Source organism: Lathyrus oleraceus, chromosome 3 (assembly GCF_024323335.1).
Source record: "Lathyrus oleraceus cultivar Zhongwan6 chromosome 3, CAAS_Psat_ZW6_1.0, whole genome shotgun sequence".
Classification (NCBI taxonomy): Eukaryota; Viridiplantae; Streptophyta; class Magnoliopsida; order Fabales; family Fabaceae; genus Lathyrus; species Lathyrus oleraceus.
Genome location: NC_066581.1, coordinates 159,897,129 through 159,969,217, shown reverse-complemented (window position 1 = coordinate 159,969,217; position 72,089 = coordinate 159,897,129). Strand labels below are relative to the sequence as shown.

General features: G+C 36.5%; 4 protein-coding genes and 1 long non-coding RNA gene across 7 annotated transcripts; 4 read left to right on the top strand and 1 right to left on the bottom strand.

Moving 5' to 3' along the window:
• The first annotated feature begins 9,613 nt into the window (after positions 1-9,613).
• LOC127125992 (uncharacterized) lies at positions 9,614-10,597 on the top strand. Its single transcript, XM_051054847.1, has 3 exons — positions 9,614-9,977; positions 10,064-10,189; positions 10,283-10,597. Exons 1-3 carry the CDS (start codon positions 9,802-9,804, stop codon positions 10,380-10,382), a joined length of 402 nt encoding a protein of 133 aa, XP_050910804.1. The 5' UTR covers positions 9,614-9,801; the 3' UTR covers positions 10,383-10,597.
• An 80-nt stretch (positions 10,598-10,677) lies between these two features.
• Positions 10,678-12,062, top strand: LOC127125991 (uncharacterized). Its single transcript, XR_007804865.1, has 2 exons — positions 10,678-10,956; positions 11,542-12,062. It is a non-coding gene; the product is annotated as an uncharacterized LOC127125991 (long non-coding RNA).
• A 23,953-nt stretch (positions 12,063-36,015) lies between these two features.
• Positions 36,016-36,695, top strand: LOC127125990 (probable LRR receptor-like serine/threonine-protein kinase At1g53430). Its single transcript, XM_051054845.1, has 2 exons — positions 36,016-36,200; positions 36,308-36,695. The coding sequence occupies exons 1-2, from the start codon at positions 36,035-36,037 to the stop codon at positions 36,469-36,471; spliced, it is 330 nt and encodes a 109-aa protein (XP_050910802.1). The 5' UTR covers positions 36,016-36,034; the 3' UTR covers positions 36,472-36,695.
• A 15,948-nt stretch (positions 36,696-52,643) lies between these two features.
• On the top strand, positions 52,644-58,444 carry LOC127130199 (probable LRR receptor-like serine/threonine-protein kinase At1g53430). The gene is made up of 10 exons (XM_051059255.1): positions 52,644-52,670; positions 52,752-52,962; positions 53,050-53,287; positions 53,548-53,698; positions 53,782-54,066; positions 56,983-56,998; positions 57,511-57,581; positions 57,657-57,917; positions 57,996-58,329; positions 58,428-58,444. Exons 2-10 carry the CDS (start codon positions 52,842-52,844, stop codon positions 58,442-58,444), a joined length of 1,494 nt encoding a protein of 497 aa, XP_050915212.1. The 5' UTR covers positions 52,644-52,670; positions 52,752-52,841.
• Positions 58,445-58,498: 54 nt separating this feature from the next.
• LOC127125988 (uncharacterized) lies at positions 58,499-70,682 on the bottom strand. 3 transcript variants are annotated; one of them, XM_051054843.1, is made up of 2 exons: positions 70,479-70,682; positions 61,723-65,192 (listed from the first exon to the last, which is right to left on the bottom strand). In XM_051054843.1, exon 2 carries the CDS (start codon positions 63,909-63,911, stop codon positions 62,772-62,774), a length of 1,140 nt encoding a protein of 379 aa, XP_050910800.1. In that variant the 5' UTR covers positions 63,912-65,192; positions 70,479-70,682; the 3' UTR covers positions 61,723-62,771. The 3 variants fall into 2 exon arrangements, with proteins under 3 accessions (XP_050910799.1, XP_050910800.1, XP_050910801.1); XM_051054842.1 differs by lacking the exon at positions 61,723-65,192 and adding an exon at positions 58,499-61,711.
• Between the last annotated feature and the right edge of the window lie 1,407 nt (positions 70,683-72,089).

Sequence of the window (72,089 nt, the reverse complement as noted above, 5' to 3'; positions counted from 1 at the left end):
ACAGTACAGGTGCATACAAGCTCTATTGTCCAGAAACCAATAAAATTGAATTCAGCAGAGATGTGATTGTGAAGGAATCAGAAGTTTGGAATTGGGATAAGTCTCAATCTGATTCTGATGTTAGAACTTCTGAAGAAAGGTCAGAGTTAAGAATTTCTGAGGTTGGAGTAAACTCTGACGTTGATTCTGACTCTGATAGTGATCCAGACTCTGATGTTCCAGACTCTGATGATCCAGACTCTGATGATCCAGACTCTGATGACCCAGACTCTGATGGTAATCCAGATTCTGGTGGCAATTCAGACTCTGGAAATATGCCAGACCCTGAAGATGGTCAAAGTTCTGGAGGAAGTCAACCATCTGAAGCTAGAAACTCTGAAGCTCAAGACTCTGAACAAGTTCAGAGACCACAAAGAATCAGAAACATCCCCAGAAGATATGCAGAATTTGACATGCTGCAAGACACTGAAGTAGACTCTGAAGGAGAAGTTATTCAGTGTGCCATGTTAGTAGACTCTAAACTCATAAGTACAGAAGAGGCTCTTAAGCAGAAGCTCTGGCTGAAGGCCATGAAAGAAGAACTTGATGCTATAGAGAGAAACAAGACTTGGAAGCTGACAGAACTTCCAAAAGACAAGAAAGCCATCAGCGTCAGATGAGTTTTCAAGCAGAAGTTAAAGCCAGATGGTTCAATTGGCAAACATAAAGCAAGGTTGGTAGCCAGAGGATTTCTACAGAAACCTGGGCTGGATTACTCTGAAGTGTTTGCACCTGTAGCAAGACATGAAACAATCAGAATGGTGATTGCAATAGCTGCTAACAGGAATTGGCCTCTGATGCATTTAGATGTAAAATCTGCATTTCTGAACGGTCCATTAGAAGAAGAAGTTTACGTGTCACAACCTCCTGGATTTGTGAAAAAGAATCAGGAAGGGATGGTGTACAGATTATACAAAGCTCTATATGGATTGAAATAAGCGCCCAGAGCTTGGAATAAGAAGATTGATTCTTTTTTCAAGAAGCAAGGCTTTCAGAAATGTGAGATGGAGTACGGTGTCTATGTTCAGCATACTTCTGAAGGAAATATGACTCTGGTATGTTTATATGTTGATGATATACTGCTGACTGGAAGTTCTGAACAGGAGATAGCCAAGTTCAAGAAAGTTCTGATGAATGAATTCGAAATGACTGATCTAGGCAAAATGACATACTTTCTAGGGATGGAGTTCAGATACTCTGAGAAAGGTATTATTTTGCATCAGCTCAAGTATGAATTAGAACTTCTGAAGAGATTTGAATTGAAGAATTGTAAGATTGCTGTCACACCTTCTGATACAAATTAGAAGCTGGACTCTGACTCTGATGGAAAGGATGTAGACGCTACAATCTTCAAACAGTTGGTTGGTTCTCTGAGGTATTTGTGCAATACCAGACCTGATATTTGCTATTCAGTTGGGATGGTTAGTAGGTTCATGAGTAAACCTAAGTGGTCCCATTACCAAGCTGCAGTCAGGATTCTGAGGTATATCAAAGGAACTCTGAAGTATGGAGTATTATTTCCCTCTGGAAGAAAGGATGAGTCAGAACTTCTGAGTTATTCAGATTCTGATTGGTGTGGAGACAGAGTTGACAGAAGAAGTACGTCTGGGTACTTATTCAAATTCCTGGGAGGTCCCATTTCTTGGTGTTCCAAGAAGCAACCTGTTGTGGCGCTGTCAACTTGTGAAGCTGAATACATTGCAGGTGCTGTTACTGCATGCCAAGCTGTGTGGATTCTGAATCTATTGCAGGATCTGAAGATTAAAGTAAACAAACCTCTGATGCTGATGATTGACAACAAGTCTGCAATCAATCTTGCCAGAAACCCAGTGTTGCATGGGAGAAGCAAGCACATTGAGACCAAGTATCATTTTCTGAGACATCAAGTTCAGAGGGGAGTGTTAGAAGTTGTACACTGTAGCACTCAGAAGCAGTTGGCAGATGTTCTGACGAAAGCTATCAAGACTGACCAATTTCTCAGATTAAGGGATGGAATTGGTGTTACAAGTTTTGATGGAATATGAATTAAGGGATGGTATTAGATTTTATTAGATTTATTTCATATTTAAATTGTATTATTTTCTTAGCCCCTAAGTGTGTTAGAGGGTATTTTAGTATTTTATCCTATTATAGTAACCCTAGTTTTAGCTTATAAATAGGGTGTCAATCATTGTAACTTTTAATCCTTTTTGTAGCCGTCATTCTCTTAATAGAATATTTTCATTCTTTCTTTATTCTACCTTTGCACCAACAGGATCTTCACTCAAGGATGCATACCAACTCGAGTGCATTCAAACACTCTATAAACATCACCACGTCCTAACTGGTCGCCAACGCATGTTCTAGGAATGGGTGATTAAGCATTTTAATGATGAAAACTCCTTGAAAACTAATTAATCATAAGAACACTAATTAAGCATGTTATACTGAAATGTAATTACTCATTGAAAATTGAAACGGTAGTGATTTACTATAAGAAGTAAAAAAAATCTTGTCTTTTCAAAAGAACTTTTATCTATTTTAAAATGTGTCTCTCTTGAAATTTTTTGTGTCTGTCTTCTCTTTTAGATTTTTAAATTTGTCTTTTAAATCGTTTTCTAACTCTGAAAAGTATTTTTTTTATATTTCATTTTTTTATTCAAATTTATCTTTAATTATTTTTTATATCAACTTCTTTGAAAATTATGTGTTGTTAAAGTGTTTTTTTTCCTTTCAGTTTTATTATTATTCTCTTTCTTCAATCTTTGCTGTTATGTTTTAAATTTTTTTTTTGATAATGACAAAGGGGGAGAAAATGTGCAAAGTATTTAAGAAGAGAAAAACATTTGAATAAGCAATTTCTGATAAAACAACTTCTGTTTTTATAAGTTTTATGTTGTTTTTTTTGTGTACTTTGATGAGTTTAAATGACTAATTTTAATTTTAACAAATACAAGGATGTAAGGAGAAATTTACAAACCTTACCTTAATTATCTGTCAAGACTAAAGGAAGAATTTATAAACCTCAATCTAATGTATGTCAAACTTAGAGGGAACATACAACGACTATTTGTACTATGGTAGTTTCAATCTTCAACGAATCTATTCCATAATCTATTTATAGATGAAGATTGAAAACATTCAAAATGTCTGTTCTGACTAAGATGAATGTGAGTTGAAGAATATGTGATTGTGTTCACAAAGATGTGATACCAATTCATTGTATTGGTTGTGCGAGAGACTGTGTTTTAATCAGAAAACACAGATATATGAAACAGACACTAAATAGAAAATGTAACCACAGGGGTTAAGTGTGTGAGAGCAGAGCTAAAATGATCAAGGAAGATCATCAGAACAGAAAGACACAATAAGAGAAAATTTATGCAAGGAGAGAAGAAGAATGACCACTTCATTCTTCCACAGTCAGGAGCAAACGACTCACATCTGCTTAAGAGTGTAAACCTTTTTGTATCTACTTATCCAAGAAACACACATGAATACAAGGTTATGTCAAATTCTTATGGTTAAGAGCATGATTTTAAATTGCGGTCCGCAACCGCAATTGCGACTGCAATATTGCTGATGCCGTAATCTCCGCATCCGCATCAGGCCGCAATTGCGGTGTGATTTGAAATCACGCGTTCAACCACGTTAGAATTCGTATCAAACATCTTCATCGATGTTTTTGCACATATTTTCATCCCAACTCAAAGTTTGAGAACCTAAAACCTCAATTTAATCTCATTTTTAATGTAAAAGAATAAAATCAAGAGTTTTTCAATGGTGTATTTTAAATATCTTTCAATAAAAATTCACGCCGCAATGGCCGCAATACGCATCGCAGCAACCGCAATGGCCGCAATCGCAACACACGCAACCGCAACCGCAATTTAAAACCATGGTTAAGAGAATCTGAAGACTCTAGCCGTTGAGCACAAAGTAAGTCTCTTGCTGAGCGCTTTAGGATTAAAGTCCTAATCTGATTAGTTATCTAAACGAGTCTTTTTCTATGTGATTGAGCAAAACTCCTTAACATGAGTTTAAGGTGGAAAGTCCTTAATATAGTGTTTAAGCAAGAAAGTCTCGAACGGAGTGCTTAAGCATTGAAGTCTCATACTTGCAGATAGAGCAAAAAATCCTTAACATGAACTTAAGGCAAGGAAGTCCTAAACTGGGAGTTTGGGCAAGAAGGTCTCGATTAAGGGTGATTGAGCAGAAAGCCTCGAGCAAGGTGCTTAAGCAAGGAAGTCTCGATCTGAGATTGAGTAGGAAGTCTTGAGTTGCTAGCTTAAGCAATTGTAATCAGTCTGATTATAGTTAAAAGCTCTTGTGATACAAGGGGACTGCACTATTCTCGATTTGAGAGAAACCAAAATAAATCATATGTTTATTTATTTACTTCTGCATTTATATTCCGCTTTGCAAATGAACTCTGAAGTCAAACTCAGTTCTGATTCAACCTCTTACTCATATCAGAATCTGAGCTTGAAACTTTAGGTTCTAAAACAGAGTTGAAGAATAAAGAAATAAACTTTTCATCTATGATGTTCCATAATCAGAAGTGAAAAGAGATTTTTAATCATACACAATTCAACCTCTTTCTCACTTTCAAAGATTAAGTATAAACATTTTTTGCAGCAATTGAAATGAGCAGAGTGTGTTTGAAGTTTCTCTGTTCTTTATTATCAATTTTTCTATTTGCAAATTGGCATCTTTCATCAATTATCTGGCCGCAAGTAACACAATACACACAAATAATCACTAGAACTATAAATGAAAAAATTTACACAAAACATAGATTTCATCATACAACACATTTTAGGTTCAAAATAATTATTTTTCTCTTCAAAAGAAGAAGAAAAAAAAAGAACCTGACATAATTATATGGTCTAACAATGAAGTTTGAATGAATGAGACTTACTAATTCTAACGAATGAAACTAACATTTGCTGTTATGCGTTTGGTATTCTCAACTGCAGTATATTTTTGTATTTTCTGTTAGAAGAAGGTCTAGTGGATTTAGCAATGAAAATATATTTATCTTTTCATCAAAGAGTTGTAGTGTATTTTCATTTGCTGTAACTTGCGGCTAGATAATAATTTCTTCTTTGCATCAAAGGGTTTCTGTCACAGTCTGGTTTTGGGGAGTGTGGTCAAGGCCGGTGTGCTCGGTAGTTTTTGGTTTGTAGAAGCCAGTCGAGACTACTGTTTCTTGTTTGTTCTAGTGTAGGGAGATTTTCCTTCTGGTGGGCCTATCCACATTGTTGTTTCAGTCTGCTTCAGGCTATTCACACTGCCATTTCGATCTGCTACGACCTATCCCCAGAGCTGTTTTGGCCTTCTGTGGGTCTACAGTCTGGTGTCAATTGGTTGTCGAAGAAAATTTGGTCTGGGTCTACAGTCTGGTGTCAATTGGTTGTCGAAGAAAATTTGGTCTGGGTCTACAGTCTGGTGTCAATTGGTTGTCGAAGAAAATTTGGTCTGGGACTTAGAAATATTCTGGGATTCAGAGTTACTTTTCAACAACGGTGTCCGTTTGAAGTTGTGTTCGACTAACATGACTTAAATTAAAGTGAATATTGATGTTGTTGTCTCAACACTTTTATCAAGGCCATCATTTGAAAAAATTAATGCAACTTTGTTTTGGTAACATAAAGAAAAAACTATTTTTGTTAGAGTTGTCTTTTGCTAATTATGAATGTCTTATTTCTTGAAATTTTGATTCTTAAATATTAATGTTTTTATATATTTGTTTCTATCTAATAGTCATTTTGTCGAATAATCATCTAAATATAATTAGTTTTTCATAAGAAGTTTTAAATTCCTTTAACTCGAGTTATATTAATTTTCTTATATGCAAAATATTTTTATTATGATAAATTTAAGAAATAAAAAGGAGAGTGGACATGCATCCCAAGCATGAACCGAACTAATAAATTGACCTTTGAATTTTGTAGCTATATCTCAACAATGGCAAAGTTATCAAAAACGTTTTAGATATCAATTATCTAGCAGCAAGTAACACAATACACACAAATAATTACTAGAACTATAAATTATTTTTTTTACACAAAACATAGATTTTATCATACAACACATTTTAGATTCAATATAATTATTTTTCTCTTCAAAAGAAGAAGAAAAACAAAGAACCTAACATAATTATATGGTCTAACACTGAAGTTTGAATGAACTAGACTTGCTAATTCTAACGAATGAAACTAACATTTGTAGAAAGTCTCTTTGGCTATAAATTAAGTATTGTGCAATATAATATATAATTGATGGAGTTAAGTTGGTTTGAATCCTATAACCTTTGTGAGCATGTTGCCAAGAGGTCTAGAGTTTCGCATTTCGTTTTGTCTAATGCTCCAAAACAAAAGACTCAAAACTGATGCTTGTGGGATAGCTTCTTTCAACGCCAAAAGAAAGCAATGAGAGATAGATAAAAATGGATGGAAATTATTTAAGTATTCGTTAAAGGAATCAATCATTCGAATTCTATGATGCCTTATATCATGGTTCACTAGAATAAGCAACTCTTATTCTATGATGCTTTCATCATTCACCAAGTGTCCATTAATTATAACTGAATTTGTTATTCTACCATTCTCTTCGGCTGGGCTTACTACATATACCATCGTTCATTTTTCCATGCATCATAGTCATTGATTGACTCTGAGCAGGGAGAATTTTGCTCAAGAACACGTAGAACCTTAAGTGCTCAAAGTAAAATTAAATGACTAATGCGTAAAATAAATTCTTGGTGATAGATGACTTTTGATGAGTGGAACAAGGCGAAGAGACTGCTAACTTGTTTGCTCAAGGATGTAACTGGTAACACCATTCCATTGGGGTGTTCCAGGAGGAGTACGTTGGGATAGGATCCCACACTCTTTCAGATGGTCATCAAACTCTAGGCTTAAATACTCACCACCTCGATCTGATCGTAGAGTTTTAATATTCTTATCTAATTGGTTTTATACTTCATTCTTGAACTCCTTGAACTTTTCAAAGGACTCTGATTTGTGTTTCATTAAATACACATAACCATATCTACTGAAATCATCAGTGAATGTGATGAAGTACTGAAAACCTCCTCTGACTGGTATGTTCAGTGGTCCACATACATCAGTATGTATGAGGGCCAAAAGATCATTAACTCTTTCACCTTTTCCTGTGAATGGAGACTTTGTCATCTTTTCAATTAAACAAGATCTGCATGTCTCATATGATTCATAATCAAAAGAGTCCAAGAGTCCATCTTTATGGAGTTTGGAAATGTGTTTCTCATTTATGTGGCCTAATCGACAATGCCAAAGGTAAGTTGGATTTAACTCGTTAGGTTTCATCCTTTTAGTATTAATGTTATATATAGGCATTTCGAGATCAAGGACATATAGTCCATTGCTCATTTATGCAGTAGCATAGAATATATCATTCAAATAAATTGAGCAACAATTGTTCTTTATTATAAATGAAAAACCAAACTTGTCCAAACCAGAAATGGAAATAATATTCCTGCTAATTGCAGCTACATAATAACAGTTCTCTAACTTGAACCACCCTTGAATCAATGAACCACACTTGCATCTTTCTTGACCAAAATGACCTTTGTTTTTGTCTTAAATTGAGGTATGATCACCTATATGAATAAGGGAACAAACAAGTATCATCTCTTATTGATGCTTTGGTTAGTTGATGAGTACATCAAAGTGAAAAAACTCTAATATTAAGATTAAATAAAGAATGTGGCCATGCTTTTGAGTCAATGACCTAATGCAAAGGTCATGCTAAAGTTATGATGATGCATGATATGATTCCATATATGCAAATGAAACTAAGCAAAAGTTAGGAAAATGGAGGGTAATTTTTGGGTATGACAAACACCAACTGCTGAGGTGAAAAAGAAAGTTCGTGCTCTAGAATAAAAAATGAAGGCAATGGAAGGTTCCAACACCTTTGGATTGGACGCTATTGAGATGTGCTTAGTGCCTTGTGTGAAGATTCATGCTAAGTTCAAGGTCCCAGATTTTGAAAAGAACAAAGGACTCAGTTGTCCAAGGACCCACATCTGATCTTACTGTAGAAAGATGGTTGATTATTCTGATGACGAGAAAAACCTCATGCACTTCTTTCAAGACAACCTCAGTGGGGCTTCTCTCGAGTGGTACATGCAGTTGGAATGCACGTATACCCGAACAAGAAGAGAGTTAGATAAAGCCTTCCTCAAGCATTACCAGTACAACACTGACATGACTCCGAATAGGACCCAGCTTCAGAATCTCACCTAGAAGGTCGGCGAACCATTCAAGGAGTACGTCCAGAGGTGGAGGGAGGTGGCTGCTAGGGTTCAACCTCCTCTTCTGGAAAGAGAGCTTGTTGATATGTTTATGGGGACCCTTCAAGGGTTGTATCTAGATAGAATGATAGGGAGTGCTTCCTATGGTTTCTCAGACTTGGATATCGTTGGAGAAAGAATTGAAAATCGTCTTAAGATTGGGAAGATTCAGAATGATGTTGGTACTTCTAATGGGACAAAGAAGCCTTACTCTGGATTTTCTAGAAAGAAGGAAGGAGAAACTAATGCCGTCTCCTTTTCTTAGGGGAAGGCTAAGGGATATCATGAGCCTTATCACCAAATGGCTGTAGTGGCGCCTAATAAGTACCAACAACAACCTTATGCAATTCCTGTCAACCGACATCCAGCTCCATATCAGCAACCTTATACTCCTTAACTACAAAATTATTTTCAGCCTGGTCAGCAGAGACAAAAAAGGCCTGAAAATAAATTTGATCCTATCATATGCCGTATGGTCGACTTATCCCACATCGATTTTCATATTTCATTTAATTAAATTTTTAATGCCCATGTTCATTTATACTTTCCATGATGAATACTTTCACATTCAATTTCGATTAACATTTCAAAACTTTTTCAAACCAATTTCAAGTTAACTTAAAACCATTTAAACATTAACCTTTTCAAGTCCTTAAAACCATTTGACATTAACTTTCCAAAACCTTTTTAATTGACCTTTAAATCCATTAACCTTTAAAAACATTCCACTAAACTAATCCTCAAATCCATTTCAATCATTAATAGTTAAATCCATTTCAAACATACTCCATTTCAAACATACTTTTATAATCTTTTAAAAGCATCATTCCAAATCAATTCAATACACATTCAAATACCATAAATTTCCTACATTAAACCCAATTTCATGAAAATTCATTACATTCCATAATTGGCCATTCAAATTCCATTTATAACATTCATTTGATGTTCCATTTAAGACATTCATTTAAGTACAATCTTACAAGCAAGATTCCAAATTTTGTTTCAAGCAATGTGGAAGGTATGACAACCATTCCATTTCCACCTATAGAACAAAAAACTCAGCAGCTCAACCTAATGATTCACTCTGCAAAAAGTCAAATTCCAAGCTCCTTCATGCTCTCTCTATATTCAATCAACATTGCAATCATGAAAAAAAGATCACAAGTCAGAAACTCTCATTCTCAATCCCTGCATCACTCTCACTCACCTCAGAACTCTCATCAAAGTCTCTCACTCTCGGTTCTCACCACGCGCAATAACAAGAAAAACGCAAACGCAAAGAATCACCAGTTAAAAATTAGGATATCACACACACTATAAATAATACCCATCACTCTCTGATAAACACAATCAATCACACCCCTCTCTCTCTCACATTTTACACCTCTCCATATCACTCTCCCTCCATCATTCATAGATATCACTCTCCTCCATCATTCATGGGGAGGTCTGGGAAGAGAAAGAGAACCAGTCTGGAAAAAGATCAAAAACGTGCGTTTGATAAAAAGTTGGACAGAGATTATGATGCGTTAATGGAGACGGAAAAAAGAAGAACAAGAGAACTGAGGCAAGAATTAGGTTATGAAGAAAAGTTTGGGAAAGAATCAGAATCAAGGTGATATTGATTTTCTTCCATTATCTTTTTTTTCATATTGCTTTTATAGTTTGATTTTAATCTTTTCTTATTTTAATATTCAGCAGTTCTGATCAGTCTTTTATTATGGAAAAGACTCAAGATAGAGAAGAAACCATGGAAAAAGTTAGAGTCTTGGAGAAACAGATTGAAGAACTCTCCTCTATCCCCAATTCTGATACTAAGAAAAATAGGTAAAAAACAATTTAATTTGTATAAGATTATGATAAGTGTGTGAAAAACCATTTGATCTTTAGTATTAATTTAGTTTTATTATAAATTACTAGGAAGAAGATTCAACGAATAAAGAAAAGGATCGATGGCTATATGAAACATCACCACGATCTGGGCAAAGCTATAGAGAAGAAGCAGAGGAAAGGACGTTAGAAGAAGAAGAATGGAGAAAGAAGCGTAGTTGAAACTAGAAGAAGAACATTGGAGAAACTATATGCGATTGTAATGAAAGTAGTTTCATTTGCTTAGTAAATAGAAGAAAGTTAATAGAAAGAACTTAGTGATGTGTACTAAATACTGTTAATATCCAAACTATTGTTCTGTTTGCATTTTTTTTAAATATTTTGTCTTTTTCATTTTGATTTGAATATTCGTAGTGGTTTATAGGATCTGTTTGGATGGTTTATTGTGAGTTTATTCAAATTTATTGTGAGTTTTTTTTTTTAACTGTTATGGAGAAATTTATGTACGTGCTTGTGGGCCCAAATTGATAAGCTCCTCTGCTTATGAATTTGAGCTTATCAAATTGAAATTTGAGAAATACCGAAAACGACCGACGGTAGAAGGGAACGCAAAACCACCGAAAACGGAAAAGCTGAAGAAAATCAACCGCAATCGAAATGCTTCTTTCATCTTCCCTCTTCAATCCCCTGCACCTTAGGGTTTTTATCTGAATTCGATTTCCTCTTCAACATCTTCAAATATGTTTCTTTTGATTCAGCTTCAGGTACCTTTTTGATTCCTCCATTTAATTCTGTATGTGTTTTTTTTTTGCTTGTTCTTGATGGTAGATTAGGGATTTTGTAGAAATTTTGTGTTTAGAAACTTACACAACTTTCTCGCCTCTCACTCCTCATCCATATGAACTTGTAATGTATCCATTTTCTTCATACATTTTGCTAATTTATTTATGTGATGTAGTAGTGAAAAAATTGTAGTCTGAGACTTACTTCCTTGAGAAGAGGGGGATTCGATCCATGTTATGTGCACTGAATTGTGTTTTAAGTCTATTGAAATGTTTGAATTGTGATAATTCCATATGAGTGATTAGGTTAGAGAACATTACTTCTTGTGTAGGCATTATAGTGTTTGGACGCACATACTTGGATCATAACATAACCATCACCTCCACACACACTTAATCACTCACTTACTGACACACTTGGTTACTACATGGTTCCTGTCCAAATCTGGATCTGTTTTGGCTCTGCTTCATTTCACTGTTTTATTGCATTGCTGCTGCGTTTGGTTTATGCACTACTCTTTTGAACACTTTTCTGCATATTCAATATTGTTGTTTATTTTATTTCAGGAATATCCTGAAGCTGCAAAGTTCAAAGACCAAGGAATTAGAAATTTACTTGAGATGGAGATCCTATTTAAGGATACTTTGGCCTCTGGCCATGGTAAATGGGCACTATCTCAGGTAAATGACTTAGAAAAGGGGATTTAAATAATTAGTGAAGATTGTGATGAACCTGATGTTGAGGAGTTAGCTGGGAAAAGGGAGGTGTCGAATTCTTCAATTCAAAGGACAAAAAGGAGAAGGGGTGGGAATGATAACAAGAAAGGTGGTATTGGCTCATGAATGTGTGACCAATTTCCATATGCAGTTATGCATCATAAAAAACTAAAGATTACCTTTTTAAAAATAATAATGAAGATCTTTATATCTTTTCTTTTGCTGCTGAAGAAACTTTTTCTTGTGTTGTGACTCAAGCGGTTTTCATGGCAAACTAGCTTATCAGGAAATCAGTTCGCCATGCATAATATTTATCACATTCTATCCAAAGTTTCAAGAATATAGAATATGAATGTTCCTGAATTAATGTCTTTTTATGTGGTTTTGAAATGATAACTACTGCTTTTGCTTGCACCACCAAATCGTTGGTGTTGACTTTTAGTTTATTTTCCTTTGTTAATTTCCACTTTGCAACATTCCACAGTTAATACATATGGATGGATTTGAAATCTTTAGTGCTTTGAGTCTCTAGGAGTTCGCTTCAAGTTTAAAATCTTGATACACATCCCTAGTAATGGTTTATCATCTCGCAATATGTCCGTGGTAATGGTTAATCATCTCGATATGCATCCTCTGGTAATGGTTGATCATCTTATTCTTCAATTCGTAAATGATTCTCATATCAATAAACCCAAATTCCATACATGTATAAATTTTAGTTTGGCAGAGTAATGATGCAAAATTGTGCCTTTGGCCTTGTTTTCGAGCAAGTAAAGGAGGCTGGCAAATTCTGTTCTTTTCATGTACTGGTCAAAATATGTTGGGAGTCTTTGATGTTGCTAAAAATTTATTTTTGGCTTTAAAGACTATCAAAACCAAATCAGCTGTTGAGAAGATGTTGTGGTATTTTCTTTATATCCCATAGTTGTTTTCATATTATCAAGTTTAAAAATAAATATCCCTTGTAAGGGGACGCTAGTCAAAAACTGGTTAATTTGGCCCAAATACATCAGTTTTTCTGCAACTATTGCTGGTGGTGATGCATCTCATGATAGGAGCTGTGTGATTTAAAGGTGAGCATGGCTAATTATGCATAGAGCCTGTCTGCCGTACCCTCAATTAAAGTTTCTACATTTAGCTCACACTTCATTTATAAACGACGAAACCATCCTATTATTTGCCTCTGTTTTCCCCAATTTGCAACTTCTTGATTTGAGTTATTGTCTTGGTCTATCTAAAAAAGGTATTTGTCAAGTCTTAAGTATATGTTGTAAGGTTAGACATCTGGATTTGACCTATTTAAATGAAGTTAGAGAACTTAAAATGAACTTTATTGTTCAACAACTAGAAGTGTTGGACTTATCTATTACAAGTGTTGATGATAAAACACTCTATGAGATCTCAAAGAGTTGTCGTGGGCTTTTGCAATTACTATTGATATGTTGTGAATATATCACAGAAAAAGGAGTGATACGTGTGATTGAAAACTGCACACAATTGAAGAATATCGATTTGTCATGTTGTGCTAAAGTGAATATTGACGTTGTTGTCTCAATGCTTTCATCAAGGCCATCATTTGAAAAAATTAATGCAGATTTATATTTTTGACATTATTTTCGTTAGAGTTGTCCTTTGCTAATTATGAATGTCTTATTTATTGAAATTTTGATTCTTAAATATTAATGTTTTTATAGATTTGTTTCTATTTAATCTAAATATAATTAATTTTTCATACGGAAGTTTTAAATTTTGATGTTTTTCTTTCCTCTAACTTGAGTTATATTAATTTTCTTATATGCAAAACATTTTTATTATGATAAATTTAATAAATAAAAGGGAGTGGACATGTATCAAAGTATCAATAGCCGAACGAAACTAATAAATTGACCTTTGAATTTTGTAGCTATATCTCAACAGTGACAACATTATCAAAAACCTTTTAGATATCAATTATCTGGCCGCAAGTAACACAATACACACAAATAATTACTAGAACTATAAATGAAAAAATTTACACAAAACATAGATTTCATCATACAACACATTTTAAAGTGAATATAATATAAATATAAAAAGAATTATTTAAAAATGAAAAGAACTATTTTTTTTACTAAGAATCATAAATTTCTTAAAGAATAATTTATAATCACGTTTTACTCAAAACTAATATTTTTTAAATATTTCTTTCAAATTGAATAGTTATTTGAGAGAAATAAATAAATTATTAGTATATGGATATTATTTTCATGAGGCAGTACATATAAATATATGTATATGAAATAGATTGCTCAAAAAAAATATTTTATTAATTACTTAGTTCATAAGATATCTATATATGAAATTATTTAATCATGTGAGGAAATGCCATATTTTGTAATGCAGCTTTTTTTAGGCATCAGGTTTAAAGAAAAAATCAAAGGTTATAAATGAATATAATAATTTCATTGGTGTAATTTGATCTCAGAATCTATTGTCATCAAGTGTAAATTTAATGATTAATAGAATTGAATCAAATAATCTTATTAAATTATATATATATATATATATATATATATATATATATATATATATATATATATATATATATATATATATTAATTTATTGGGGTTTGATTTATTCCTAATAATGATTGAGATTTGATATAAATCTTATCATATATCTTAAGCTTTAATAGAACTGAATATATTAAATGAAATAAGAAAAAAAAATGATATTTCTTTTTTAATATATTACTTATATAATTGTTTGATTTATTGATAATAATGATTGAGATTTTATGTAAAATAATTAGATTTATACTTGATATCACTATATCCTGAGTGAGATTCAACGTATTTCAAGATAAGTTTCTTTAACTTACTCACAATCACAATTTTTAATTGAATATATTTTAATGATTAAATTACCATTTTATTTTATTAAATCATTCGATTAAATATAATTTAAAGACTATAATTTAAAATAAACTAAAAATATATAATTATTTTTTAGAGGAAGTTGAAACTTAATATATATATTTGGTGACTATATTTGATTCACTATTATTTAGCCAAAAGAGTAGGTTAGATATTTGTTAGAAAAAAATAAATTTAATTAATTATCAAATTTAATTTAAAAAAAATTGATTTGTTATTTTTAATAGAAAGTATTGAATTTTATTAATTATTATTATTATTTATTTGAGATATTTTGTTTGCGATTTCTTTTTTTGTGTGGGTAATTTTTTTAAATATCAAGAAATTTATTTATTTTAATTTTTAATTTTATTAAAATTATGTGGCTTTGCTATTCTTTCATCAAGGTGACCATTAAAAAAAATCGCTCCACCTCATTTTTATTTTAGTGACATAAAGAAAAAACTCTTTTTATTAGGATTGTCTTTTTGATAATTATGGATGTATTATTTATTAAAATAAATATTAGATGTTTTTTATTTTTAGATTTGTTTTATTTAATCGTCATTGTGTTGAATAATCATTTAAATATAGTTGGTTTTTTTTATGAAGTTTTAAACTTTGATGTTTTTCTTTCCTCTAACTTGAATTATATTAATTTTCTTATATGCAAAAGGTTTTTATTATGTAGTGGCAGGTTATGAGAAACCTAATATATAGCCGCAAGTAACACAGTACACACGAATTACTAGAATTGTAAATGAAAAATTTATACAAAACATAGATTGCATCATACTACACATTTTGGATTCAAGATAATTATTAGTATTCTCTTAAAAAAAACTGACATAGTTGTACAAACTAACATAGATCATTTCGGGCTATTTCTTTCTAACAAAACATGAAAATGACTTTGCCTTCAAAAGTGACAACTTCAACTCCTATTCTACTATTGTACTGACAAATTAGTTTTCATTTTACTTTTATATCTGTTTTCTTGCTTTGAAAGTGATTATATGTCTAGCATATATTGTTTACTGTCTAGATAGGAAATTAGTTATTATAAGGGAAGAGTTACTATATATCAAGGCACCAAAATTTAGATGAAATGATCTAAACATTCTATTTATGAATGTCTTAGAGTGCTGAGTAATGTATTTGGAGGAAAAGTTCCTTTCTCTAACACATTAAATTGGCATGAGATTTTTCATTAGTAACTGGGATCAGGATTAATGCATAACAACACATAACAAACATTGTAACTTTTATGATTTAATCAGATGCAAGTCAGTCAGTTTGATCACAATTTCTTAAAACATGTGGTTCCATTCTACCACAGGTGGTCTTGCTTGTATGGGAATCTTTCCTGCATTGGTGTGGGTCAACTCCCCAGTTAGCTATATCTGACCCGTATATGATCAAGGCAGTGTGGATTACTAAATATGGAGAGTATGAGAAAGTTCCTTATAACCCACCAAGAAGTTTTAGAAGATGTTTTTGGAAAATATCAATATTTGAAAATAGTTTTTAAGTGTGTGCACATGCATGCATGTGAGTGTGTGTTTGTGTACGTGTACATGTGTGCGTGTGCGTGTGTGACTTTAGTATTTTGAAAGCATTCATTTAATTATACATTTAATCCTATAAGAAAATAGATTACCTGAAACCTCTTGCTTCACTTAATATTACATTTGATCATATAGGAAGATAAATAAATAGACAAAGCAAGTATCACAGACAAACTTTTTGTAGTTGGCTTCCTGTTTTGGTTAAGTTATTTAGCTATTGATTCTTTTACAGAGATCACCCGAAACCTCTTACTTTTATATTTGATTCACACTTAAGATTTGTCCGATTATGTTTATGATTTTGCTTTAATTTTTTTTTCATCATCAACATCAAAATCAAATGTATTTGTTCACAACATAGAACTACAAACATAGATCTCAAGATCAATGGATGGATCTTCACTCAAGGATGCACACCAACTCGACTGCATTCAAACACTCTATAAACAGCACCACGTCCTAACTGGTCGCCAACGCTTGTTCCAGGAATGGGTGATTAAGCATCTTAATGATGAAAACTCCTTGAAAACTAATTAATCATAAGAACACTAATTAAGCATGTTATACTGAAATGTAATTAATCATGGAAATTGAAACGGTAGTAATTTACTATAAAAAGTAAAAAAAATCTTCTTGTCTTTTCAAAAGAACTTTTATCTGTTTTAAAATGTGTCTTTTTTGAAAAATTTTGTGTCTGTCTTCTCTTTTAGATTTTTAAATTTGTCTTTTAAATCGTTTTCTAACTCTGAAAAGTTTTTTTTTTTTTTATATTTCATTTTTCTATTCAAATTTATCTTTAATTATTTTTTATATCAACTTCTTTGAAAATTATGTGTTGTTAAAGTGTTTTTTTTTCCTTTCAGTTTTATTATTATTCTCTTTCTTCAATCTTTGCTTTTATGTTTTTTATTTTTTTTTTGATAATGACAAAAGGGGAGAAAATGTGTAAAGTATTTAAGAAGAGAAAAACATTTGAATAAGCAATTTCTAACAAAACAACTTCTGTTTTTATAAGTTTTATGTTGTTGTTTTTTTGTGTTTTTTTTTACTTTGATGAGTTCAAATGACTAATTTTAATTTAACAAATACAAGGATGTAAGGAGAAATTTACAAACCTTACCTTAATTATCTGTTAAGACTAAAGGAAGAATTTATAAACCTCAATCTAATGTATGTCAAACTTAGAGGGAACATACAACGACTATTTGTACTATGGTAGTTTCAATCTTCAACGAATCTATTCCATAATCTATTTATAGATGAAGATTGAAAACATTCAAAATGTCTGTTCTGACTAAGATGAATGTGAGTTGAAGAATATGTGATTGTGTTCACAAAGATGTGATACCAATTCATTGTATTGGTTGTGCGAGAGACTGTGTTTTAATCAGAAAACACAGATATATGAAACAGACACTAAATAGAAAATGTAACCACAGGGGTTAAGTGTGTGAGAGCAGAGCTAAAATGATCAAGGAAGATCATCAGAACAGAAAGACACAATAAGAGAAAATTTGTGCAAGGAGAGAAGAAGAATGACCACTTCATTCTTCCACAGTCAGGAGCAAACGACTCACATCTGCTCAAGAGTGTAAACCTTTTTGTATCTACTTATCCAAGAAACACACATGAATACAAGGTTATGTCAAATTCTTATGGTTAAGAGCATGATTTTAAATTGCGGTCCGCAACCGCAATTGCGACTGCAATATTGCTGATGCCGTAATCTCCGCATCCGCATCAGGCCGCAATTGCGGTGTGATTTGAAATCACGCGTTCAACCACGTTAGAATTCGTATCAAACATCTTCATCGATGTTTTTGCACATATTTTCATCCCAACTCAAAGTTTGAGAACCTAAAACCTCAATTTAATCTCATTTTTAATGTAAAAGAATAAAATCAAGAGTTTTTCAATGGTGTATTTTAAATATCTTTCAATAAAAATTCACGCCGCAATGGCCGCAATACGCATCGCAGCAACCGCAATGGCCGCAATCGCAACACACGCAACCGCAACCGCAATTTAAAACCATGGTTAAGAGAATCTGAAGACTCTAGCCGTTGAGCACAAAGTAAGTCTCTTGCTGAGCGCTTTAGGATTAAAGTCCTAATCTGATTAGTTATCTAAACGAGTCTTTTTCTATGTGATTGAGCAAAACTCCTTAACATGAGTTTAAGGTGGAAAGTCCTTAATATAGTGTTTAGGCAAGAAAGTCTCGAACGGAGTGCTTAAGCATTGAAGTCTCATACTTGCAGATAGAGCAAAAAATCCTTAACATGAGCTTAAGGCAAGGAAGTCCTAAACTGGGAGTTTGGGCAAGAAGGTCTCGATTAAGGGTGATTGAGCAGAAAGCCTCGAGCAAGGTGCTTAAGCAAGGAAGTCTCGATCTGAGATTGAGTAGGAAGTCTTGAGTTGCTAGCTTAAGCAATTGTAATCAGTCTGATTATAGTTAAAAGCTCTTGTGATACAAGGGGACTGCACTATTCTCGATTTGAGAGAAACCAAAATAAATCATATGTTTATTTATTTACTTCTGCATTTATATTCCGCTTTGCAAATGAACTCTGAAGTCAAACTCAGTTCTGATTCAACCTCTTACTCATATCAGAATCTGAGCTTGAAACTTTAGGTTCTAAAACAGAGTTGAAGAATAAAGAAATAAACTTTTCATTTATGATGTTCCATAATCAGAAGTGAAAAGAGATTTTTAATCATACACAATTCAACCTCTTTCTCACTTTCAAAGATTAAGTATAAACATTTTTTGCAGCAATTGAAATGAGCAGAGTGTGTTTGAAGTTTCTCTGTTCTTTATTATCAAATTTTCTATTTGCAAATTGGCATCTTTCATCATTTCATGAAATTTAAGGCTTGGTTTTCTTGAATTTCATTTGTCGTGGCAGTTTCTTTGTGATAATAATCAACTTTGGTGGTGTTGCACCTTACATGGGGCACTAGGTCAAATAAACTAATCAGAAATTCATGCTTTGCCACTGTTGATTGCAGGTGGTTGTAGTTTTAATATCAAAATATGATCCTTTACTCGATACCGCGAGCTCTTGTCTCACGCTACTTTGTAGCATACATGGATGTTCAATAACAACAAGAAAACAAGGATTCCATCCTATTCATCAAAGATTTGCTGGATTCCATGCTTCTCAACATGGATTATGTACTCCTGGAATGTGCGTTTAACTCTTCGGCGCTCTTGTCAATGCTGAAAGAGATATTCTCCAAAGACACAAGTTGGTTTTCAAAATTTAATGTTTCTGTTAGTTCTCTTTTGTTCTCTAAACACTACGTCAATGAAACATTCCGTCTAGATTTAGCGAACCTCGGAAGCATTTAGCAGCATGGTTTCCATTTGGATTAGGGTCTAGAACTTGTGTTGGGAAAAATTTGGCATTGGTTGAGGCAAAGATAGCTCTTGCTTTGATTATTCAAAGTTATAGTTTTGTGGTATCTCCAAGCTATAAACATGCTCCTATACTGTTTATAACTTTGCAGCCTCAACATGGTGCACAAATCATCTTCACAAGGATTTCAGCTTGACTATTGTTATTCCCTTTTTTGTGTAATTTTGAAATTTGTTTGTAGTAACTCTTTTTGGCTATAAATTAAGTGTTGCACGCTACTGACGTGAAAAAGTGTGAAGTTGAGAAAGCATTTTCAGGTTACATGTAGTATTTTAAGAGGGATTGATAATTCCACTCCAAGGATATATATATATATATATATATATATATATATATATATATATATATATATATATATATATATATATATATATATATATATATATATATATATATATATATATATATATATATATATATATATATATATATATATATATATATATATATATATATATATATATATATATATATATGAACAGGATGTCCTCTTTCTAATACTATTCGGTTATTTCATATACTTAGACAAATATATATTGGATTATGACGAGAGTCGCAGCCAAAGAGTTTTCATGAGTTAAGTATTTTTCTCTAGAGACTCGAGAAACCATAAAATTTGGGTTGAATAGGAATTTTCAACTTGTTTCTCCAACATTGTTAGACTGAACCCATATTTACAACTAACGTCCATGTCTTCCCATTCTTTACGCTTGGTTAACTAATCCTAGCTCATTCAATTGATACATCTCTTATCACCTCTGTTGAATAAGTAATTCTTAATGTCTTTAACCATGAAAGGTAAAAAACATTGCGAGACAATACCAACCTTAGTTCATTTAACTCCTACATGATAGATGATAGGCCAAAAGTATACAACTATTTTAATATAATATGAAATAATATAAAAGATTGTCCAATTCACGGTTATTTCTATATAATTATCGCTATGTATTGTTCCTATGCTTAATTAAGGCTACTCAAAGATTTGATTTTGTGTGGAAAAAATAATACAAAGATGTAAACATAATTTAATTGATTAGATAACGAATAAGGGGTCGAAATGGTAATTTCTGTCTATCAATCATACTCACACAAAACACAATCATTTACCATAATGAGAATAAAATTGATCTGTATAAATTATTTAACTAGTGGTGATGTCCATTTTCGTCGGCGTGTCACCGGATTCCTAAATATGTTAAAAATTGGCTTTCGCAGTTGATCTGTTGTCGCACAGGAGTCAAAAACGAGTTATTAAAAATATAATATAAGGAAGCGACACTCGAAACGTTTCACAAGGACTCTAAGTTAATTTAACCAAAAGAAAGAAACAAAAATGGGGTTTAGGTTTTCGGACAATTGAAAATAAAGAAAACGATTACAATTATAATTAATGGATTAATCTACTGGTTCGGTAATTTCAAACTTATCATCGATTATTATATCACCAATTCCTTAAATGAATCTAGTTCCTATTTGATTATAGTATCAGTTAACAAGCGTGATCAACACTATGTGAATTATATTCCTATTTCCCGCATTAAGTTTGACAGCCGAAGATTATGCGAAGTTAACGAATAAGTTAAGTTAACACGCGAAGTTAAGGTATATGCATTGATCAAATTTAATCGAAACGATTATATGCAACTCGAATTAAGCAAATAAGAATACACAAAACATGATTGAAAGAAATTGAATAAAAGTTGATAACATAATAACCTCAAAATCTTGATGAAATTCAGAAACAGTAGATTAACCTTAAAGTTTAGCCGGCCATATAATCCTAATGCCCTCTCTAATTCCTAAGAATTGTCCACCTTTTCTAATTTTGAGTTTAGCTTAAATATATAATAAGGGAAATCGGGCCCTAATAGCATCCGACCCGAAAAACATAAAATTTAGCCCAAAACTTATTATATTACTAAATCTGAAGATAAAATGAATTATTCAAGTCTTATGCACTCCAAATCTACTTCTGTCCTCAACATAAAACTTTTTGATTATCCTCTCAGCTTTCCAACGCCTATTAGAATGCGTCAATTCGATTCTCGTAACTCAAGTTATGATATGCGAAGAGAGAGTGTGTAAATAGTTGTTTATTCAGAAAATACCATACGAAATTGAAATAAATGTAACAATAAACTAAGTTAAGGAAACACACTAAAATAATATAAATAACAAAAGAAACTCTAGAGTTGTTGCAACATAATAGTGAAAGAATGTGTTGTTGGTGATTTTAGTATCATCAATGTATTTTAGTAGTAATGTGATTTACTATAGGCCGATGCAATTATGCGTTAAAGCTTGGAAACGAGTTAGGGGTAGTGCGGAGTGCACGCTCGTCGAGTCAACGTATAATTGAATGCGAATAATTGAAACGGGGTTCCAACGTTCGAAATTTTCTTTTGAATTTCGAATCCTTTCCCAACCGACGTAACCGTTTCTGAACAGTTGCGTCTTTTCGGTTTCTGTTATTCATCTCCTATATAAGGAGTCATTTAGCCTCAGTTTGAGAAGTGATAACGAAATCAAACTTTCTCTCTACATTCCTGAACATCTCTCTTTGCCAGAAATAAATTGTTCTTCAAGAATTATCCCCACAAAGATTTCGTGAACCCAGGCAAGAATAGGGTCGAAATACTTTGTTCGGAAAGTGTACGAACACGATTCTTCGAAGTTATCCAGGATTATCATACCCAATTTCTAACAAACGAACAAAGTATTTTCTGATAATCAAGGCTGGAGGAAGCACCGTCAAGGAGATGACTACAAACTTCGGAAAATTGGACAAGTTTCAAGGACAAGACTTCAGGCGTTGGCAGAAGAAGATGCATTTCATGTTGACAACGTTGAAGGTGGTGCATGTCCTGTCTACACCGATTCCAGAACTTCTGGAGGAAGACACAGTTGAAAATCTGAGACGTAGATCAAAATGGGAGAACGACGACTACATATGCAGAGGGCACATTCTTAACGGTATGTCTGATCCCTTATTTGATATTTATCAAAACATAGAATCTGCAAAGGAATTGTGGGATTGTCTCGAATCCAAGTACATGGCAGAGGACTCATCCAGTAAAAAGTTCCTGGTAACCGATTTCAACAATTACAAAATGGTTGAATCGAGGTCTGTCATGGAACAATTCAATGAACTCCTCCGAATCCTTGGACAGTTCACACAACACGGATTGAAGATGGATGAAACAATATCTGTCTCAAGCATCATAGACAAGTTGCCTCCTTCGTGGAAGGATTTCAAACACAATCTGAAGCATGGAAAAGACGAACTGTCTTTGATCCAACTTGGAAGTCACTTGCGCATAGAAGAATCTCTAAGAGCGCAGGAGGATGACAAAGGAAAAGGCAAAGAAATTGCTGGACCCTCGGTTAATATGGTCGAAGAGGGTGGTAAGAACGGTAACAACAAAAACAAAGGAAAAAAGCGTGCTTTCAAGAACAATAAGGGCAGTTTCGGTGCTAACAAGAAACCGAAACTAGAATGCTGGAAGTGTGGCAAAACAGGCCACTTCAAGAAGGATTGTCGTTCCGGCAAAAAGTATGATAACGCGAATGCAAGTGGTTCAGGAAAGGGGTCTAAGGACCAATCCGAAAACCAAGGTCAGAAATCAATTCGTGATTTGAATAGTTTGATTAAACATTCGGTTTCACTAAATTATGAAGCATTCTATGTGCAGGATGATGCTATCGCGTGGTGGATTGATTCTGGCGCTACAACACATGTTTGCAAGGATCGTTTCTGGTTCAAGACTCTTGTTCCAGTGGAAGATGGTTCTGTCCTCTACATGGGAGATGATCACTTCGCTCCCGTTGAAGGCAAAGGAAACGTGGTGCTAGAATTCAGTTCTGGAAAGACTATTACTTTGTTTAATGTTTTGTATGTTCCTAAACTACGTAAGAATTTAATTTCTGGTCCTGTATTAAATAAGCTTGGATACAAGCAAGTGTGTGAATCCGATAAATATGTTTTATCGAAGTCTGGTGTGTTTGTAGGATTTGGATATTATAATAATGGTATGTTTATGATGAATTTGAATGGAGTTCCTAATGATTCTGGCTCTGTATTTATGTCCTCTTCGAATGTTATCAATTCATCGTTATGGAATGCTCGTCTAGGACACGTACATTATAAAAGAATGCATGAAATGTCTAAAGATGATTTAATTCCTGTTTTTGATAAAAATGTAGAAAATTGTAAAACTTGCATGTTAACAAAGATCACTAGGCAACCTTTTAAAAGTATAACAAGGAAATCTGTCATTCTTGAGTTGATACATAGTGATTTATGTGATTTGCATGTTACTCCATCATTAGGACATAAAAAATATTTTGTCACTTTCATAGATGATGCATCTAGATTCTGCTATGTTTATTTGCTGCACGCTAAGGACGAATCCTTAGATAAATTCAAAATTTATAAAACTGAAGTTGAAGTGCAACAGAATGTGTTGATTAAAACATTACGTACAGATAGAGGTGGTGAATATTATGATCCTGTATTTTTCCAATCCGTAGGAATCATTCATGAGACTACGGCACCATATACACCTCAACAAAATGGTGTGGCTGAAAGGAAAAATAGAGTGCTTAAGGAAATGGTGAATGCCATGTTATCTTACTCTGGTTTGAGTGAAGGGTTTTGGGGAGAAGCTATGTTAACGGCTTGCTATTTGTTAAATAGGGTTCCTAATAAAAGGAACAAGACTACCCCATATGAACTTTGGTATAAGAAACGACCCAACTTAACATTTCTACGTGTTTGGGGTTGTAGGGCCGTGGTTAGACTCCCGGACCCAAAAAGGAAAACTTTGGGTGAAAAGGGTGTAGCTTGCATCTTTGTTGGATATGCTGAGCACTCCAAGGCCTATAGGTTTTATGTTATAGAACCTAATGACTCGATTTCTATTAACATGATTATAGAATCGAGAGATGCCATATTTGATGAGAATTGTTTCTCTTCTATACCTAGACCAAAGGACTCTATACCTAATTCAGATGAATCTCTAAAGGATGATCATTCAAATGATGTGCCAAGTGAGACACTTGAACCCCGTAGGAGCAAAAGAGCTAGAAAATCTAGATCTTATGGATCTGATTTTCAACTATATTTAGTTGAGGGATCAAAGGATCAGATTGACACTCAATACTATTATTGCTATAATATAGAGGAGGATCCAAGAACGTATGATGAAGCTATGAAATCTCGAGATTCTGCCTTTTGGAAAGAAGCAATTGACGAAGAGATTGGTTCTATCATGGAAAATAATACTTGGGTATTATCTGATTTACCACCAGGTTGCAAACCATTGGGTTGCAAATGGATCTTCAAAAGGAAGATGAAAGTCGATGGTACAATTGACAAGTTTAAAGCTAGATTAGTTATCCAAGGCTTCAGACAAAAGGAAGGGATTGATTATTTCGATACCTATGCTCCTGTTGCCCGTATCACTACTATTAGATTGTTGATTGCCTTGGCGGCTATTCATAATCTAATGATTCATCAAATGGATGTCAAAACAGCATTTCTGAATGGTGATTTGGAGGAAGAAGTGTATATGAAGCAACCTGAAGGATTTGTAATGCCTGGTAATGAGCATAAAGTGTGTAAGCTAATTAAGTCATTGTATGGGCTGAAACAAGCTCCGAAGCAGTGGCATCAAAAGTTTGATGAGGTTGTCTTGTCTAATGGTTTCATTCTAAACCAAGCTGACAAATGTGTATATAGCAAATTTGATACTTCCGGTAAAGGAGTTTTCATTTGTTTATATGTTGATGACATGTTGATCTTTGGCACCGACCAAAATCAAGTTGATAAAACGAAGAATTTCTTGTCATCAAGGTTCTCCATGAAGGATATGGGAGAAGCGGACGTTATTCTTGGTATTAAGATTAAACGGGAGAATAAGGGGATTGTAATTACGCAATCTCATTACATTGAGAAAATACTCAAGAAGTTCAATTATGAAAGTTGTTCTCCAGTAAGTACTCCCATGGATCCGGGAGAAAAGCTTATGCCAAATACAGGTAAACCTGTGGATCAACTCGAATATTCAAAAGCTATAGGCTCTTTGATGTATGCTATGATTAGCACTAGACCGGATATTGCTTATGCGGTTGGAAAGTTGAGCAGATTTACTAGTAATCCTAGTAGACATCATTGGCATGCGATAACTAGGGTATTCAAGTACTTGAAGGGTACAATAAATTATGGATTGTCATATATGGGATTTCCTTCGGTGTTAGAGGGTTATTCGGATGCTAGTTGGATAAATAATGCTGAAGATTCATCCTCTACAAGTGGATGGGTGTTCTTGCTTGGGGGAGGTGCCATCTCATGGGCTTCCAAGAAGCAAACATGTATAACTGGTTCCACAATGGAATCTGAGTTTGTAGCATTAGCTGCTGCTGGTAAAGAAGCGGAATGGCTAAGGAATTTGGTATATGAGATTCCGATATGGCCTAAACCGATATCACCAATTTCTATCCGTTGTGATAGTACTGCCACATTGGCTAAAGCTTATAGTCAAATATACAATGGAAAGTCTAGACATTTGGGTATTAGACATAGTATGATTAGGGAATTAATCATGAATGGGGTGATATCTATTGAGTTTGTTCGGTCGCAACAAAACTTAGCTGACCACTTGACGAAGGGGTTAGCTAGAGACTTAGTGAAGAAGTCGGTAATTGGGATGGGATTAAAGTCCATTTAAATCTGTTAGCTATGGTATACCCAATTCCCTTCTAATACAATATTAGAAGCAGAATTCAATGTGGAAAGATCATAGTTAGAGATTGGAGTAATTGTGTTTATCTTCCCAAGGTATGTGCTCAGACCTGCAAGTGATGGTTAGGTTGAATTATATCTTCTTAATGGTTCTTTTGGAAAATTGCAAATGCAGGTGCAAGATTAAAAGAATCACCTATGTGAGCATGAAGTTTTGCCGCTTCAAGAAGCTTGGACTTGGCTTCCTATATGCTTATTAATGGATAAGGACACATGGCTTGTAAAGTGTCAAGTATGAATAGTAGAGTATTGTAAGAAACATATGTGTACTATATCTTCAGACACTCAAATGGATTGACGAGTTCAATCGCTATGACACCCCGATTTTCGAGTATTTGGAATGTGTATTTGTACTAAGATGAAAATTCAATCGCAAGACATTTTCATTTATGCATTTGTTTGATCGTTATATATGTGTGTTATACCCTTGTATATATAATTGTATATACTGAGTAAATCAAGGATTACACTAAAATGGGGGGGATTTGTTGGTGATTTTAGTATCATCAATGTATTTTAGTAGTAATGTGATTTACTATAGGCCGATGCAATTATGCGTTAAAGCTTGGAAACGAGTTAGGGGTAGTGCGGAGTGCACGCTCGTCGAGTCAACGTATAATTGAATGCGAATAATTGAAACGGGGTTCCAACGTTCGAAATTTTCTTTTGAATTTCGAATCCTTTCCCAACCGACGTAACCGTTTCTGAACAGTTGCGTCTTTTCGGTTTCTGTTATTCATCTCCTATATAAGGAGTCATTTAGCCTCAGTTTGAGAAGTGATAACGAAATCAAACTTTCTCTCTACATTCCTGAACATCTCTCTTTGCCAGAAATAAATTGTTCTTCAAGAATTATCCCCACAAAGATTTCGTGAACCCAGGCAAGAATAGGGTCGAAATACTTTGTTCGGAAAGTGTACGAACACGATTCTTCGAAGTTATCCAGGATTATCATACCCAATTTCTAACATGTGTATGAAAATGTACTGATTAAATTACCTCACACTTTAACTTTTACACTCCGAGAAAAATTCTAAAATTAAAGTTCAAAACAGAAAAATAGGAACAAAACAGAGCATGTGAATTCAACCAACCATTATTTGTTTCTAGTTAGGTGATTTGAGCAGCCAATGTCCATATACCACTACTCTACAAAATACGCACCATCAGATTCAGAAGTCATCAATAACACATGTTCATCATCAGAATCTCCTCTGACTATGTTTGCTTATTCTGATTTCTTTTCCTTATTTGACCAACAGTCAACGACAAAGTGGCCAAACTTCTTACAGCAGTAGCATTGAACCTTCTTCTTCTTCTTGTCAAGCTTCCTCTTTCCCTTCTGATGTTTCTTCTCATCAGAATTGGAGACTTCTAACTTTTGAAAACCACAACCATGTCTCTTCTTGCTTTTTGACCAAGACTGCTTATGACTCTTCTTCCCAAAAGACGCCTTCAGAGCCTGCTCTACCTCTCTTTTGCCTCTAGACTGTTATGCATCTCTTCAATCCTCTAAATATGTTAGGTTTTTATACAAACTTACATAGTGATACGGTCTAACATAGTCTACTCTACTCTATGTCATGATACGATAGACGTGTAATTTTGCATATTGTATATAAGAGGTGGTTTCAAATAATTGTAATTTTGGTGTTTCTTTTCCAGGATTTCAAATGATGTACTAGTCATATAAAACAATATTGAGTGACTTAATATGAATGTAACAATCAAGTATGAATGAAGGAGAATTACTTAATTCTAATGAATGAAACTAGCATTTGCTGATATGAGTTTCATATTCTCAACTGCAGCAGAGTCAGGTTATTTTGTTTAGAAGGTCTAGTGAATTTAGCCATGAAAATATATGCATCTATACATCAAGAATTAGTAATATTTATTTCAAATCAGTCATCGAAGTACTACAACATTTTATACTTTAGGTAACGGAAGAATAGGCAACGACTGAAAAACCGTCACCTAAAGGTATTATAGACCGCACTTTTTATGCGTGGACGAGTTTCTTTGCAAAGCGTGAAAAACCGTCCCTTATTTACTTTATGCTACGGTTAGTAAAATGCGGGCATAACATAAATGTCGTCTATTTACTATAAGCGACGCTTATGAAATGTAGATATAACATAACCGTAGTTTATTCCTTTTATGCCACGGTTAAGATATGTGGTTGTTTCTTATTTAAAAACAACAACTAAAAAGCATGGCCTATTGTTAAAAGGCTACGGTTTTTATTATTATTTTGAACTTCAGTTATTTTTCTTAAAATATAAAAATGAAAAAAATAATATTTTTTAAAAAGTGAAACCTAAGTTTGCAACTAGATTGGTTAAAGATTATTACCACTGGACTTTTAATCAACATATTTTGATCCTTAAAAGATTTTTAAATTAGACTTATATTAATTTATTGTTATATTTAAATGGAAAAAGGTAAATTTATTAAAACATAGCAACCAAGGAGTCAAACTTAGGTCTTTACCTTCAAAGAAAAGATGCATTACCACTAGACCACTTTCATCTCATTAGAATATTTTTCTTTGAAATTTTATTTATAATTTAATGTTCGTATTTTTTTTCATATAATTTCCTAAAAGCTGATTCATTACAATTGAACCCTAAATTATATTTTCTTCTTTCTCTCTACACAACTTTCTGCCGTTTCTTCTTTCTCTCTACACAACGTTCTGTCTTTTCTTCTTTCTCTCTACTCAAAGAAATATTTTCTCTATAACTCACATACTCTCACGCCGACCACCACACGCTTTCTGCTGTAACTCACCTTCGTTGTATTGTTGCATCATTTGTTACAAACACCTCTCAAGAGTAAGTTTCTCATTCTCATTCTATTTCTCATAAATACCTCTTACCACCAAAATCTTTTGTTGTTCATCTTTTTCATTTACTTCTCTGTTTTGAATACCTTCGTTTTTTCCTTTCTGTTTGTGAAATTAGAAATCGCTCGAGCAGGACCACCGCCTCAAATTATCTGCCATATTTGTCTCCAAGGGTGAGTCTCATTCTTTCTAAAATTACTCAAATACTTAAATTATGCTAAAACTCTAACCTTCTTATTTCTCCAAATCTGAATTGAAAAATATTACTTTAAATATTTTTTGTTACAAAAATTATTTTGTAAGGATGTCATATGGTTATTAGGGTTTATTATATAAGGGCATTATAATATTTTAGTGAGATTGCATTTTCTTTCCTAGGCTTAGTGTGAGAGTTGTTTCAAATTATAACATCAATTGCTTTAAGTTTTTGATTTTTAGTAACTCATATTATAGTAACATTTTGGTACAAGAATAACTTAACAGAGTTACAAAATTTAATTAATCAAGTTAGGAAGAATATAGTATTATTATACACTATTATATCTAATCAACCAAAAATATACAGTTATTTTAATCCTGTTTTAATTTCATAAAACCAAAATGACCTCACATAAGATTAGTTAGTAACCAATTATTCGAGTATATGTCCTTGATTATTGATAGCAACCATTTAACTTAATGAATTGAACACAGTGGAGAGTAATTCATGAAACAAACATCTACTGTACTAATTAAATAACTAAATCTGGAACTAAAATAATAAAATAAACTTGCAGTTTGGAACAATGCATATATATTTGTACGAGGATTCCTTAAGCAGAAAGGATATCAATTCCAGTGCATGATGAAATCAATTCAAGATCACTAAAATCCTAACTTATGATAAAATTTTAGATATCATTTTCATCATCTCCTTTGATAAGTTTGATTCTAACCTTGCCGAAATAGTTGAATCTCATTTCACCTGGATATTGACCATGAGCTTGAAGAATACCTTTGCAAACCGGAAATTGAAGAATACATAGTTGCATGTTAGGAAATTGAAAATCCAAAAATAATTGCATCCAAAGATAAAGCAAAATAAGAATTTGATGATAAATTTATATATAACTCATACAATCCTCTATAAATATCAAATTCAATGTTTTGTCCATGAACAAGGTTAACTTAAGAAGGCAGTTGTAATGGTCCTAAAACCTGAATCATAACAGGTCTGCACCTATAGAAATTGCACTGAATCATAACAAGTATAGTTTAATTGGATTTCCTATTGATCAGGCATGTTACACTAATCTTGAGAGTAATAATTTTTTTTCATTATTTTAGTAATAAACAAGAATTATTTATTCATGTCAAATATGTGTTAAGATATGAGAGAAATTTGGAATTCGAGGAGAAAGTCCAGGAGGAAATATAGTGATAAAATAAGAGCTAATTATCATAAAGATGCAAACAGATTATCTACTACTCCCTCCGTTCCTTTTTAAGTGTCACTTTTTTACTTTTTACACATACCAAGGAAGCTAATCATTTTTGTTACTTTTCAAACAAAAATTCCTCTTTTACCTATAATACCCTTAATTATTTATTACATTCACTTTACTTTTTCTCTCTCTGCAATCATTATATAGGGGTAATTTTGACAAAATAGCAATTAATACTACCTTGAACTTTGCAAGTGACAATTAAAAAGAAACAAATTTTTTACAAGAAAGTGACACTTATAAAGGAACGGAGGGAGTACTTAATAGGAATAAAGGAAACTAAATCAATTCAATATCTCAACATGGATACACATAGAAAATCATCTTCTGATATCGTTGAGTATATCATATAAGGTAAACAATGCATAATTAGAAGTTGAAACAACAGAAATACATTGGCCAATCTGTAAGATACGCCTTAAAATATTTCTGCCAAACAAAAAAGTTACATAATTGATCTTTCACAAAATTTTACTCACAATAAACAGTTAGGATATTATATTAGTCCATCACATCAATTTAAGTTTGTTAGGCAAGGCAACAATTAGGATTTACATATATACAACTTTGAAAGGAATGATATAGAAAACATTAGAGTTTGATGTTCACATAATATATATTGTACCGGTTAAATCTTAACGGGATAGACTGAATATGCTTTGGGGTTTTAGTTTTGTAGATTCCAAGGGATGAAAAGTAATGGTAGGAAAATGAATAGAGTTGTGTGAACAGAAAGAAAGTATGGGATAGGAAAATAGTTTCACAGATAAGGCCACTTAATACAATAAGGCCACATAAATGAAATCTAGAAAACAAAAGACAAAAATAGAATCAATGACAATTGTGAAAATGAACATACCCTATCAAGGAAAAGATTCTTGCCAACTGTGGTCTTCATTAGCGCCAATGTAAGCCCTTCCTTCATAAGAGCGGGAAAAAACGAGTTAAAGAGTGCTATCTAATCACAAATTCAACTCAGTGTTTGTAATAATGATAATCCTAACAGAATTAAAAGAAATTGACGTTTGAACAATTTAAAAAAATGCAAGATTATGAAAGTGAGAAATAAAATACTCAATTAGAAGAATTTACACGAATTGGTATTAGAAGTATTCTAACCACTAAACAAGTTTTCGTTTATATGATTTATTTCAAACAATTTTGATACAACTTATATTTAGTGTGTTAATTTATAAAATAATATATTGTTATATTAATTCTATCTTAGAGTAATATTGGATTGAGTTTCATGTTCCCTTATATATCAGCATTTATTTAGAATTTATTTTTAAGTATATTTTAAATATATTTTCATACTCTTAATTATAATAGTGTATTATAATTATGATTATTATTAGGTATTTCTATATTTATTGATGGATGGTTAAAATATCTTAATTAAATTAGATTAAAGGTATGGACAAAGCATGAACTAAATTCCCAAGACATTGGAAGACATATAGGAAAGGTGTTAGGTCTTTTTAAGCAAAATGATTTGAAAATCATACATTATCTATAATTAACATTGATGTGCTGATTAATATATATGTGTGTATGTACTTGTTGGATAAAATTTTGCTTCATTTCAACTAATATGGAATAAGATGCATGGCTTTTTCTTATGTGCATAGTTTCGAACGGTATGAAACACAGTTAAATTTCTTTGCATATTTAACATATTTTCTAGTTAGACAATTTCTAATTATGTTTAGTAGTAAAGACAATATAGACATAATGAAACACAATTGCAGCCCCATATTAGCATAATTTCTACTTAGACATTATTGTGCACATTTTCATACTATCTTTATTAAATACTTACTACTCAATGAACTAATTCAATTTCTTTACATGTAACATTGATTCTACTCGGTGAACTATTTTATGTATTGTAGGATATTAGTAAAAAGAATGCAGGTAATAGGAGCAAGCAAAAGTTTATGCATCGTGTAGGACCAACAAATTTTGCTAGAATTCGTGCAAAATTGGTATGATATTTGTGTGTGATTATCAATAGAATAAGTTGTTTTTTCAATATCTTATTAAGTAGTATTTTTTTAATATATGAATAATCATGTAGCGAGCAAAAAAGGATGGAGAAGAAGTCACTCAAGCTGAAATGTTTATTGAAACTCGAAAAAGTCGCAAGGGAAAACAAGTGGATGGGGAAACCCAATTTGCTATTGTAAGTTAAATTATAATATTCATTATAAATACACATGTGGTTTTTAATTTTGTTCAAAACTAATAATTTAAAATATTAGGATAAACTTCAAGAATCTATTGAAGACTCAGTTGAAGCTGGAACACAAGCATTTCAATCATTATTTGGGAAAGAAAAGCTCGGTAGAGTGAGATGTTATGGAAGAATTGTCACACCATCATTGTTGAAAAAAAAATGAAGAAATTTCTTTAATGAAAATGCAATATGATGGTAAGATTTCTGACATGGCGCAAAAGATGGGAGCAACGGAGGCACTTTTGAAAAGCATGTATATGCAACAAAATCCACATTTAAGTGAAGAGGAAGTAGATGATAAGATGAGAGAAGCTTTGCACAATGATAATATTCCAACACCACGCTCATCGACATCAACATATGCTCCTACTCATCAAAAGGTACTATAATTGACATTAATAAAAATCAACATTTATTTTATTAAGTGTTGAGTTGTTATTTTATAGTTGTTTAATTTTTTAAACATGCGGTGTTAGTTTTATAAGTTACTCATTAAGTTAGTATATATTCATGCTAGCTAGGTTGAACATTGCGAACATATGTTACCATGCACATTTTCATTATGTTTTTTTAAAAATTATCATTGTATATTGGTTTAGATGGTAAGATTCATGTATAAATTTCATAGATTCGAGTTTGAGTTCTAAGCGTGCAAACTTCGTTAGTGAGTAATATATAACTATCAATTGTTTGAATTGAATCATTATTGCATGGATGTTGAGTCATTTGAAGCCTTGCATATGCCGCTTTGATTATTGTAACTTTGTTATCGAATAATATATAAAATAAATTCTTCATATTTCACTACTAGAATAAGTCATTTTAGCCTCCTAGTTTAGAGTCGGCCACCGACACGAACACTATTAGTGTCGGCTAAGCCTACACTAACGGACTCTATCTAGGTACATCTTTTAAGACAAGTTATTTTTTTATCAGTGTCGGCAAAACCGACTCTACTTGTTATGTTATCTTTGCAGAATGTTTGATTAATTTATTTAGAGTCGGTGAGACCGATTCTATCTAGTAGCATTATTTTTTAATTACTATTTATTTACTTAGAGTCCGCTGAGCCGACTCTACTCTTATTTTATTTATTAATTAGAGTCCGCTTGGCGGACTCTATGGAATTTTTTATTTCGGACCAAAAATTACGCGACAGCTTATTTCCCTCTTTCCTTTTCCCTCGTCATTTTTCACTCTCCCTCCATTTCATTTCATAAAACCAAAACCCTAATTCCATGCTAATTCGTGAATCCCTTTTTTCCCTATTTCGTGAACCGATTCGTGAATCCCTAATCCGTGAATCCATTGAAGAATCCCTAATTCCCTAATTCAAAATCCCTCGTTAAAGGGTTTCTGAATCATCAAAGGTAATGCATATTCATCTCAAGTGATTTCCATGGAGTTTTGGTTTAATGAGTATGAGATAGTCATATGTTTTATGTTTTCTGAATGTAGGTTTTCCAGAACTATCGGCTTTGTGGATGCTGGAATCAAGTTTTCTTTGCAAGTTTAGTATTGTTTCCAAATATGTTTAAAGTCTCCTTTAAGTCTGAAACTACGAAAATCAAATTATTTGCTAATTGGTTTTCTGAATGTAGGTTTTCAAGAATGCTCATCTTACTTAGTGGAGCAATAAGCAGTTGTTGAATGCAAGTTAATTTGGAACCGAAGCACTATATCATCCGGGATTTTGCAAAGACAACTCTTTCTCAAGGTTAGTCATCCCTATGTTAATTTGGAACCAGACTGAACAGTTAGTGTTTGCAATAGTTAGTGTTTGCATCAGTTAGTATTTCTCAAGGTTGGGGTTATAATTTATTTTGAAGGAAATGTTTTTTCTGGACTCAAATTTATTAACTGTTTGCATCAGTAGTGAAAGCTGTGTTTGTGAAAGCTGTATAGTTTCTATGATACTCCTGTTATGAACATATGTGTGGTGTCAAATTGAACTCTAAATCTGAATTTAACTTAGCCATTTTACCTGAATAGCGATGAGTAGGATTAGCCATTTTACCATACAAATTGAACTCTAAATCTGATACAGTTGCAACTGCTACACCAGCTGACAGCAGCCAAAGCTAAAACCTGCACCAGAAATGGTTTTCTTAAAAAATATGAACTCTCCCTGCAAGCTTCTTGAAAATCACAAGACAGCCTAAAGCCAATCCACACTATAGGCTTCCCGATCCAACCTTTTCTCTGTTAACTGCCTACCTTTCCTACCATTAGACCAAGTGAATTTATTTCCAAGAGTAGGGATATGGATGTAATGATTGGAATCAGACCAATGAAAGAAATCCTGCAATTGAGTTTGATGACAAAGAATATGAAGCCGACGAACATTTACGCGGAATTTCAAACTTTGTTGAAAGTGCTGATGAAAAATGGGCTTATAGCAGCACAAGAGTATTTCTAGGAAATGAAAAAGCTGATTATGTGGCAAGAAATGTTTTCTCTTTGAATATTAATGAGTCTTCTGGACACTACTACCAAACAGCCCGCATTGCGCCGATATCTCTTAACTACTTTGGATTTTGTATGATGAAGGGAAATTATAATGTGAAACTTCATTTTGCTGAGATAATGTTTTCTAATGACCGGACTTTTAGCAGTTTTGGAAGGCGCATATTCGATGTTTCAATTCAAGTAAGTAATGAATACACAACTACTTCTTTCTTAGGCTTTGTTTGGTAAGTATCTTAATCAAGCACTTATAGCATAAACTTTTATCATATAAGTGCTTGCTTGTGTATAACCTATTTCTATAAAAAAAAGATACCACAAAATCAAACCCTTCTCATTTTAAAGCTATTTTCATAAGCTATCTTATAGAGTTTATGGAATTTAGTTGAAAACAACTTATGGACATATCTTAAGCTGTTCCTATAAGCTCTTACAGACAGTTCTGCTTGTACTTATGTCCGTAGATAAACTCAAATAAACCAATCCAGACCGGCGCTTAGTTTCTAGTTTCGACCAAAATGTTGCTCATATTTTGTATCTGGTTTCTAACAAATCTAAAGTTCCGAATTTCAAAACTATATAATGACAGGGTCGTAAATATTTAAAAGACTTTAACATTATGGAAGAAGCCGGTGGAGTTGGCAAGGGAATTACTCGGGACTTTAACGTTGATGTTAATGATAGCACCTTGCAAATCCACTTATCATGGGCAGGAAAAGGAACTAATGCAGTCCCTATGAGAGGTGTATATGGACCTCTTATATCTGCTATCACTGTGACCCCAAGTAAGTACTAGTTTTCATATCGTTTTGATTTCATAACCTTCTGTCAAATATACCAATTAAACTACATTGTATTTCATATTCTTAAAATCATTTATACTTTGCTTTAGACTTTAAAATTCCTTCGAATCGGTTGTCTGCCGGAGCAATTGTTGGAATTGTGATTGGATCATTGGCCCTTGTTTTGCTGATACTTTTTGTCCTTTGGAAGATGGGTTACATTTTTCGGAAAGATCAAACAGACAAAGGTAAGATTTTAGTTCTAAGTAAATAAAACATTTTCATGGTTGAACCATGGACCGCTTTATTTTCACTTCTTGTTCCTGAGTAAACCACTTATCTTATTGCAGAACTCCTAGAATTGAAAACAGGTTATTTCAGTTTGAGACAATTAAAGCTGCTACTAATAACTTCGATCCAGAAAATAAGATAGGTGTCATACCCCAAAATTTGCCCATCAATAGTTCAAGACATTTTTCAGGGGCATTCCGACTCATTTTATGGCACTGATCTTAAAGGGACAAAGCCCCAGCTCACGAATGGCCCAATCCAGAAATTGGCCCAAACTGGCCTGTTCGCTACACGCTCGCCTAGCGAACGTTACGTTCGCTACACGCTCGCCTAGCGAACGTTCGCTACACGCTCGCCTAGCGAACGTTCGCTACCAGCTCGCCTAGCGAGGCTGACAGACAACAAAAATTTCGGGCTTCGTTCTGAGCCCATTAGGTCATGAAAAAGGGCATTATAAATACCAGCACTTCAGTAATGAAAAAAAAACGGAAAAAAGAGGAAAGGAGAACCCTAGCAAGCAAACCCTAGCGCTCACAGACGGAAAACCCTAAAGGAAACCCTGAAGAAAAGCCGGCGGCCGAAGCTACCACCGCCCAACTCAATCCGGCTCGCCAATTCAAGGTTGCAATTCGATTGCAAACAGGTTTGCATTACTATTATCGCTTTATTTTCTTAATTTACATGTGATACCGCTTTATGTTCTTAACTTGCATGTGATATTATAATTGAATTCATAAACATATTTGAGGTTTTGCATGTGAATTTAAGTATGCCGGCCTATCCTGAATGTTTGACCATATTATTTCTGTAATTGAATACCATAAAACTTGCCGCCTGCTGAGATTGTACTGTTCTGAAGCTCAAAACCCGCAGCCGCTCGCTAGCACATCGCTAAGCGAGCATGTAGCGAGCATTCGCTAGGACCTCGCTAGGCGAGGCAGCGGCGAACGGGACAGCCGTTGATATTTGTTATGTCCTATGCGTAACCTGATCTATTCTATATTAATTATGCATTGTTTTGCCTGACATTCATGCTGCTGTGTCTTCTCTTGCGGTGTAATCTTCGATTGCACCCTGATTTGGTATGCTAACCCGTTTGTTGAATTTTGCAAAGGTTCATATGTCCCAGAAAAAAAGACCGCCGTTAGGTCTTCCACTTTATTTGTGGGATACCCTTATGAAGATCCACCCTAAATTGCTTAATTAATTTTAATGTGTTAATTTTAATAATTAATTTTAATAATTAATTTTAATGTATTATTTTTTTTATGTATTGATTTTAATGTGGAGATTCATCATAATCACCTAATTAACTTTACAATATGGCCTTTAAATATGTGATCTTGGACCTCTCTTTTGCCTTACGATATTACGGTATTACGGTCATGTCCCGCGAATGTAGGGATACACTTAGCAAAGACCCTTCGATTAAATCATCATAAAATAAATCATGGTCCCTCGGATGTTGCCTTCGAAAATACGATTTTGTCCCTCGATGACCCTTTGGTGTAGCCTACGGTTAAATGATGATCGCCCCTTCGAATGCTAAGGTATCCTTACAACTGTTGCCTTCAATGACCTATCGATGACCCTACGATGACCCTTAAACATCCAAAGGGTAAAATTACTTACTTCTCAATAGTAAGGACAGTTTTACCCTCATAAGGATAGGAAATGCCCATAACGACCTCAGGAAGGTATAACTCTCAATTACTGGATCATAACCTAAAATACTTTTTACACCTCACACATTTCCAAACTATTTTCTAAATAACTTTCAAAACTAAACGAGATAACCACTTTGTATACATTCATACAAGAATCATTACAAAGTTAAATTCTCTTTTCAAAACCTTTTCTAAACCGCTTTCAAAATCCAACGAGATAAATACTTTGTATACATTCATACGAGAATCATTACAAAGTTAAACTCTCTTTCAAACATTTTTTTAAGCAATTCACCAACACTTTTTCAGACAAAAAGATGAGTGATCCAGCAATTAAGAGCCCATGGATAACCATGGATATAAAGGGTGCTAACACCTTCCCTTTGTATAATGTACCTCCCGAACCCAAAATCTATTGAGGTCTTTCCTGTTATTTTCCACCTTTCCTTATTGGATAAAAGAAAAGTCGGTGGCGACTCTTGCTATCCGCGACATTGCGATAAAAAGCAAAACACCCCAAGTCAGTTCACCGTATGACAGAACTGGCGACTCTGCTGGGGAAGGCTTAAAGAGAGGTTACCTTAATAACAAGATCACATATTCACATTGTCTGATTTACTTTTAAGGGATTGCTTGGGTATCCTATGCTTGAGTGAAAGATCCTACACCCGGATCTAGTGTACCTTAGGTAAGTAGCAATAAATCATAGCGGCTATCCGGCGTATACTGGAATGGTTAAAATGATGGCTACGGTTAATGTGACACTTTGGTTGTCCTGATGGTCCTCATGTTATTTGAGGAAAAATTTGGCTTCCGCGTGGTGTCATCAAAGCATTAACCAGACCTTTAGAACCCTAATTGACTCATCCTGGCCATTAGAAAGTAGTGAGCTAACTGACTTCGGTTCCGACTGGGGCTTGGTTGAGACTCGATACTACACTCTTTGAGATTGGACTTTAGGGAAGCTTTGGTCAACCACTTGGTGTTGCACTGAAGTGGACTTAAAGGAAGGTCAATGATTGGAGATCCTTTTAGAACCCGGTTACTATTCTAGGACAGGTTGAACCAACTAAACTTCAGCGGGGAGGGTACTTACCTATGGAACTCATGCAAGCCTTAAAACCTAGGAATGATGGTTGTGTGACTTGCTTGTGCTTGTTGTTTACTTAACATCATAACATCATAACATCATGGCATTGTACTAACCATTTCGAGGACTTAGGGATTTAACTTTGCTCTGTTTTGTAAAAAAAAAAAAAAAAAAAAAAAAAAAAGTTTCCTTTTTGGTAGTTTATGCAAAGTTAAATTCCAAAAGTCCTTGAAAACATTTCATACATTGCATAGCATAACATTGCATAACAGGTACTCTAAAGGGATCAATGTTCTCACGGTTTTCCTCCAAACAGAAAAATGGATCTCGAACAAACTGTCAAAGATCTCCAGGCTCAAAATGCTCAACTCCAGAAAATGATCTTGAACTTATCCAAGGGGCAGGAGGAACTGAAGGCTCTCTTGCTCGAGAAAAAGGAAGACAAGAAACCTGTGAGTTACATCAACCCGGGAAGAAGGCTCAAACGACAGGCCTCAGGAGTTGAGATTAGAATTCCGAAGGATCAAGAAGAGGAAACAGAGACAGATTCCGAAGATGAGAATGTTGATCTCTTCAACCCTGAGGACGTCAATGAAGATTATGAGAATGAACAGTACTCTCCAAGAGATGATAAGTACAAGTTGCTGGAAGAACGTATGCTAGCTATAGAAGGTCAGAAGGCGCCCGGTCTGGACTTCGAAAACTTGAGTCTGGTCTCTGGTGTGGTCGTTCCCCGCAAATTCAAGATCCCCACTTTCACTATATACGATGGGGCATCTTGTCCTCAGATGCATCTGAGGGCTTATGTGAGAAAGATTCAGCCGCATACTACTGATAGGAAGCTATGGATCCATTTCTTCCAAGAGAGTCTGTCTGGCACACAATTGGAATGGTACTATCAGCTCGAGAGCTCTAACATCCGCACCTGGACTGATTTAGCAACAGCTTTCTACAAGCACTACCAGTATAATTCTGAATTGGCACCTACTCGGCTACAGTTGCAGAATATGACCATGGGATCTAAAGAAGGCTTCAAAGAATATGCTCAAAAATGGAGAGATTTGGCTGGCAGAGTCAAATCCCCTATGACTGATCGAGAATTAGTGGACATGTTCATGAGCACACTGACTGGCCCATTCTACAGCCATCTATTGAGGAGTTCCTCATTGGGTTTCACTGAACTTATATTAATAGGTGAACATGTTGAAAGCGGCATTCGAAGTGGAAAGATACAGGCAGTTACCTCTGATCCTCCGGAGACTCCTAATGTCATCACTGCTCCTCTGCCTAATCAAGACGAGACTGTCAATGCTGTGGAAGATACTGATAACGATTGCGACCTGGATAGCTGGATTTTCCCAACAATTGGTGACAGACTCGACAATTGGAAGGCTGAGGACACTATCCCGATTTCCTTTAGTCAGGAGTAATTGTTATTGTTATTTTAGTGTTTTAAAGCATTGTGTCTATACCCGGGGCACAATAGCTAATTTTTCAAGGGTTTTGTCATTTTCATAAGCATATTCATATTCAATAAATCAATGGACTTTTTGCATTCAAATATTGCGCTCTTTATCTTTCCTGTCATTTTTCAAACAAGCTATGTTTTCTTGCACACACTCACGTAACAATTTGCCGATCCATATCCACTCTGGATCCTGTTGGTAATGACTCTGCTACTGTTCATTATGACTTTGAAAATTCGATCTACCAAGCCGAGGATGGAAGTGAGGAAGATTGTGAAGTCCCTGGAGAACTTGCCAGACTGGTACTACAAGAAGAAAAGACCATACAGCCGTATGAGGAATCAATTGAAATTGTAAATCTGGGTACTGAAATAGACAAGAAAGAAGTCAGAGGTTTCTTGGGACACTTGAATTACATTGCCCGATTCATTCCACACTTGACTGCTACCTGCAAACCCATCTTCAAATTACTAAAAAAGAAAAATCAAGAGATGGTATGGAATGATGAATGACAAAATCAAGAAGTATCTCCAAGAACCTCCAGTTCCGATGCCACCAGTTGAAGGAAGACTTCTAACTATGTATTTGACCGTGTTAGAAAATTCAATAGGGTGTGCTGGGGCAACATGACGAGTCTGGTCGAAAAGAGCATGTCATACACTGCCTTAGCAAAAGGTACCGACTGTGAAACAAGATACTCACAGCTCGAGAAAGCTTGCTGCGCTTTGGCTTGGGCTGCTCGCCGACTAAGACGGTATATGTTGAATCATACCACTTTATTGATTTCTAAGATGGATCTTATCAAATATACATTCGAGAAACCTGCTGTCTCCTGAAAGAGTTATCACTGATAATGGTACTAAACTGAACTCTGCGTGCAGTTCAAAATAAAACACCATAACTCTTCTCCGTACCGGCCAAAGACGAATGACGCCGTGGAGGCTGCTAACAATATCAAGAATATAACAGTAACATGCAAAGACTGGTATGAGATGTTACCTTTTGCTCTTCATGGTTACCGCACTTCGACAGGGGCAACCCCTTTCTCTTTAGTCTATGGAATGGAAGCCGTTTTACCAGTGGAAGTTCAGATTCCCTCTCTCAGAATTGTGAAAGATGCAGGCTTAGATGAAGAGGATGAATGGATTCAAACTCGACTCGATCAGATAAATTTGATTGATGAAAAGAGACTTGCGGCTGCTTGTCATGGGCAGATATATCAGAAGCGCATGACCCAGGCATTTAACAAAAAGAGTCAAGAGACAGGTGTATCAAATTGGCAACTTGGTGATCAAGCGTATCATTCTACCACAAGGGGATCCCAGAGGCAAGTGGACTCCCACATACGAAGGGCCATTTGTGGTTAAGAAGGTATTCTCCGGTGGAGCCATGATACTTGCTACAATGGATGGCGAAGACTCCCCGCATCCTGTGAACGCGGACATAGTTAAAAAATACTACGCATAAAAGAGACCCGCTAGGTCGACGTACCTAGGCAAAAGTTAGGGCATCCCGGCGAACCAAAAGGGTTCGGGCAAAAATTAGGGATAAATATATAAAGACGTATACCCGGCAAGTCGGAAACCTGAAAAGGCGGCTTGGGCAAAAAAGGGTATCCCGGTGGACTGAAAACCTGAAAAGGCGGTCCAGGCAAAAATTAGGGATTAAAGCGTATGACTATGTCCCGTTCTCTGTCAGCTTCAACCAAGTTCAAGGAACTGAACAAGCCAATCACTTCTATCCGCCAGCAGGAGATGAGATGCTCGAAGACATGATGACAGTAGTGGAATTAAAATCAATAGGACTTTCTCTGCATAGCTTTCTCTTTGTGTTCTTGACAATTTCCTCTTACTAGGATTTTTGTCTCCTTGTACACAGATTGCCTGTTCATAGGCCCTCTTTCAAAAAATCAATGCAATTTTATTTCACTTTTACTCTTCTGTTTTGTTTGCATAAATGTCCATTGATTTGATTTGAATTAATATATGCATTTGAATATGATCAATGTTTATCAAAATACATGCATGGAATGGCAATAGCAATTACTACCCGAATTTAGGATCAAGGAGAAGGTCTAACCATGCTTCCAATGAATCCGCTACCAATCTTATTCTCCCCAGCAAGCTTGTTTTTCCTCAGGAGAAATTGGCATTATTCCCCGGGTAAAGCCAGCTATTTCCCAGAAGAAGTCGATATCATCAGACAGATTGATCCTCTCTTCCATCCCCAGCCAGGCTCTGTTGAATATTTCCACCATCAGACCGAAATCAACAACCCCCTGCCGAGAAAGGGTCATCCTTACAAGTATCTCCAATCAGTAGATGGGGATTTATTTTCCCCAGTAGAGTCTCCAAGCAGAACGTCTCATACACATAACTCATTCATTACATCATTTCACAGCATACGCATGCATACAACATTCGCATTTATTTCTTGGCATAACACGAAACATCTCATGCATCATGACATAGCATGTAGCTAACGTTTCTGGGCAGGTTAATCATCCTCCTAATATAGTCAAGGTAAAAGGTTCATTCAGACATACACCTTTATCAATTATGTACAAAGGTTCGGATACGTATTCCAGACACCATTCATGGGAACATTCATTCTGACAACACTCCGATATCTTCCTAACGATGACATCTTTAAGCTCATCCTAGACATTTATTGCAAGTACAACATATACAAATATCATCAGATACAGCCTAACATACAGTTCATTCTGATTCAGTCAAACATATGATTCCTTCAACTATTTCAAGACGGTCTAATGTGCGACCCAATTAAACCTTCGCCTCCTCAGATGCTACCTAGTGTACGGTACATTTCTGAAGTGTAGTCTAGTGTACGACTACCCCCTTTTTATCATCAGATTCAGCCTAATGGACGGCTCAGTCTGCTCAGATACGGTCTAATGTACGACCCAATTTGACCTTCGTCTCCTCAGATGCTACCTAGTGTACGGTACATTTCTGAAGTGTAGTGTAGTGTACGACTACCCCCTTTTTATCATCAGATTCAGCCTAATGGACGGCTCAGTCTGCTCAGATACGGTCTAATGTACGACCCAATTTGACCTTCGTCTCCTCAGATGCTACCTAGTGTACGGTACATTTCTGAAGTGTAGTCTAGTGTACGACTACCCCCTTTTTATCATCAGATTCAGCCTAATGGACGGCTCAGTCTGCTCAGATACGGTCTAATGTACGACCCAATTAGACCTTCGTCTCCTCAGATGCTACCTAGTGTACGGTACATTTCTGAAGTGTAGTCTAGTGTACGACTACCCCCTTTTTTATCATCAGATTCAGCCTAATGGACGGCTCAGTCTGCTCAGATACGGTCTAATGTACGACCCAATTTGACCTTCGTCTCCTCAGATGCTACCTAGTTGTAGCACCTCAAATTTGCACCCTACCATTGTGTACATTCATTTCATGTTAAGTCATAGCATTAACAATGTCCACTGCATAACATTGCATTGTCCATGTGCCCAAGTGCAAGCTCAGTTGATGAATCAGGTCTAACTGATCAGGAGAATCAGTCAATCAAGCAAGCAAGTGCCATTTGCATTGAGACAGAGCCCCAGGGTTGATTTTTTAAGCTCATATGGTCCAAGGATCATTTTGAAGTGGTTTGGCCAAAGATTGGATGCTCAGAAGTCACCAGTCATTGTTCAGTCAACCAGAAACCCTAGAAAGTCAACTGTGGTCAACTGTGGTCAACTGTGCCTGATTTTACGGATTGGAAGGTGGGAAATGGTTTGAAAGGCCTTATTCATGTCCACATAAGTCTCATTTGGCATATCAGAGACCAAGGTTGAAGGAATTGAGCTCAGACAGAAAGTTTCCAAAAATAGCAGGTGGACCTGTAATTTCAGCTGCCCAAAATGGAAACTTTTTCTCCTCAAAATAACTTCATCATACAAGCTTCAAATGGAATTTTGTCCAACATGAAAGTTGAAGATCTTGTCCTCACCATTCTAAAACGTCCAAGAACTCAAAAATCCAATGTGTGGTTTGCAAAATATGGCTCAGTGAATTTCAGAAAAGACCCGTAATCAGGAGGCCATAGCTACCACATGCTTGATCCAAATTGCAAGTTCTTTATATGCACAAACTCCATTTGACATGTACTTCAAGGGTGCATCATTGGATTTTTCCAAAAATGGCCAAGGCAAAAAGTCACTTTTCAACTGGACAACTGAATTGGACCAGGGGCAAAATTGTCCAAATGTCAAAATATTTGGAATTTTGAGATGGGACCTTTTGTAACACCTCAGGAATGGCATTTGGAGTGTGTTTGAATCCTCATTTCATGGCTAGGCCTCATAATTTGAGTTTTGGCTTGAAGAATGAAAGTGCATAAATTGGACATTTTCCATCACATGGTGAAATTGCAAAATAGGCATCCAATTGAAATGATTTTTGTTTCTACACATTGCATATGGTATTTTGGACTTGCTGGAATCAAATTTGAGCTGATATATGGATTGGTTTAGAGAAAGAGCAAAAAAGGCCAATTGCACATACAAAGCTCATTTTCATTAATCACCATTTTTCACTAATTGAGATTAAGAACTTGGATTAGTGTTTCCATATAAATACTTAATCTCTAACAGAAATGCACACTAATCATAATTCACAAATTCAACAAAAAAATCTCAAGAACTCTCTCATTTTCCTCTCACTTTTTCACATTGCATATTGATTTTTTTTCACCAATTCATCAACAATTCTCCAAGCTTTGTGCGAATCCTCAGTGAATTCATCATCCATACTTGTTTGTGAGTTTCTGTTTGCAGGTTTTGGATCAAGAAAGATCACGATCACAACTGTCCAAATCACCATTCATCCATGGCAGCCAAGATTTGCTGCGATTTGAGGCATTGTTAAGCCATTCCGAAGCTTCATCACACATTCCTAGCTGCTGCAGATCGTCTGTTTTCACTCATTGAAGCAAAATACTCGCGGATTCCGGTACTGCTCCTCGAAAAGGTTCGGATTCGACTATCACCATTCTCAAAATCGTTGTGTGGTTCTTGTAGAGTACACCTTGTAGATCATGCAGCACTTTATAGAATCGAAAACCGTTAAGTTTAGAGAGAGCAATCTTGAATTTACACTTTGATGCGAAATCTTCTTTCGCTCGATCTGTGCGGTATGATAGGAATTAGGAGTTTTCTCTGGCATATTGTTGTTGTACGTAGAATAACCTTTCCAACGGTATAAAATTTATTGAGTTTGGTGAAGAAAAGTCGAGATCGTTATTGCCGTTGAGGAGCTTGAACTGTGCGAAGAAGATGAGCGTTTCTGGAAATTTTTCACGCTTTGATCTTCTTTCCCTGGCCGCGAGCTCAAATTGTTGTTTCCCGCCGAGGTGGACCAATCGCGCACCGCCAGCACATAAATGAGGTGTTGTACTGTCTTGGATTGGCATTGGACATCACGTTGCTGTTAAGCCACTTACTGTAACATTAATCAACAATTCCATTAATTCACAAATTAATTAATTATTACATAAATATTCAAAACTTAAAAAATTCATAAAACCACCAATAATCATCCAAATAAATTGAGACTTTTTTTGATATTCTCCATTTTTTCTCTACTTTTTTATAGAATCAAAAAATAAAATGTTGTTTGGTAGAAAATTTAATTGGTATGGAGCTCTTCCTAATGTATACAAATTCGCATGTCTCACCATTTTAATTATATAATCACCATGCATAATCCAAATTAAATGAAATTTTAGATATTAATTCTTAACACTTCCATGGAATTTTTGACATAGGTTTCATAATTTTTGGACTTCTGGTTTTTTAGATATGATTTATTGAAATTGAATGTGGAAATATGTGACACCTTGTGATATGCTATATTCCCTGAATTTTTTTGCCATGCTTCCCCTTGGCCTATGGCCTTAATTTTTTGCATGTAGCACATTTAACATGTTAGCATTCACTGTGAATTTTTGTGGATTTTTACAATCCATTTCCAAATTGATTAGGATTTTTATCTTCTGCCTATCATTTTTTGGACCTTGTTGGTGACACCTTTGTATATATGTTGCCATATCCACATACCTTATCCAATGACCATGAAAATTGATAGGGTAGTTCTTGACATGTATAGCTATCATTTAGTTTTGGTCCCATCCATTTCCCATTTACCATCACTGTTTACCACTTAATTGAAGTTAGTGTACATTTTGTAGCTTCATTTGATTGTGTTTTTGCATGCTTTAGCATGTTGAATTAATTCCCATTGTTCTACTAGTCCAAATTACTTGAAAATTGACATGTGGCTTGTTGGATGTCTTCGGGTTAGAATGTAATTTTTGTGGATTTTTTGGTGCCATTTTGGCATTTATTTGGATGTGATCTTGCTGGTTGCTTGTATGTGGTTTAATATTGCATCTTTTGCCTCACATGTTGCATAGATTGAAATAGGTACATAGTTTGGATATGGGACCAATTGGGATCCCTTTGTATTTGAAATAACTTGACCTTGATCATGAATTGGCTGCTGTTTTAGGATTTTTTCATCCTTTTGACCCTAGGCTAGTCCTAGTGGTCATGTTACTTACATTTGAAGTTAATTGTGCCTTTTCAGGTTAAGGAGTTAATGATTAAGGAATTTGCTCCACATTATGGATTGTGTTACTTGACACATATGACTAATGTATTTGTTTTGTAGGATGTTTGGTTCATGTGAGCCTTGTGCTATGCACATCATTATTTGTATAATTGTACTTTGTTAATTGATTCTTATGTTGTTGTCTGTTCATGAATGGGATGCTGATTCTGTTTGATGATTACAGGTACCCTTTTAGTTGCTCAGTTCTCTTAAGAACTTGCATTGCTTTGCTTATAAGCAATTGGCATTGAGGTATAGAACCTTCTTCTTCATGTAGTCTGGAGACCCGGTCTGTTATTTGACCGGGCAAATTGTCTGAAGTCCTCCTTAAGAGGCATTGATTGTGTATGTTTATATTTGTCCCAAGCAGGAAAAGTCCTCATTTGAGGCAATTGGTGGAAGGTAGAGATAAGTAGCCTATCTCCCACTATTCAGTGAGTCTTCTCCTTGCTCCCATTACATGGTTGTAGCATGGAGATCCAAACCCAAGATCTATCGAGTCTAAATGGGGAAAGAGTTCCATCTTTCTGAACTCCCCACATTCTTATATTTACATGCTCTCTCTGACCTGAGATAGAAGCAATGAGGCACACCCCTCATCACCTTTCATCTGGCTTCACCTTAGCCCCTCAATGGCAAGGTTAAGAGCTAACCTGACCCCGATACAGAGGCTTGTTCGTTGAGGTTGATATGACCCCTCGACTAAAGCCTAGCCTTGATGTTTGAGCCCCCTTGTTGGTGTGTTTATTTCATGCTGTATGTGTTTGTGTGGTGTGATTGTATCCCCTAGGTTTGCTAGACTCCGCGTAGTCTCGTTTGCATGACAATTAAGGTAGCACGGTTCCTTCGTATAGGACTTCCTTTCTTGCTTGAGCTTTCCTAAAACACAAACAAACATTATCCCCTCTTAAGGATACGTCAACTCCTTCTACTACAGGTGAGTAAGTCTCCAAAGGTCGAGCATCCGGTAGATTGCGTAGTGACGTCTTCCACTTAAAAAACACAAACCAACAGGAATAGTTTAGCCGAACTACGGCAACTCTGATTCTCATGTCCAGATGAGATACGTAGGCACGAGACGCGATGTCTTGTCGAGTTTGACTAACGACTAACACTAATTCTTTTCTCTCGCCCTCGTTGCGATTGAGACCTTCCCTTTCTCTTGCCCTGGTTGCAATCGAGACCCTTCTTCTTGTTGTGTGCTTGGAAGCTGATGTAAGTCCATCGAGTGGCGTTCGGGTTCCAATGTGTGTTTTGGGTTCGGATGCTGACATAAGTCCAGTGATTGGCTGTCGGGCTCCACGTTTGCTCTTTTGTGTGTGTTTTGGTTCGGATGCTGATGTAAGTCCAGTGATTGGCATTCAGGCTCCACGTTTGCCTTTGCCTGTGGTTGTTTGTGTGCGTGTTAGCCGAGCTACGAATGCTCTGATTCTCCTTCGTCCAAAGGAGATACGTATGCATAGGATGCGATATCCTAGCGAGCATGTGTCGTTTCCCCAGTCCGAACTACTTTGACTCTGATGTCTATGCCTGATAGACTAAGTAGGCCCAGGATGCGACATCCTGCCGAGTCAGTCTTGTTTGTTTCTTGCGTCTCTTTCAGCCAGTGTGAGTGTGTGTGAGCAGTGTTTTAGCAACCATTTCCCTTCCTATTGTGCGTGGATCCCGTCGAGTACGACGGATGCGTAGGGGTGCTAATACCTTCCCTTCGCATAACCGACTCCCGATCCCATTCTCTTTGGTCGCGAGACCACGTCTTTTCCAGGTTTACTCTGAGCGTTTCCTTTCCCTCTTTTGGGATAAATAACGCACGGTGGCGGCTCTGTTGTTTTTCGTTTCCCGCCGGTTTTTCGCGTAATGCGACAGCTGGCGACTCTGCTGGGGAGGACGACTTCGACCCAAGAGCACATGAGACATATTATCTATAGCCGTCAAAACGTAGATAATACACTCGCAAGGAAGATTATCCATAACCGGTTTGGAGGTTGTAAAATGGATAAACCGACCGACATCATCCTGAAGAGAGCGAAAGCAAACTTGTTAAAGGATGGACATTCGATTCCACAAGGAATACGAATCTTACTCTGCTGGAGAAAACAATCAAAAGACTGACCAGAGAGTGCATGAGATGTATTATCTATAGCCGTCAAAACGTAGATAATACACTCGCATGGAAGATTATCCATAACCGGGTTGCAGGTTGTTAGATGGATAAACGACCGACATCATCCTGAAGAGAGCGAAAGCAAACTTGTTAAAGGATGGATATTCGATTCCACGAGGAATACGAATCTTACTCGACTGGGGAGGACGACTTCGACCCAAGAGCGCATGAGATATATTATCTACACTAGTGTACGGTACATTTCTGAAGTGTAGTCTAGTGTACGACTACCCCCTCTTTTATCATCAGATTCAGCCTAATGGACGGCTCAGTCTGCTCAGATACGGTCTAATGTACGACCCAATTTGACCTTCGTCTCCTCAGATGCTACCTAGTGTACGGTACATTTCTGAAGTGTAGTCTAGTGTACGACTACCCCCTTTTATCATCAGATTCAGCCTAATGGACGACTCAGTCTGCTCAGATACGGTCTAATGTACGACCCAATTTGACCTTCGTCTCCTCAGATGCTACCTAGTGTACGGTACATTTCTGAAGTGTAGTCTAGTGTACGACTACCCCCTTTTTATCATCAGATTCAGCCTAATGGACGGCTCATCCTGCAACTCCAATACAGTCTATCATAAGACCCATTTGGATCTTCAACTCAGAGACGATCTAGCGTACGATCCATTCTGATTTTTCATCCTCGGCAAAGTCATCTGCCTAACGAACAGCTCACTCTGGTATTCAGATACGGTCCAGTGCATGATCCATTCTGATCCCTTATCCCCAGCAGTATATAGCATACTCCGACTCCCCGGCGAAGTCGACAGCATAATGGATGACTTACTATACGGTCTGATGTACGACCCGGTGTGACACCCATGTCTCCAGATATCGTCTAACGTACGACGGAATCTGGAAATCTCCTCATCAAACGTCCTGGATGGCATCTTTAAGCCCATCTCCGTCAAGACTGATGGACAAGCGCAAATTGTTGGGGCATTCTAGTGTTCAATAATCTTTCACCTCCAGACCACGAATGACACATACCATTCTGACTCTCTCGGTTCAAGAATATTGAACAGGGGCAGCTGTCATACCCCAAAATTTGCCCATCAATAGTTCAAGACATTTTTCAGGGGCATTCCGACTCATTTTATGGCACTGATCTTAAAGGGACAAAGCCCCAGCTCACGAATGGCCCAATCCAGAAATTGGCCCAAACTGGCCTGTTCGCTACACGCTCGCCTAGCGAACGTTACGTTTGCTACACGCTCGCCTAGCGAACGTTCGCTACACGCTCGCCTAGCGAAGCAAACGTTCGCTACCAGCTCGCCTAGCGAGGCTGACAGACAACAAAAATTTCGGGCTTCGTTCTGAGCCCATTAGGTCATGAAAAAGGGCATTATAAATACCAGCACTTCAGTAATGAAAAAAAAACGGAAAAAAGGAGGAAAGGAGAACCCTAGCAAGCAAACCCTAGCACTCACAGACGGAAAACCCTAAAGGAAACCCTGAAGAAAAGCCGGCGGCCGAAGCTACCACCGCCCAACTCAATCCGGCTCGCCAATTCAAGGTTGCAATTCGATTGCAAACAGGTTTGCATTACTATTATCGCTTTATTTTCTTAATTTGCATGTGATACCGCTTTATGTTCTTAACTTGCATGTGATATTATAATTGAATTCATAAACATATTTGAGGTTTTGCATGTGAATTTAAGTATGCCGGCCTATCCTGAATGTTTGACCATATTATTTCTGTAATTGAATACCATAAAACTTGCCGCCTGCTGAGATTGTACTGTTCTGAAGCTCAAAACCCGCAGTCGCTCGCTAGCACATCGCTAAGCGAGCATGTAGCGAGCATTCGCTAGGACCTCGCTAGGCGAGGCAGCGGCGAACGGGACAGCCGTTGATATTTGTTATGTCCTATGCGTAACCTGATCTATTCTATATTAATTATGCATTGTTTTGCCTGACATTCATGCTGTTGTGTCTTCTCTTGCGGTGTAATCTTCGATTGCACCCTGATTTGGTATGCTAACCCGTTTGTTGAATTTTGCAAAGGTTCATATGTCCCAGAAAAAAAGACCGTCGTTAGGTCTTCCACTTTATTTGTGGGATACCCTTATGAAGATCCACCCTAAATTGCTTAATTAATTTTAATGTGTTAATTTTAATAATTAATTTTAATAATTAATTTTAATGTATTAATTTTAATGTATTATTTTTTTTATGTATTGATTTTAATGTGGAGATTCATCATAATCACCTAATTAACTTTACAATATGGCCTTTAAATACGTGATCTTGGACCTCTCTTTTGCCTTACGATATTACGGTATTACGGTCATGTCCCGCGAATGTAGGGATACACTTAGCAAAGACCCTTCGATTAAATCATCATAAAATAAATCATGGTCCCTCGGATGTTGCCTTCGAAAATACGATTTTGTCCCTCGATGACCCTTCGGTGTAGCCTACGGTTAAATGATGATCGCCCCTTCGAATGCTAAGGTATCCTTACAATTGTTGCCTTCAATGACCTATCGATGACCCTACGATGACCCTTAAACATCCAAAGGGTAAAATTACTTACTTCTCAATAGTAAGGACAGTTTTACCCTCATAAGGATAGGAAATGCCCATAACGACCTCAGGAAGGTATAACTCTCAATTACTGGATCATAACCTAAAATACTTTTTACACCTCACACATTTCCAAACTATTTTCTAAATAACTTTCAAAACTAAACGAGATAACCACTTTGTATACATTCATACAAGAATCATTACAAAGTTAAATTCTCTTTTCAAAACCTTTTCTAAACCGCTTTCAAAATCCAACGAGATAAATACTTTGTATACATTCATACGAGAATCATTACAAAGTTAAACTCTCTTTCAAACATTTTTTTAAGCAATTCACCAACACTTTTTCAGACAAAAAGATGAGTGATCCAGCAATTAAGAGCCCATGGATAACCATGGATACAAAGGGTGCTAACACCTTCCCTTTGTATAATGTACCTCCCGAACCCAAAATCTATTGAGGTCTTTCCTGTTCTTTTCCACCTTTCCTTATTGGATAAAAGAAAAGTCGGTGGCGACTCTTGCTATCCGCGACATTGCGATAAAAAGCAAAACACCCCAAGTCAGTTCACCGTATGACAATAGGTGAAGGAGGATTTGGGCCAGTTTACAAGGTAAATTTAGATAAACTATATGTTAAAAGCTTTGAAAGGTTATCCTCAACTATGACACTGAAGGCATTGCCTATTTCGCAGGGTATATTGTCAGATGGTGCTGTGATTGCGGTTAAACAGCTCTCGTCCAAATCAAAGCAAGGGAACCGCGAATTCGTAAACGAAATAGGCATGATATCTGCTTTGCAGCATCCCAATCTTGTGAAACTTTATGGATATTGCATTAAAGGAAACCAATTGCTGCTTGTATATGAATACATGGAGAACAATAGTCTTGCTCGTGCTCTTTTCGGTAAGGGCTTCATGTAACAGATTTTGGTTGTCTATATATGTTTCTGATAAGTTAAAATCAAACTTTAAAAGACAACTTTTCTTCTAGGTAAGCCAGAACAAAAGTTGAACTTGGACTGGCGCACGAGAATGAAGATTTGTGTAGGGATAGCAAGAGGTTTGACCTATCTTCATGAGGAATCAAGGTTGAAAATAGTACACAGAGATATTAAGGCAACTAATGTCTTACTCGATAAGCATCTGAATGCCAAAATCTCTGATTTCGGTTTAGCCAAGCTTGACGAAGAAGAAAACACTCATATCAGCACGCGAATAGCTGGGACAATGTTAGTATTATACGACAATATTATAAAGTTTTGAATCCTAAAGACTTTGTTTATCATTCGTTGGCTTGCACTCATAGATTTAAATTGCAATTGTGGCCGCATGGACTATAGTTGTCTACAATTTCCGGTCATGCTTGCAATGTTAACTACAATCTATGTATTTCTTGCTGCTATAATCATTTACACAGTCTTATCTAGAAATTGTTTCATTAAGTTTTTTAAAATCTCTGACACAAACCTACAAAACGTTTCCTTATCAGAGGTTACATGGCTCCTGAGTATGAAATGCGGGGTTACTTAACCGACAAAGCAGATGTATATAGTTTCGGAGTTGTAGCTTTAGAGATTGTTAGTGGAATGAGCAACACAAATTATAGGCCAAAAGAGGAATTTGTTTATCTTCTGGATTGGGTAAGCTACACTTGGTATCTCTTTTCATTGTAATTTCCTTTGTTTCAAAATTTATAATTACTATATCTTGCATGTCATTTAAGGCCTATGTTCTCCAAGAACAAGGAAACCTTCTGGAATTGGTGGATCCAAGTCTTGGTTCAAACTACTCAGCTGAAGAGGCCATGAGAATGCTGCAATTGGCACTCCTTTGCACCAATCCATCTCCAACTCTTAGAGCACCAATGTCATCGGTCGTGAGCATGCTTGAAGGAAACACTCCAATTCAAGCGCCGATAATCAAGCGAAGCGATAGTGCTAGTGGCGCAAGATTTAAAGCCTTTGAGCTTCTATCACTGTTCGCTGTGAAATTTGGCGAACAACCTCTGGTTTACCAAAACGTGTAGAATTGGGTTACTTGCAGGATCAACCACACAAATCCTAGGACATGTGCAAATCTAGATGGTCTTGAAGATGTCTAAAATCACTTTCATATCTTTCAGTTCTGTTCTCTAAGTGTTTTACGTCGAAATGAGTTGATTACAATGTTAAGTGGATGTAAATTTAACAAGATAAAGTAAATGGCGGAAAATAACTGATGAAATGTAAAGTGTCGAAAAGGATAAAGTGCAGAAAGATAAATGACTGGAAAACATAAAAGAGATTTGTAAAGAACTTTGAACTTTATATAATAAACTTTGAAAGAATTGGTGTTTGTTTACACATACATTTTCCAAATATGACTCTTTTCTCTCACACGGGTACTTTGAGTGTTTTCAGGAATTTTGTATATAGTAATTCTTCACACACTTTTTAGATAATAACTACCCTATATATACATAAATAACATAACTGTCATTAACGACTAAATCCTAAAACTACGACACATGGCTTTCCTCCTTTCGCCAGATGCTTCCACGCGTCCTCTGCCAAACGTCACATCTTTTTAAATTCAAATTTATATGTTAAGTCGAAATGACGTCTTCTTTCAGGATTTTTGTCGAATCTACCAACATACTGCAATGTCTTCCGTGTTTTGTCGAAAGTACCTTCCTAGCTGCGAATATCTTTGTTGAAATGACGAAACCTCCCTCTTGTCGAAGTGTCGAACCATACTTGTTTATCAAACCGTTCCAACCCATGTCATCATTTGTCGAAACATCATTTCGTATACCGAATCTCATGGCGTCGAAAACGCACGTATACAAATTGCCCCCCAGCAAAGACGTTTCGACTGTTGTTCTGGAGAAACAGTCATTTGTTGTCAATCAGTGCTTTGATGCCATGTCATTTAAACCTCATTAAATGCAAGTCTGATAATCCCAATTTCCAATGCAGATTCATCATTACACTTTCTCCACAATGTCACGTCTAGCCCACGTTCACAGCCTACTTCCATCATTTCCTCACGTCATGGTTTCTTTTCAACTTCTACCTCTTTTTCATTTCCATCAGAAATGGCCACGTGTCCCACTAACACCATTACCATCTAAAACGTTTCAACATCTTCTTCCTATAAATACCCATAAACCTTTTCTTTAAACCCTTTTACGTTTCAGATTTCCTTCTTCATACCCATTTCTCAAGCTTTTCACATTTTCTGAGAAATCTTCTTCAGTTTTTTCAGCAATGGCGCCTCAAAAACCCTCAAGCAGTAAACACTCCAAGAAGAAACAAGACTCATCTTTTCCTCCTGTGCATGATTTAAAAGGGCCAATGACCATTGGAAATCAACAGTATGTTCCGGAACCTCCAAATGAAAAGGAGAAAGACTGCATCTATAAATCTCAGGTATTAATCCCTGTTCTTATTTCTGGAAATTATCACGCTATGTTAGGTCCCCTTCCAAATCCAGAGATTAAACCAGAGCGTTTAAGAGAATTTTTTCCATCTTACTTTCACACAAAACCCATAGGCGCTGGAAGAAAACCTCAGCCTAAAGAGAAAGTTGTAGAACAAAAAGATTCATCGAGTTCGACGGATATTGGAGAGTTGGACTTAGCCTATTTGAATTTTCCCAGGATATTTAGAACCTGCCCATGGTCGAAAGATCCTTCTGACTACGTATCTTGGTTAGATAAAATCGAAAAAGTTAAAGGGTCTTTTTGGAAAGAAATAGGCATTTTCGACCTTATCCAGTTGTCGAGAGTAGGACCCAATATCTGCCCAAATATGCTTTTGGCTTCTCTCTACTTTGGGATAGTACTTACAACACCTTTCACCTTCCTTGTGGGATGGTTACGCCTACCCTTTTCGACGCAGCAGCCATTGTTGGTCTTCACCCCAATGGTATAGATTTCGACCCTACTGTCTTAACTGAAGATACCATTGCTTTCGAGACTAGCCTTGCACCCTACTCCTTATTCATGTCCTATTACCATGATAAGAGTACCACTGAAGTTTTAGATGTCGAACATATAGCCTTTCTGACACTATGGCTGTCCAAATATGTGTTCTGTTCTCGCTCTCTTCAAGTTGCCAAGAGATTTATCACCATAGCCAATCAGCTTCATGCAGGCACGAAACTATGCTTGAGCGAAATGATTCTAGCGAATCTCTATGAATCTCTGAGTGAGAGTGTACATTTCTTAAAGAACACCAAAACCCAAGGGAAAATCAACTTATCAGGACCTTTTTGGCTCTTGCAACTATGGCTCAATGCCACATTTGAAGCCAATCTGCCTGTAGCACCAGAAATAGATGAAGAAGAAGTAAGCGATAGGACTGTCGAATGGCCAAGATTAGTGCTACTAACGCCAACTGACGAAGGAATCAGCCTTCGACAAGCTTTTAAAAGTTATGTTATGATGTTTGCTAAAAGGTATCAATTTACTTCGACCATGGCACCTTTTGCTGATAGAAAGATTGGACCTAAGTGGTTTACCCAACAACTGCCTCTGGAGATGCAAAAAGATGAAAATACATTTCTGAATGTTTGGGAATCATTCTTAACCCCTAGGCTCTTTTTTTCTTACCGTACCACCACTAAACATCAAATTGCTTTGATAGTTTATCAACCCAACCTTGTCTCTAGACAGTTTGGTCTAATCCAAATCAAACCTCAACCTATATTTCCCAAAAAGGGATCCATCATTTTTTATAACTCCCTTCACACTGAAGACGAAGGCAAAGAGCTGTCGAAGAAACTAGCTGATGCTTCTCTCGACATTCGACCAGTTATTTTTCGACCATCATTCCTATGTACTCCTGAGTTTGATGAATGGTGGAAGGATTATTATTCCAACAAATTTTTCGACGTAGCTGCTTTTGCTACACATTTGACAAATGCTTTTGCTTTTGTGCAGGATCGGACCAAAAAAGGTATTCAGCGACATGTTAAGGAAATACAGAAATTTCAAAAATATTTTGAAACTGCGTATAGACCTGATGATCTTAGTCGAACCATATGTGAAGCAGCGGCTGAATTAAAACGCAAATTGACAGAGAAGTTTAAAAAACTGTCATTGCCTTCCAATCTTTCACCAGAGGCGCGCTATGACCTTGCTTTCAATTGTCATCCACCAAAGTTCCCTCCTTTGCCAACTGCTGACTTTGGGGTGGCGTTTGGTTTTCCACTTCCAGACTGGTTCCTTTGTGGGGATTTTATGAAAATTCTTCGTCAAAAGTATCAAAAACCTGCTGAGCGTGTGGTTCCGACTAAGTATCATCTGGGCGAATATCCAGAACACCTTCATATTGGAATAGAACACGTTCGCGTGGAAGATACCATTCTTGAAGGTGTTCACAGAAAAATATGATTTTTCTTTCTATTATTCTAACCGTCTTATCATGTATCTCTTATATTTGTTTCTGAATTTTATTTCTTTCCTTAGCCGTGAAGATCCCTGCTAAGAAAGCCGCTGTCGAAGCGTCGCCCAGTACTGCTAAAAAACCTTCGACAAAGGTGCAAAACTTTTTTCTCTTCTTATTATTTTCCTTCCATTATTTGGAACTAACTGGCTTTGGCCTGTATGACTAGGTAAGCCGAAAACCCCCAACAATCCAAAAGAAAAAGAATGAAGAGGAGAAAGAAGAGGATAAAGTCCCTAATGAAGAGTCTGGTGACGAATCTCCGGAGTTAATCCCTCCCCCTCAGAAGAAAAAGAAACTCACAAAGGTTTCTTCCCAAAGATCCATCGTTAACCCAATCAGGAAGGATTCTGCCAGCACTCCTCCTGCTAAACCTCAGTCGACAGATACGGGGCGTGGGGAATCTGGCTTTAATACTGAAATTCCTGAGGTAATTTTTTTTTTATTTTGACAGCATATGTTCACTTTTCCTACATCTTTTCTTCTAAATCTTAGAATTTATTTTTAGGAACAAGTGGTTGTCGAAAGAACGCCTGAGAAAATTCTGGAGGAAATAGCCCCAGAGGAAGATGTCTCCACAAGTGACCATGATATGCAAACCGTAGGAGAGTTCGACACCACAGTGGGTGAAGCCTCTGAAGACGAATCTCCTCCTCATCCAGGATTACATGTTGCACCTCAGGGTGATGATATTGAAATGGAGGTTGTGGTCGAAGATACTCCTGAAGATGGAGCTGCCAGAGATGGGGACAACCAGTCGAAACGAACAGAGGTCGAGCATACTTCGACGCGAAACACTCCACCTGCTCCTGACCGGGTCCAAGGGAGTAGCAAATCAACTGGTTCGACCAGTTTCTCTCGTGAGGAGCTTGAAAATCTCAAAGTGCAAAGACCTTTGGAGTATCTGAAAGCCATGCTTAGCACCCGTTTCAATTTCCAGGATTCTTCTCAGAGTAGTTCGACCACTTCTGGGGCAACTTCTGAAGCACCATCACTTGGCAGCCTCCTGACCAAGATCAAAACGAAAATCCTTGATGTCGATTTGTTTAAAGTCTTGGAAGAGAATTCCCTTGCTCAAATTAGTCTTAAGAAACTCTTGAAGCAAGTGAATGTTTTGGAAACTTCTGTTGAGATTGGGAGTTTTGTGATGGAGTTGATGACTCTCATTGACTTGGCCACTGCGGATCTCCATCGTCAAAGGGATCTTACCGCTCAAATCTCCTCCAAGTCTGAAACTCAAACTGCTGAATGGGATGCCGTTTCGACTTCGACTGACAAAGTTTCAAAATTGCAAAAGCTTTCTGAAACGTATGTCGAAGAAGTTGCTGCTTGCAATGACAATATTCAAAAATGGAAAACACAGATAGCAGCACTTCAAGAAAAGATCTCTCAAGAGGAGAAACGTAAGGCATCCATTCAGCAACCCAAACAGAGCGAGATTGACGAAGAATTGAGGGTGGGTATTCGACATGCAGAGAAAGCCCATCAACTTAGTCAGGAGATTGAGACTCTCTCTACTCACAAAAGTCTTTGTGATCATCGACTCCAACTCCAGAGGCAGAAGTTTGCCACTTTGAAGGATACTTTTGCCAATTTTAATTTTTAGTCGAATTTATTTAGCAACTCTCAGCCCTTTGAGGCTTTCTTTGTAATAACTTTTGAATGCCATTTTTTATTTGGCCCATCTTATCACAATTATGTTTTGCACTTATTCTGTTACTATTTTTACTTCCTGCAATATAGGCTTATATTTTTTCAAATACTTGCCATTTATTCTTAGGATTCTCTTATCCTTCTCTATTTCTTCTATTTCATACGCGCCGTTTGAGAATGTTCTCAAAACCTGGAAAGGTCCTTCCCATTTAGGAGACCACTTTCCCATTAATTTATCTTTTCGATCCATAGGAAGGATTACTTTCCACACAAGATCACTTATTAAGAAGGTTTTGGATCTCACTCTCTTGTTGTAAAATCTTTCGACTCTCCTCTTTTGTCTTCTTATTAGGTCTAGCGCGCGCAGCCTTTCTTCGTCTAAGTCAACTAGTTCGTCCATCATCATACTCCAATATGTATCTGATGAGATTTCATGATGCCTTTGCACTCTAACTGACTGCAGATATATTTCGACTGGCAAAACTGCATCATGTCCGTAAGTCAACTTGAATGGAGTCGAATTCGTTGCCTCTTTGGGGGACGTTCGACAAGCCCACAAGGCTTGATCCAAAGTCTTATGCCAATTTCTAGGTTTTTTCCCCACATGCTTCTTAATCAAGTTTATCACTACCTTGTTGGCTGCTTCAACCTGCCCATTTGCTTGAGCGTAGTAAGGTGTCGAAGTAAGGAGCTTAAAACCTGTTTCTTGTGCAAACTTCTGCATGTTTTTACCGGTGAACACAGATCCTTGATCTGTTGTTATTGTCTCAGGTATCCCAAATCTGTAGATTATGTATTTTTGGATAAAGTCTATGACTGCTTCTTGATCCACATTCGCCAATGGTATGGCTTCGGTCCATTTTGTGAAATAGTCTATCCCAACCAAAATGTACCTTTGCCCTTTTGAGGAAGCTGGTCGAATCTCCCCGATCAAGTCCAACGCCCATCCTCTGAATGGCCAAGGTTTTATAATTGAGTGCAACTCACTTGCAGGGACGTGAGGTATGCATGCATGTACTTGACATTCCTGACAACCTTTTGCGAATTCGACACAATCTTTCAGCATTGTTGGCCAATACATTCCTTGTCGAAATAAAAGCCACTTCATTTTGTGACCTGCTTGGTGCGCGCCACACGCTCCACTGTGTACATTCGACAAGGCTACGTAGGCTTCGTCCTCACTCAGGCATTTCAACAAAACTCCTTCTGCAGTCTTTTTGAACAATTCATTTCCCAAAAGTACGTAACTCAAAGCTCTGTATTTTACCTTTCTTTCTGCTTTCTGATTTGGGTCTTGTAGATAATCTTTGACAGGCTTTCTCCAGTCTGTTATTCCTGAATCATCTATGTTGAATATCTCGAAGTTTTCTTCGTCACCGTATCCTAATCTTATTGACTCTAGATCTGATGGGGATAACCTAGTGGATACGACTCCTCTTCTGACTTCGATGGCTTCTTCTAACTTTTCCTTCGACACCTTGTATCCGGACGCTAGTTGAGCAAGATCATTCGCTTCTTGATTCTCCAACCTAGGAATGTGTCTGAAGACGACATTGTCGAACGCCTTGAGAAGTCTATTGGCTATTACAAAGTACATGATCAAATTTTCTTTCACGCACTTATACTCTTTCGTCAACTGCTTTATTACCAGTTCGGAATCACCCATTATTTCGACTCTTGTTGCCCCCAATTTCAACAAGATTTCAAGTCCGGCGATCAAAGCTTCGTATTCTGCTTCATTATTTGAACACAGACTTTCAACTTTGTACTTGAATTTTGTTGGAATTTTTTCAGGAGAAATAATCAACATCCCAACGCCAGTTCCGTTTTTATGACTGGAACCGTCGAAGTACAGTTTCCAAGGTTCCAGTTCGACGTATTCTACGTCTTCGTTTATAGAGTGGTCCGCTATAAAATCAGCGACCACTTGTCCTTTCACTGCTTTTAAAGGCAGATATTTCAAAGAGTATTCTGTTAAAGCTAAAGCCCACTTTCCAATTCGACTATGCAAAATAGATTTAGATAACATATATTTTATTACGTCGAAATGGGAAGAAATATATACATCGACAGGTTTTATGTAATGCTTTAGTTTAATACAAGAGAAATATACACACAGGCATAACTTTTCTATAATGCTATATCTAGTTTCGGCATCGTTCAGGACTCTACTGAGATAATAAATGGCCCTTTCGACGCCATTCTCATCTTCTTGACACAACATACTTCCTAATGTTTTGTCTGATGCCGAAATGTACAATCTCATATTTCTTTTTCTGCAAGGAGACATCAGGATTGGGGGATTAGCCAGGTACTCCTTGATTTTGTCGAAAGCCGCTTGCTGTTCTTGCCCCCATGCGAAGTCTTCTTTCTTTAGTCGAAGTAGAGGAGAGAAAGCTTGTGTCTTCCCACTGAGGTTGGAGATGAATCTTCTGAGAAAATTGATTTTCCCTAGCAGAGACTGCAACCCTTTTTGGTTGATGGCGCTTTCGCTTCCATTATGGCCTTGGCTTTATTTTCGTTTATTTCGATCCCCTTCTTATGGACCACAAAGCCTAAGAAATCACCCGCCTGCACACCAAAAGCACATTTAAGTGGGTTCATTTTCAAACCAAACTTCCTCATCCTTTCAAAGGATTGTCGAAGATGATCTATATGATTTTTTCCTGAAACAGACTTAATCACAATGTCATCAATATACACTTGCATGAAAGTTTCGATGAAATCATGAAAGATGGAATTCATGGCACGTTGGTAAGTCGCTCCAGCGTTCTTTAAACCAAAAGGCATTACTACCCATTCGTACGTTCCTATGGCTCCAGGACAACGGAAAGCCGTTTTAGGAACGTCTTCTTCAGCGATAAAAATTTGGTTATAGCCAGAGTATCCGTCTAACATGCTTAAGTACTCATGGCCGGCTGCAGAATCTATGAGCATTTCTGCCACTGGCATAGGATATTCATCCTTTGGGGTAGCCGAGTTTAAGTCTCGAAAATCAATACATACCCTTAGTTTGCCATTTTTCTTAATTACTGGAACAATATTTGCAATCCATTCGACATACCTGGTCGTGCGGATGAACTTGCATCTTAGAAGTCTTTCGACCTCTTCTTTTATCTTCGACAGGATTTCTGGTGCGAAGCGTCTCGGAGTCTGCTTTACTGGCTTCTTCCCTTCCATTATTGGCAACTGCATTTCGACCAGATTTCTGTCAAGACCAGGCATTTCGTCATAATCCCATGCGAAGCAATCTTTGAATTCTTTCAGCAACTGGACTATTTCGACCTTGAACAGGGGGTCCATTTTTGCGCTTACGTACGTTGGTCTATGTTCTGCCCCCACTCCTAAGTTTATTTCTTCTAAAGGATCCTGCGCCACCATCTTCTCGTTTGTTGACACTGGATCTTTTTCGAACCCCAGAGGTTCGTCGTCGTAAATGGCGTCAAGCTTTTGGTGTTGCCATCCGCCTATTTGGTTGGTGACATGATCTTCCGCAACGTCCTCTTGGGGACATTGTTTGTTGGAGTTCTCTTGGTTGGCTTCGACAGCCATATTTTTTACTTCAGCCTCAAGGGCCTCTTTTAGTTTGTTTTCGGCTATGTAAGCCGTAATCTTTTCGATCGCTGATTGTTCACTCGTCATCGTCAAATTCACTACCCCATCCCGTCGGCGCTATATGAGTGGTTCCCCATATGTAAGTCTCGCCAATCACTTCTTTATCCCACTGGAATCCATGCGTTGGATGCAGGTACATGGAGCAATAGGCATTGTCTGTCGTCTTCAAGTCGAATTCTGTCGGGCTGCAGGGAGGTATATGAGCCAGGTTTTTGTCGAAGCTCTGGCTGTTGACAATGTTTACCTCGGTCATGAAGTAGCTTTGGTCAGCCTCGATGTTTTCGACGATTCCATCTGGCCTCCATATGGCTATCCGTTGGTGCATTGAAGAGGGTACCGCTCCTACGCCGTGAATCCATTCCCTACCAAGCAGCAGGTTGTAGTTGGCTTTCGAAGCGATGACTATGAACATCGTAGGTCTTGTTATGGTTCCTACAGTTAAGTTTACTTGGATGACTCCCATAGTTGTTCCTATCTTCCCTTCGTAATTTGACAGCACCATGTTGTGGGGCTTCGCGTCCGAATCGTCTTTTCCAATCTTCCTCAGCATGTAGTGGGGCATCAAATTCACTGCCGCTCCCCCGTCCACCAGTATCTTATTCACGCCGACATTTTCCACCTTTCCTTTTATAAACAGAGGTTTCAAATGCGCTTTCATGGAGTCGTCTGGTCTTTCGAAAAAAGCGTTCTGCTCTTCGACGCATCCGTTGTTCATCACATAGTAGCAGACGGGCTTATGTGCCATTGTTTCTTCCTCCATTTCGTCTTCTTCATCCTCAATTTCCATGACTCTATCGTAGTCTCTAGGGAGAACAGAGACAACGTTGCAAATCACGTTGAAGGATGCCTCTGAGTCAGAGTTAAAACTGTCGGTTACTTCATCATCTTCCTGCATCTTCTCTTTCGACGCCACTGATTCGACAACTCTGCTAGGATTGATCTGGAGGGGAGTCTCTTTCCTGCTCCTTGTCTGACGATTGTTGCTAGATTCTGCTTCGTTTGGACCATTCATGTTCTTTTTCGCCATCTCCGTTTCTGCCCTCTTTTGCCGTTGGAACCTCCTCCATTGGGACCTGGACATGGGATTTTTGCCTTTGTAATTCTCTGACGGGTATGGTCTTGGCTTGTGTTTTTCCGTTTCCTTCTTGCCCTCCATCGACGCACCTCTCTGAACCTCGAACTTTCCCCATTTCTTCTGCCCCTGGGCGTCCCTAATGGGTTGAACCCATTTGTCGTCTGTGGCTTTGTCAGATGGTTTATAGGTGTTCTGGCGTCTCTCTCCGTGCCTCCACTGGTGGTGATTACTTCTCCTTGGGTCGTATCTCACTGTTCCCCAACTTCTTTCCTTTTGGTCTTATCCGCCGCTTCCAGGTTGGTTGCTGCCTTCCTGTCGAAGACTGCGCTGCAGCGTGGGCACAACATCACTTCGGTTTTCATCCTTTGGCACCTCTTGATGAATTCCATTAAGTTTTCCTCCTCTCTAGGGTACGCCAGCCTCTGGTATTCTTTCTGACGGCGATCTTCGCCCTCTTCGACCTGGTCCCTCTGAGATATTTCTACCATATTTACCCCAACATTTCGTTTGTCGGCGATGCTCAATTCGTTCATCTTCCTGATGAGCCTCTCTTCCTCGCCTTCGACGCCTTGTGGTGTTTGGTCGAATTCTTTCTCTGGGCAGCAGCACCACGATATGGTCCTGGGACCATGTTTGCAATAGCATTTGTTCCAGTTTCTTCTGGGGTCTTCCATTGTCCTACGCAGAATCCCACTGATCACGGGCTTCGAAGGACCGTTAGCGGCTTCAGCTTTGATTTTTGTGACTTCTTTACTGAAAGGCCCCATAGTGTTGACGCAGTTGGCTATATCACCTTTCTTCGTTTTGTCAGAACCAAGGCCTTCAGCAGCCTTGTTTTCGATCGCAAGGTCTTCAGTAACCTTCTCCTTCGTATTAGGGTAATGCTCAATTGCGTCGACTATTTCCTCGTTGTCTTCTGAAGAAGCCTCTCCCCAACCGCTTGGTTGGATTGCGTTGATGTCGATCTGAGAGCTTTCCGGTGCGTTGTACTTCACAAGGTAATCATATTTCCCACTTGGCTGCCCCAAGCGGTCCCAATTCTCCTCTTGTCGAAACTCCACATTCTCGACAGCATTGTCACCGTCCTTCTTGTCGAAACCTTCAGTAGTTTCTATTCTTTTCTGGCTTGCGAGATCATCAGTAATCTCGACCATGTTGACATTTGCGTCGAAGCTTCCAGGGGCTTCCACCATTTCCGAATTGCCATCAGGAGCAACTTTGGCCTCCACCATATTTACGACGGATGGTTCAGCGTAGTGGGCTTCGACTGCTTGCATAGGATTCGAGTCGATCTTCATTTGTTGTTTTGGTTTGTCACCAAACTTGAGCCTTCCATCACAGATAGCATTTTGCACGAGATCCCTGAAAAGGAAACAACGAGACGTCTTATGGCCCAGAAAATTATGGTATTTACAAAAACCTCTCTTTTTCTGTTGTTCCACAGGCGGTTCTTTAGCGCCTGGTGGTTTTATTAATTGACCATCTTTAACCAACAGATCGAAGATTTCGTCACATTTAGTAATGTCGAACGTATAAGTCCTTTTGGGGAACTTATCGTTGGCTTCGACTGGGTTCCCGTTCGACGGCGTTAGTACTTTACACGAATAAGGTGGGCCTTGTTTTAGTTCTGCTAGGTCGATTTCTTGTTCGTCGAAGCTACTTGGTCCGCCTTCGTCGAACTCATCATCTTGGCGAACCCCTACGTAGGCTACCCTCTCTTTTTTATTCTTATTTGCCCTGAATTTTTCGTCCCTTAATCTTTCGACCTGTCTCACTCTATCCGCTAATTGTGCCATATCCCTCAGATACTGGGTATCTAGTTTCTTCCTTATGGAATAATCTAGTCCCCCTGCGGCCATTTCGACCAACTCATGTTCTGGCACTGGGGTGAAACATCTAGCCTTTAACAGTCTGAACCTATTTAAATAATCATCTATTGGTTCGGAGTGTTTTCTCTTGACACTGGCTAATTCTTTCAGACTTATTTTCGTTTGTCCCATGTAGAATTGTTCATGGAACAGCCTTTCTAACTGGGTCCACGTGTACACTGAGTTTGCAGGCAAAGATGTAAACCAAGTAAACGCGTTTTTTGTTAAGGAACTAGGGAAATATTTTATTTTCAAATTTTCGTTACGGGCTATCTCCCCTGCCTCGATCAGATAACGTGCCACATGTTCTATAGTGGACTCACTAGTGTCCCCTGAGAACTTTGTGAACTTAGGGACTTTCCACCTTGGTGGCAGTTCTTCTTGCAGAATGTATTCTGATAGTGGGGATGCGTAACTAGGCCTTTGCAAACCCATGTTCATCCCATTTTGTGCCATTATCGTTTCGACCATGGCTGCCAAGTTGTTTTCGACAGGCGAATTATTATACCGTATTCGTTGTTGCAATACAGCATCCGCGTCCTGGCCTCTCTGGATTACTATCCTTCTAGGCTCTTGTGGAATGGGGATTTCGACACGAGGCTGTTCGACCACATCCTCTTGGTTTCTGACGTTCGTTTGAGGATTGTCTAACGGTACCTGGTTTATCGTAGGTTCTTCCGGGACCGCTACCGCTGGGTTATGAACCACTTGCTCTCTGTGTCGAGTTTGAGGGACTCCAAAGAAATCAGCAATGCGCGTCATTTGCGCTGCCAATACTTGGTTTGTTTGAGTGGTGTTCTGTATCAGTGGATTAAACACCGCTCCCATTTGTTGCATCAACATTTGGACCATATCGTGATTACTCTCGTCCATCTGTTGTCTAATCACTTGCGCCGAATTATTTGTTATCGGCGGCACGTAAAGTGGTTGTTGATTCAATCTACCCATGTTTCCACCATATCCTGACCCTTGTAAGGGTGAAGACACGTTGGCCATCGAATCTGAATATATTAACGGGGAATTATGTAAACTTGCCATCACCGAAGTTGGCATTCCGAAGGGCTGTTCCCTACCAGGCGGAGGCAAGGTGAAATTCGTTACGAAAGGCCTAGAAGTGTTTCCCACAGGGGGGGGGGGTGTCCCAATGGGCATTTGTTGTGCCCTGAAGGACGAACTAGGCGCGTTTTGTGACATCGAAACCGTTGGTATTGACCCTGCTGACGAAGGTACAGCCTCTGACACAGGGACCGATCCTATATTGCCTTCTGTCGAAGGGACAGGGTTAGATACTGGGATGGATTCGTTGGGATTATTTGGCTGGTTCGCCATTTTCCTTACTCTTGTTCTTTTAGGTATTTCTACTTCGGATACGGCTAATTTACCGCTTCTTAGTCTCATGCAAATGAAGAACAGATTTTGACTAGCGATTATCTAACTTTCTAAATTTTTTGCACTGTCCCACTGGGCGTGCCAATTTGTTCGCTGTGAAATTTGGCGAACAACCTCTGGTTTACCAAAACGTGTAGAATTGGGTTACTTGCAGGATCAACCACACAAATCCTAGGACATGTGCAAATCTAGATGGTCTTGAAGATGTCTAAAATCACTTTCATATCTTTCAGTTCTGTTCTCTAAGTGTTTTACGTCGAAATGAGTTGATTACAATGTTAAGTGGATGTAAATTTAACAAGATAAAGTAAATGGCGGAAAATAACTGATGAAATGTAAAGTGTCGAAAAGGATAAAGTGCAGAAAGATAAATGACTGGAAAACATAAAAGAGATTTGTAAAGAACTTTGAACTTTATATAATAAACTTTGAAAGAATTGGTGTTTGTTTACACATACATTTTCCAAATATGACTCTTTTCTCTCACACGGGTACTTTGAGTGTTTTCAGGAATTTTGTATATAGTAATCTTCACACACTTTTTAGATAATAACTACCCTATATATACATAAATAACATAACTGTCATTAACGACTAAATCCTAAAACTACGACACATGGCTTTCCTCCTTTCGCCAGATGCTTCCACGCGTCCTCTGCCAAACGTCACATCTTTTTAAATTCAAATTTATATGTTAAGTCGAAATGACGTCTTCTTTCAGGATTTTTGTCGAATCTACCAACATACTGCAATGTCTTCCGTGTTTTGTCGAAAGTACCTTCCTAGCTGCGAATATCTTTGTCGAAATGACGAAACCTCCCTCTTGTCGAAGTGTCGAACCATACTTGTTTATCAAACCGTTCCAACCCATGTCATCATTTGTCGAAACATCATTTCGTACACCGAATCTCATGGCGTCGAAAACGCACGTATACAATCACATGATAGCCAAACTAATGTTTCTTCAACATCTTTACAAGATAGTAGAGAGCTAAGAGGCAAATCAATGGATGGACCATGGATTGATTCTTCCATATCATATCCAAGTAAAGATGATTATTCTTCATCTGATAGGCTTATTTGAGATTTGATTATTCTTCCATATCATATGCAAGGCTAAATATTATTATAGACTTTTCTATGTTGACTTTAGGGTCGGTGACACGGACGCTATTTTTTTTTTCATGAGTTTTATAAATTGACCTCAATGCCAGTCGATCGATGCATACAAAAAATGTTGACTTTTTTTGTTGACTTTAGAGTCGGACAGGGCAACGCTAAACATAATATTGACTTTTCATGGTTTTGAAACAATATAGCGTCGGTCCCATTAGTGTCCGCGTTAGCCTCTGTTCCACCGAGGCTACGTAGCCTCGGTGTATCTTCAGCCGACGTTACACAGTAGCTTCGCACCTTTTATTCAAGGCCCGACACCGACGCTAAACCGACGCTAACCACATTTTAGTGTCTGTTTTTCCACCTTTAGCGTCTGAAAGTGGCCTACGCTAATAACTGTTTTTCTAGTAGTGTTTATAGGTTAGAAACAAAGATGATCCTCAAGATGAACAAGATGATGATCTTCAAGATGACGATAATCTTCAATATAATCAAGATGATGATGATCTTCAATATGATCAAGATGATGATGATCTTCAATATGATCAAGATGATAATGATCTTCAATATGATAATTTTCAAGATGATGATTCTCATGGACCTCAACACAATGAATATGATAAAGACCGCCATTGATTTAAATATTGACGATTATGTTTTGTTTTATGGAGTTACATAAGCCAACTAGCTATAACTTATATTGCTTGGATTTATTTTGAAAATATTTGTATTTTTTGCATTTCAAAGAGTTGATTACACTTCATCTTATTAATACTTCATATTTATATATGTTTTCAATTTATAAATGTGCTTCTTCTAATAATATTGAAAAATAATCTATTAGAATAATGTGAAGGTATATGATCACAAATGTATCACCATATAAATGAACAGGAAAATTCTATACTAATTATATCTTTCAAAGTCTAAAGTGCACAACAAGAAAATTTTATACTAATTATGTCTTTCAAAGTCTAACGTTATATATAAATTTGATTTGTTTTTCAATCTATAGACAACGCTTTTTATGCGTTGCTTATCAAAAACCGTAGTATATTCCTTTGTTTTAGGCGCGGTTATATGTGTTGTGTAAATGAAATTATAGATTAAGCTACGATTTACATCTGTTGGTTATTAATAACCGTTGCCTTTTCACATGCTTTGGGAACAGTTATTTTATGTTGCTACTTGAAAACCGCAACTTAAAAGTTCAACTAAAACCGTGGACTTTGATATTTAAGGCGATGGTGTTCAGAATCCGTAGGTAGAAATCAAAAAACCGCGCTCTAATGGAATAAGCAACGGCTGTTTATTCCACGCTTGATAAACCGTCCCCTAAAGCATTAAGCAACGGTTTTATACCTTTAAGGAACGGTTTTTCGTTGTTGCCTAAACCCATTTTTATTGTAGCATTAGTTGGTGCTACAAGTATATTAATTAGTTTGAACACACCATGTTTTTTTTAGTAAAATTAAGGCTTGTACAGAAATGTAGTTCAGGAGTAACCTTGGTTAGCGTTGTTTAGAAAATTAGCCTGTCTAAAAGTACATTTTCGGATTCACTCCGAATTGTTCACACAAAATCTAATATGGGGTGAGTTCCGAAATACACTTGTAAACTAATTTTTTAAAAAATGGGATGTGTTTCACTTAGAACGTATTTTTATTTATAAAAAATACCTTCATAAATATACTTTTGGATTAATAAAGGACATTTTTGAAATTTTTAAGGTAATTCTTCACTACTAACTGGGAAGAGCAATGCCCAAAACATAAGCAACCTTGCGAGGGGCTATTGTACTAAAAAAATGTGTTTAATTTTATATCATGTAGGTTATCCATTGGTCTAGTTTAAGTGTTATAATTGAAATACTATATTTTCATGAAGCGGATTTTTCTCATTGTAGAAACATTGTAATGTTTATGTTTTATTAACTATTCCGAATTTTCATTAAAAGTGCATTTAAGAATAAATCGTTATTTTTTAAAAGTGCTTCTATTTATTGAATGATGTAAATGCTGCATTTTTATGGTTTTCCGTCTCAGGTATTTTTTTTCTTTCTGAAATTTGGATAAAATGATACTAGATATTTGTCAACTAAGAAGAACGGGAATAAATGGAGACTAGATAAAGAGACGCATGAATCAATTTGCAAGCTGATTGAGAATTCTAAACACTCTCTTTTTCAATTTCAACCACTGATATCCATATCAAAACATATATCATTATGAATTAATGCAAAATTCCCCAAGGTTAAATCTATCTAAGAACTCACCTTGAAGATGAAGATGATGGAAAGAATTTGGTTTGATTGTTGATGTTTTCCACTTCTTCTTCAAGTCTTCTTTTTCCTCCAAGTTTCCTCTTCTTTCTTTCTCTTCTCCTTTTCTCTTCTTTTCCCCTTTCTTTCTGATATCTCTATCTCTCTACGTACTCTTCCTTTCTATCTTCATTCTTATCCACTTCTTCTTTCTTTTCAATCACCACCACACAATATACTACATAATATATAATTATAATAGATAATATCAAGTAGTAATAAGAATATCTCAATTGATATCTTATCTTTCACACTACAAGAAAATTGGCAAGTTGCGACGGTTAGTTTTGACAGGTTACGGCGGTTTAAACCGCCACAAATTTCTAGTCGTGACGGTTTTGTTTCTGCCGTGGAAACGTGTGTCGCCAGGCTGTATCGCGACGGTTCGTAAAACCGCCACTCCAGTCGTCGTTCTTAGTTGCGACGGTTAGGCAACTGACGTAAATTGAAAATTAAGGCGGTTACAACCGCCATTAAATTACTTTGTTTTCTTTCCTACCTCATATCCAAAGATAAAATCGCAAGTATTCCCAAAGGTAAATCCGCAAGAAATGATTAATCTGCAAGTAATTCCACAACTAATATATTTCTAAAATTTAAAAAAATTATTTCTTAAATTGAGAAAGTATGGTACTTATCGATAAACTTGCAATGGTCCCTTATAGGAACAAACAATTTAAAATCATTCTAGCAGTTATAAATTTTCAAATTAGAATCGTAATCCAATTTAATATTCAAATTTACTTTTTCTATTAACATCTTTTTACATAGAAAATATTTATACTTTAGCAACATAAATACATGTTTAGAACCTTCAAAATAATTGATGTTCACTAATATTAGAGAATTTATTAATGAATGAATATACTTACTTGCCCGAAACCACATAGGTGGATGACAACGTGATTGAGTCCAGAATCACAGAGGAAGTTCTCAATAAAATACTTGATCTCCATGAGTGGAACCTCTGGATGTTTGTTGCAGCTATGGATGGAATAGAAAACATATTTCTTCAATTTATTAGATAGTTAATAATAAGTTTAATTTGGTATACAGTAGAACAAAATAGAATGAAACATAAGCAATCTTCATGTATTAATGCACTGAAATCAAACTAGTATTTATCGAAGAAATTTATTGAAGTAATCTAACAGAGAAATTCATTACATGGGCCGAAACCAGAAAACTCTTGGCATGGAAAAACATAGAAATTATACCCAAGAAAGAGCAAGGTTTTATATCAGTACAACAACGGATAATTCATTGCATGAATAAAAAAAGAAAGGAAAAGAAGATTAAGATGAAACCACTTTCAATAGCTATAATATTTACAACTATAGTGCTGATAAATTGTACTATTATGTTTTTCCTTCCTACAAATTACTAAAGCAGACGATAACACTAAAAAAAGACTCTTTTGTATTACTTAGAAACTCTATTCATACCAGGCATATGAATGAGTACAAATTATGTTTTTAATTTAGAGAAGCATTGGAAAATATTCTTTCCAATATCCTCCATCTTATTTAGTGAACCCAGTCCATATCCCATAACTTTCTTTAACAG

Coding starts and splice junctions, on each gene's coding strand:
- LOC127130199 (XM_051059255.1), top strand. CDS start 52,842: ATGATATCTGCTTTGCAGCATCCCAATCTTGTGAAACTTTATGGATAT. Junction 53,288..53,547: donor ACGCGAATAGCTGGGACAAT/GTTAGTATTATA, acceptor TTTCCTTATCAG/AGGTTACATGGCTCCTGAGT. Junction 57,582..57,656: donor CTAAAAAACCTTCGACAAAG/GTGCAAAACTTT, acceptor CTGTATGACTAG/GTAAGCCGAAAACCCCCAAC.
- LOC127125990 (XM_051054845.1), top strand. CDS start 36,035: ATGGAAGAAGCCGGTGGAGTTGGCAAGGGAATTACTCGGGACTTTAAC. Junction 36,201..36,307: donor TGCTATCACTGTGACCCCAA/GTAAGTACTAGT, acceptor ACTTTGCTTTAG/ACTTTAAAATTCCTTCGAAT.
- LOC127125988 (XM_051054842.1), bottom strand. CDS start 61,430: ATGTCTCCTTGCAGAAAAAGAAATATGAGATTGTACATTTCGGCATCA.
- LOC127125992 (XM_051054847.1), top strand. CDS start 9,802: ATGGGGAGGTCTGGGAAGAGAAAGAGAACCAGTCTGGAAAAAGATCAA. Junction 9,978..10,063: donor GGGAAAGAATCAGAATCAAG/GTGATATTGATT, acceptor AATATTCAGCAG/TTCTGATCAGTCTTTTATTA. Junction 10,190..10,282: donor TCTGATACTAAGAAAAATAG/GTAAAAAACAAT, acceptor ATAAATTACTAG/GAAGAAGATTCAACGAATAA.